Source organism: Gambusia affinis, linkage group LG13, assembly GCF_019740435.1.
Source record: "Gambusia affinis linkage group LG13, SWU_Gaff_1.0, whole genome shotgun sequence".
Lineage (NCBI taxonomy): Eukaryota > Metazoa > Chordata > Actinopteri > Cyprinodontiformes > Poeciliidae > Gambusia > Gambusia affinis.
The window spans coordinates 6,288,690-6,352,724 of record NC_057880.1 but is presented as its reverse complement, the minus strand read 5'-3'; the positions used below and the strand labels follow the sequence as shown (position 1 = coordinate 6,352,724).

At 37.9% G+C, this 64,035-nt stretch overlaps 1 protein-coding gene and 1 long non-coding RNA gene across 4 annotated transcripts; both read right to left on the bottom strand.

The window, feature by feature from the left end:
• Window positions 1–18,759: 18,759 nt before the first annotated feature.
• On the bottom strand, window positions 18,760–63,747 carry abch1 (ATP-binding cassette, sub-family H, member 1). 3 transcript variants are annotated; one of them, XM_044136424.1, is made up of 21 exons: window positions 63,684–63,747; window positions 63,061–63,269; window positions 59,126–59,274; window positions 56,136–56,295; window positions 54,804–54,958; window positions 53,242–53,349; window positions 50,122–50,215; window positions 46,302–46,376; window positions 45,898–46,075; window positions 44,318–44,414; window positions 44,019–44,193; window positions 42,663–42,763; window positions 27,568–27,638; window positions 27,432–27,481; window positions 27,178–27,234; window positions 26,479–26,549; window positions 26,250–26,338; window positions 24,801–24,904; window positions 21,892–22,051; window positions 20,168–20,272; window positions 18,760–19,035 (listed from the first exon to the last, which is right to left on the bottom strand). In XM_044136424.1, exons 2-21 carry the CDS (start codon window positions 63,136–63,138, stop codon window positions 18,929–18,931), a joined length of 2,184 nt encoding a protein of 727 aa, XP_043992359.1. In that variant the 5' UTR covers window positions 63,139–63,269; window positions 63,684–63,747; the 3' UTR covers window positions 18,760–18,928. The 3 variants fall into 3 exon arrangements, with proteins under 3 accessions (XP_043992359.1, XP_043992358.1, XP_043992361.1); XM_044136423.1 differs by lacking the exon at window positions 63,684–63,747 and adding an exon at window positions 63,387–63,631; XM_044136426.1 differs by lacking the exons at window positions 63,061–63,269; window positions 63,684–63,747 and adding an exon at window positions 62,513–62,640.
• LOC122842493 lies at window positions 37,329–38,336 on the bottom strand. Its single transcript, XR_006372566.1, has 3 exons — window positions 38,192–38,336; window positions 37,519–37,588; window positions 37,329–37,427 (listed from the first exon to the last, which is right to left on the bottom strand). It is a non-coding gene; the product is annotated as an uncharacterized LOC122842493 (long non-coding RNA).
• Window positions 63,748–64,035: the final 288 nt, after the last annotated feature.

The following is a 64,035-nucleotide window of genomic DNA, read 5'->3' as shown; positions in this document are numbered from 1 at the left end:
TACAATTTAATGAATATCCACATCCCTACTTTATAGGGTCAACAAACCTACCATTTCTCTACCACAGGCTTCTTGATGAAATGGTGGCCCATTTCCTCTGACAGAAGTCCTTATGTGTTGTGTATAACGTCTGGAGGCTAATTCAGTAATGACATTGTTTATTTTTTAAAAATGTCTTTACATATTTTTAAATTTACTTTTTCTCCCAGCAGTCCTTCTAAACAAGCTAAACTTGCTTAGACTTTTTCTAACCGCATGTCATGAACTTGTAGCTAATATTTACATAGTTAATAATATGTAAATAAGTAAAATATTTCAAAAACATGGAAAGCAGTTAAATTATAATAATAAAGTATCAATGTGGATATATAAAATAAAAAATCTTAATGGGAATTCAGCAGGCCCTATGCCTTGAGGGCTAGACCCTCATGTAATTTTAGAAATTATTTTAAAAAAAAATAATTCTCTAGACAAATAATCTGCTAACAAATTAGATTAGTAAAATAGTTTTAAAGCAATATGTTTTTACAACTTTCAAAATTTTTTATTACAGCCACAAACGTCTGTGTATTTTAACAGGATTTATAAAACTTAAATTAATGCACAATGTTTGGGCTGAAGGAAATAGATACATGTTTGTTTTTTCAAACAACAATCTGAAAAGTGTGGCATGCATTTATCCTAATTTCCCTTATTCCCACACCTAAAAATACCCCAATATCCAGCTGTTCCATTAGTGCCTCAAAGGTTTGTTAGGGTACGTTCACACAGCAGGTCTTGATACTCTGCTCAAATATTAAATTTTTTTTGTACAATATGTTTTGTGTTTGTTCATGCTACTAATTAAATGCAACCACAATAAGGCTTCTGTGGAAGTGACTTACAATCTCAAAGTGACTGGCATGTGCAGAAGAAGAAGGTGGACATCACAGTAATACTGGATGAAGCTGTTTATGAATTGATATTAAAATCAGATTTTTTTTGGAAGGGAGAAAAGATTGAAATTGGGCCATTTTTATGAAAAAAATATTTGAGTCGCATAGGGGCAAAAAAACAACAAAAAATAACAAACTAGCCTGCATTTGCCTACTGTGTTCGGTCAAAAGTAACAGGAATGATATTGACTCTCAAAGCGTATTTCAGTTCTTAGAACATCTGCAGACACCTACATGTACAGGACAAACATGGAGAAAGTGGACATGCAGCATTTTGCAGATAAAGATAAAAGATGGAGGCAGCACAGACAGTTACACAAGCCAGGTCTCATTCCAGTAACATCCACCCCTGCTGAACCTGTAAGCACTGCAGCATGTTAGCGTTTGTGTTATCAGATGATTGTCAGGTATTTTTATTGAACCATGTTTTGTTTCAGTTGAAGTCACGTGCCTGTGCTGTTGACTCCGTATTGGACCTACACACTCACAAACAGATGAGACCTCTGTTTTTGTTTTGTTTTTTAATCCCAGAGTTTACTGAGATTTACTTGCATTTTAATTTGTGATGGCATACTGTTTAAGCTCATTGTAAATGTTGGAAATGAGATATTTTCTTTTTTTAATAGCAGTCTCAAGATGTGAAAAATACATGTGAAAATGTATAAGTGCAATAAGCAGCAAAGGAAGAAATCACCTTTTTGATTTGAAATCATATCAGGTGTTCACTGGCAGAAGGGTTAAATATGCTCACTGCTTTTCTGAAATATGTTTATGTCTTACTCACGTGTAAGGCGTCCATCATGAAATCAAACCAAGAGGTCCAATCCACTAATAATTTGATTTGTAGAACTGAAGTACTTATTAAACTTCTACATTTAGGAGGATTTTTGTTCAAAGTGCAAAGTTCCACACAGTTAAATGTAACGTAGATGTTCCTACCACAACTTGTTTTAAGTCAAAATTTATACAAAATGTCTTTTTGTATAAAAAAAGGCATTTTGTGTAAATACACCTTTCCTGGCCATCTCCAAAATGCCTTTTGTATAAACTTTGACCACTTATTTATAAATATAAATTATGCATTTTGTATAATTTTTCATCATTTAACTTTTTTTTTCCAAGTGCAAAAATTCCAAATAACTCCAAATATCCTCAGGTATTAAATGATAATAATAATAATAATAATAATAATAATAATAATAATAATAATAATAATAATAATAATAATAATAATAATAATAATAATAGGGGCGTGCTCCGGTGGCGTAGAGGGTAGCGCGCCCCACGCTTGGAGGCCCTCAGTCCTCGACGCGGCTGTCGCGGGTTCGATTCCCGGACCCGACGACATTTGCCGCATGTCTTCCCCCCTCTCCTTCCCCCTCTCCTGTCAGCCTACTGTGGTATAAGGGACACTAGAGCCCACAAAAAGGACCCCCTGGTGGGGGAAAAAAAAAAAAATAATAATAATAATAAAAACCCAACTGTATTTCACACTGTATAAATCAGTTAAAATGTTAAGATAAATGTTAAGATAAACCCAGCTATATGTCTATAGCTGGGTTTCCATTCACCATAAAATTGCACAAATTGAAATTGCTAAATGAATTTGGTTAATGGAAACCCGACAATTAAAAAAAAACTCAGAATAGTGACCATCTGTCAAGTATCAGTGACGTTCAGGTCAGATGAATGAGACCTGGACGTTTGGTCACATTTGCATCGGATACGTATCGGATATCCGGGTCGCATTTGCGTCAAAAAAAAAACAAATCGGAACTGGGTCACTTCAGGCCGCTGTGTGAACGCAGCCTAGGTGGAGGACAGGTATACAGAAATTAGGGTTCGCTTGAAACTTTTGCACTGGAGGGAGAAATCACTTTAGGTAGAGACCAGGTAGATCTCACCTTCCCCTCCACACAGCGGCTACACAACCCAGACTCGATCGGCGCATCCACTCAGTGACAGGCTTCACTTTTGTATCCACTGAGCTGCTTTAAAGCACACACTTATGTCTGCCAATAAAATACACGCCTGCTGCTACACTGGTTGCCATAAGCAAGAGGCGGTCATTACAGGTTAAAGTGGTTTTCAACCAGCTGCAGAGACTTAAGGGAGACTTTACGACTGTGACTCAAGAAACCATCTGTGCCTGTACGCACACACACACACACACTTCCTCCTCCACGCTTGTTGCATAATCTTCGCTCACATTTTAATCAGTGTTTGAATCGTGCTGTTTGTGTTGCCCCGGTTACAGCGGATACACCTTTCCTGGCCGTCTCCAGGGGTGGTGAGCAGCAGACACACCTTCCTTTGATTGCACGGGTGAAGGCACGGCGGTCGGTTCATTTCCCTCCTGATTGATGTTTTGACAAGCGCTGTTCTTCTCACCAGGCTTCACTTTCTGCGAGCAGAACCAGAAAACTGTAAACTTGTTCACGCTGATATGCATCTTCAGATTCCACAGTTGGTTCGCCCGTCTATGTGTTTGCACAGAAGCAGTACATGTTGCAAGAAGTTAGAAAACAGAATAGAAAAGTTACGTGTTATGGAGGAATTTTTCTGCCATAGCCCAAGAAATTTCTCCATAGCGTAGATGCCTGAAAGACTTTTCATGTTCAGTTAAGTGGATCCAGATTCCTGCAGCGACTGATAGCAGTCAGTAATTTTACAAAAAGTGATAGCAGTCAAATGCTACTCCTTTTGTAAAAACAACAATAGCTGCATTTCCATTACAATAACATGCAAAACCATGTCGATTTTCCTCTAATGTCGAAAAAATACAATTTTGCAAATGCGGTATTTCCATTAAATAAGAAATTAAATCAAAATGATGAATGAGTTTGTTCTTGGGCTGCTCAGTGGCGCAGTTGGTAGAGCTGTTGCCTTGCAGCAAGAAGGTCCTGGGTTCAATTCCCGGCCCGGAGTCTTTCTGCATGGAGTTTGCATGTTCTCCCTGTGCATGGTGGGTTCTCTCCGGGTTCTCCGGCTTCCTCCCACAGTCCAAAAACATGACTGTCAGGTTAATTGGTCTCTCTAAATTCTCCCTAGGTGTGAGTGTGTGTGTGTGCATGGTTGTTTGTCCTGTATGTCTCTGTGTTGCCCTGTGACAGACTGGCGACCTGTCCAGGGTGACCCCGCCTCTCGCCTGGAACCCAGTTGGAGATGAACCAGCAACCCTCCCGACCCCATTAGGGACATGGGTGAACAGAAAATGGATGGATGGATGGAGTTTGTTTTTGTGATAAGTCATTAAAAACAACATGCGCGCCATCATCCTCCTGCCACTTCCTGTCCACTTCTTCTTTGTGGTTTTTGGCAGTAGCAACATCCGGTTGTTGATCGCATGATGTGGAAAAACTGTTTCCATAGCAGTTTTGCGAAACAGACCAATTTCCATGTGTCTAAAAAAGTCCTAGCGCCAAAGCTTTTTATCGGAAAACAAAACGTTTTTGTTTAATTGTTTCCATTAAGTAAATTTAGTTTCAAAATGCCACAATGCGCAATTATATGTTCAATAGAAACGCAGCCACTAATAATTTAAAGTTATAATTATTTTATGATATTTTCAATTCAAATCAATTCAGAATTACTTTATTAATAAAAAAATATATATATTATTATAACTTTTATTAATTCAAGATTTTTCATAGAGTCATTGCAGATAGTGATGGCAGGAACTGTCTCCCGTAGAAGTCTGTATAGCAGCGTTATTGAGACTTACTTTCCTTGTGGTGCATATCACTGACACGCTGACCGACATTTGCCATTTCTGCTTCCATTCCAGTTAAGTAAAATGGGTTTAGAGCCACAGATATTTCCTGACTGTTCGAAAAAAGACATCGTAAAACCTTTGCTAAATATGCACTAAAGGAAATCTGTTATCATTTTTCAAAAGCAAAGTTTTTATTCCAATTTTTAGCTTTTAAAATAATGAAAAACGATAAAAACTCATTCAAAAAGATGACAGCTACATTTCCTTGTATGGGATGTTCATTTGCAAATATTGTCCAGAATAATAATGAGGAAAAAATGTCTATATAAAAAATAACTGCTTTTAGTCACAGTTCTTAATTGTGGACGGTCCAAAGAGCCACTTGAGAAAGACTATGATATGTCCAGAACATTTCTACATTAAAACTTCTGTTTTTTTCTATTGTAATTCATTTCACTCCCGAGAAATGCTTGAAATGTGTTGGTGCAATATGTTTGATAAATAACTGTCACTTTTTGAGTTGAATTGCGAAATAAGTCTATTTCTTAGGATTCACCATGCAGCCCAAACTGAATATGTCTCACTGTAACTAAAAGTGAATAAACATATCTTCCTGACTTTCTGACATCTGTCTAAACTAATAGATTATGCAGGATTAAAATGCAGACTTAAAGGTTTGTGCAACCGGTCTTGTGGAAGCTTGTCCTGCGCTGCAGAAACTGATGTCTGACCTCAGCATTTGGAGACAATTTGTTCAGCAGAAGTTGATTTAAAGCAGACCTCTAAACCACTTGCGCGATTTCTTTCTTTTTTCTTTTTCTTTTTTTTTTTTTTTTTTTTGAAGAAATGCAGATTAAAAATAACTTTTGTTTTCACCAACTGGAATCTTATGACAAAACATTTGTACTCCCAGTAGTAAGCTCGTTAACAGGTCTTCAAATCAGGGCTGGCACATGGTAAATATGAGCTAAGCGGCTGCCTGGGGCCCCTGCAGCATTAGGTGGGGGACCCTACAAGGTAAACGGATACCATTAGGGGCCCCCCAAAGACATGGGTGATACAAATATATATATATCTATATATATATATAAATATTTAAAATAACATTTGAATAAGACAAGACAAACACTATTACAAACAAAAACAATTTCCAAATTGCTTTTAAAGTTGTTACACAACTTAAGGTTAATTTCTTTCTGATGATGGCGAAATATAATATATCAAACTTGCTTACTGTAAATTACAGTTGATGCTACTTCCAAATAGTTAAAATAATATGGCACACTTAAATACCATTCTGCATTTCAAGTTCAAAATAATTTTTGTGGGATCTGTTTCTCCTGTCAGGTTAACATCACCAGCCATAATAGCACTTGTATGATGTGAGCTAATTTCAAATGATGCTAGTGACAGCGGGTATGCACACGTAGAGAGTAACTTAGCATGTGGTGTTGACATGTCGGTATAGGGCGCACAAAGTGAAAATCTGGTTAGGGTCCCAAAAAGATTTGAGCCGGCCCTGCTTCCCATCTTTGGGGAAAGCAGGGCCCACCTTGGTCGCCGCTGGCGGCCAAAGTGTGCGGGTCCGCATGGGCAGGAGGTGAACTCTGGGCCAGTAGTTCAGCCTCTGTCGATGTTTGCCTGATAGAGGAAAACATAGCAACAGCTATTCAAATGCACGTGAGGGGTAGGACGAGCGCGAGGGCTCAGCCACGGAGAAAAAAATAAATAAAAAAGCAAGTGTTCGCCCGTGTGACAGGATTATGTGATACAAACATGCTATGCTCGCGCGCAGCCAAATATTAAATAACACCGCTGTCCTGTGTTTGAGGGGCCGAGCCGAGCTGCTATGGTGACAGTAACCATGCGCAGGGTAATGTTTACTGAATGTTTGGTGTATCACAAAGCAGAGCGGCTGGACCAGATGAATCAAGAGTGTGTTTATGCGTGTGTGCGTGCGTGTGGGCGTGTGTGTTTGTGCTGGCATTTGCAAAACTGACTACAATTTTCTTTTTTTACTATTCAGCATTGCTTTCATGCATTCACTGTCCACATTGTGACCTTGTACCATCCAACACTGCTGCTATGCACAAACACATTTTAATTTATTTCAGAGGTTATTTTTTGCAACACATAAAGCAGGACGGTTACACTGCGTTGCTAAATTGGCCTGCAAATAATTGAGGGAAGATAAGATTTCAAAATACCTACAGCTTCCTGCATGTTAGACACACACACACACACACACACAGGCCAAAACTGATTTTTTTCTCTTTTTCCTCCAAACCTTAAGATATGAAGACTGTAAAGCGATTATGAGCACTTTCAGAAGATAAGGCTGAAACCACAGATTTATACTACTTAGAAAGACAAGTAGTAATTTCTTTCTTGGTATCCGATATAAATCAGATGAGTTTTTTTCTGCTTATGTTCATCCATCCATCCATCCATTGTCTATACACCCTTCTTCCCTAATGGGGTTGGGAGGGGTGCTGGTGTCAATCCCCAGCTAACGTTCCGGGCGAGAGGCGGGGTCACCCTGGACAGGTCGCCAGTCTGTCGCAGTGCTTATGTTCAGTTAGAATTAATAAAAGTATTTCTCCTTTACCAATACGAGAAAAATTAGACGCTGTCTTCCACTCCCTTGCTTCTCTTTCCAATTAATTCCTGTAAAACTGAGATAAGGACTTTGTGATGACTACCCCAAATTATTGACTTAGTTGTCAAGTCATTTTGTAACAAATTTGCAGGTATGGTTAGGATGATCGTCAATTTTTGAGACACATTTGTGGCTGAGCTGTAATTTCCCTGTCTGATGTGTAACATGATGTCACATAATGCCATTTCCTTATGCTGCTGTTGATTTTGTGAACAAAAGCAGCCTCTGCTGCATGAAAACACACCGTGTGTTGGATGCACACATCTCACAATTGGTGAGGCTTGCAGACTTCCCCCCTTTTCCTCCACATGTAATAATGGTCATTACTTGATTTAATGACCATCTAATTATGGCCAAAAACTTGATTTAAAGATTTTTGTCCCCATGTGTGTTGACTTTCCTATGATTCTTTTGAGGTAATGATTTCTTTTTCCAAGTGGGATTTTTTCCCCTCTCATGCCAGCTCCAAATTTGTTTGAAATAGATTCAATTTAATTCAATTCAAAGATACTTTATTGATTTTATTTAATTTAGTTTGCCTTTTTAAGTCTTATATTTTATAAGTCTTATGATACTTATATACTCAATATGATTTTCATCTTATGTTGATTTTCTTATCAGTTCCTGCATCTTTCTGCAGGAGTAAGTTCCTCTCGTCATTCTATTTTATAAACAGGAATGAGAAGAAGATGTGAAATTAAATGTATTCTCAGAATCATTATATTGGTAATTAAACATATTAATGAATTAGGGCTGTGCAATTTTATCGATTCTACGATATTCATACATTTTTTTCCTCAGAAAGTATTGATTTTTCATCCACGAGTATCGATACATTAAATCCTACTTCTTAGTTTTATGTCAAATCCACATGAATGAAATGACAGCTAACACACATGAAATTTTTTACCCCAGCTGCACGTGTTCATTAAAAATGACATGTAGTGAAACAACTGGTTACAATTAAATAATGAAATGAAGTAGATAAGTTACACTATCTAATATAAATGAATAAGACAAAAAAGGTTCCTTTTCTGCATAGCCAAATACACAAAGCCACACAATTAGCATTTAAACAAAAACAAATACAATATATGGCTTGACAGGAAGCAAACCTTTCAAAACAAAACAAAATTTCACACTAAAAATAGTCTGAACAAATATCAGTCTTCTTACTAAAAACAAACCATCATAAAAATAACTTATATATTTTCTAGTGTAACAATTCTGTGTTTTAGTTCTGCTGGGGTCCATATAGTTGTTTTTATTTGTTAAAAGTTGCATTGTGACCCATTTTGTTATGTCTTCCCCTGTCTGACTCTGCTGGCTCCCATTCACATGTGATGGGTCTGTCATGTGGGCAGGGATCGGTGGAGCGGGAGTACCAGGACCGGAAGTGGGGAGAGTTCAGAGGGGAGTTAGCAGTGAAGCTATCAGTGGAGCGTGCTAGTTTTGTTAGAGGCATGAGCTGCAGCCTCAGAAATAACAGCTCATACTTTATTCTAATAAACCCTGTTTGGCGTCATTACACTATTTATGGCTCTAACACTTGTGGAGGTACAAAGTTTTCTGATTTCTTTTGATTTTGACATGGAAGCAATGTGTCCTCAAGGTCTTTCCTTACAGGAAATTGCTAGTTTTTCTGTAAATCAGACAACTATAGACACAAGGACTCTTTATCTTGGGGTGTCCCAAAGTGTTTCAAGGCAGCGTAATCATAAACTGCTGGGATTTCTTTGAGTTGGACTTGTTATCATAGAGCACTATTCAGCTTTGGCCTTGGATGAATTAATTTGAACTTGAAATACTCACATGATATTTATTCAGACTTTGCGAGCAACTCTACTTTTCCCGGTACACAATGTGAAGAAGTGACGCTCCCAAAAAAGTTGAATTGTGTTGGGACTCACTGACGAAATCACCTCACAAACGTCCAACAACATGAGAAAAGTTATCATATATTCCACCTACGATATTAACTGTGTCCCTTTGATTTCACTGATCTATTGTTGATTAAACCGACTCCTTGTGCTTCCCAGAATTGAGCATTTTATAAATATAATCATACGATGTGTTTTAGAATGATTGGAGCTGATGCGAACCAGATGTGGACAGTTGTAAATTGCATTTAACTGCAGAATTCCCCATAAATGAAAGCTTGGCAAACATGTGGCTCACTTTCATCACTGCTGGAAGTATGACTCTCACTGTAGCAAATTGTTTGTACATTCTGTCCACGTTGCATCATGTGTAAACTGGGACCCAGCTCTGTGCTGCATGAACGCTAAGGCTTCTATAGTCCGCAGGGTGTCATTGAACGTAATTACGCCGTAATTTTCTATAATTGGAAATGGTGTTGTCACCGAGCTCAACAACCACTGTAAATGACTGTGGACAGACAACCAGACTCTCATTTCATTCTTCTTCTAGTAGGAGGACAATGCATAAAAGACTCTCATTGTTTGAAACACACACTGAACTGTGATTGTTTAAAATTTAACAGATAGATGCGTGCTCCAAATTGGGTTTGTTTAGTGTACAGACAGCATAGCTGAGCTATCTATTCTAACTCGCGTCATCTCTAGTTCAACTCTAACCTTATTGACCCTGATTAAATCCAGACTGGATCGTTTTGGGTTTAACAGAGATTCTTTAAAACACAATTGGAGATTAATGTAACATTTATTTTAATGGTGAAAACACAAAACGTCTTCAGGAAAACCACTAAGATAGGAAAACAAGGAAACCTCAATTACAGAGCTAGTAAAACTGAACAACAATGATTACCAATTCTTATAATGTTCCGTTTGGAAAAACTATTTCTGCTAACCCCAAATTTTACATTTTCAGTTTTCACATTGTTAGAATCTTGTCTCGTCTTGCTCTCATGAGCCTAACTTCATTTATTTTGTCGTTTTGTAAGCTGAGTGTGTCCTTGCTATCTTTTTGGACGGCGCTCAGAGAACGGTCAACCCTTTCAGAAGCAGGTTTTCGTCACATAAAACAACTACAGTTGCTTTGATTTGATCAAACTGTGGAAAAAGTAAAATACAACAGATTACAGAGGATGCTCAGAAACAAGATGAATGAAAGCAGAAACTATTGGAAGTGACGAGGCACGTGTGCTAAGCTAAGCTAAGCTAAGCTAGAAGAACTAGCTTCCTTGTGCTAGCTAGAAAGTCGTGCAGTAAATAAATGTGTTCAGTTCCTTCTGTCAGGTTAGTATTATTACAATATAAATATAAAGGTCACACATATTATTGGAAGACTTTTGACTGTGTAGATTTAGAATAACTATTTGCCTTGCTGACTGTGCTAGTACTGGCTACAAGCCAACACGTGTGGCGCCGTACATAAATTGTCCAATTCACTGTATCTAATAACAATATACATATTTAAGATGTGTGTGTATTTCTCAAATTTCTACCACCCATCATCTAATTGTGGATATATTTACCTGAGATCAATCACTTTAATCAAATCAACCGATGCTTACCAGCTGGTGACGAGAGATGCTGACGATCAAACATCTACAAAACATCTGGTCATATTCTGGTCTGCAGCAGAACATCTGGAGGGTCTTTGCTGTGAATATCAGGTGGTTCATCATATTTGTGTCGGTAACCAGGACATGAGATGCAGATCAAATTAAAATAGAATTATTTAGAGATTCTCATTATTGATTAACTTTTTTAAAATGATGTTGCTCCTTCCTTTTTCATTTCCAGGTTCAGAAACCTTTTGCACTTTTGATTTTACCTCCCGGCAAGCAAGAACCCCGACTTGCAGGTCATCAGCATTCCGGGAGCCAAGTGGAGACACCTCACCCACCTTTATAATAAATCTCCTGGTTTTGAGAACGTTGAACGTCTCATCCTCTCTCTGGGGATTAACCACAGGGCCCAGAGAAATAAAGTGGCTGCGGTCCAGGAAATGCGGGCTGCTCTTAGAGCAGCCAGGTTAAGGTGTCGGCAGGCTGAGATTTTTGTTCCGGGGGTCAACTTCTCCCTGGCACTACCCCTCCCAGAGCAGACAACCCTGACTCACATGAACATCGAAATAGCTCAGGTGGGAGGCTACATCCTAGCGCTGCCAAGGCGGGCCTTTGAGGTGTCCAGGGACTGCATACACTGGACCAAGGCCACCGCGACGCGGATGCTCAGCCACTGGAGCCAGTGGCTAAAATAAATAGCCCCACTAGCCTATCGAGGAAGGAGGGGCACTGTGGAATTGTAAATAGAAATATATGTAATCTTTCAAAGTGTTTGATCTTAAGTGATGCACAGTGTTCCCTTCTGAACAAGGGTTTGACTTTTATCCCTACACATCAAAATAATTTAAAGAATTTAAAAATGCATATGAGGTTTGACCTACAAAAATTCCATAGGAGAATTAAATTGGCCGTCCACTATAAGGATGATGTTAATAATGTAAATAACAAACAATTTCCTTTCATGCCAGAGTCCGACTGGTCTCCTCCAACCACCTCTTTTCCTCCTGAGGTGGACAAATTAATTTCCCGAGCCCTAAATTATTTGGATAAGAAATTTAAATTTACTAAAACTAAAACTAATTTGAATTCGGATGAAACTAAGGCATTAAAAGAATTAATTTTAAATAACAATATTATAATTAAACCTGCAGACAAGGGAAGTGCCATTGTCATCATGGACAGGGCACAGTACCTGTGGGAGGGATATAAACAGTTACACAATGAAAACTACTATAAAAAATTAGAAACCCCAATTTATACCGATACGGCCCCTCTTATGACAAAAATTTTAGACGACCTACACAGAAAAAAATTCATTAATCAGAAACAGAAAACTTACCTACGTGGCTCTCCTGAGCCCAGGGCCAGGAGATTCTACCTGCTCCCCAAAATCCATAAAGATCCTGAAAAATGGAGCAAGCCACATGAGATCCCTCCCGGTAGGCCCATAGTCTCTGACTGTGGGAGCGAAACCTACCACACTGCAGAGTTTATTGATTATTATCTATACCCACTATCAATTCGGCACCAAAGTTATATTAAGGACACATACGATTTTGTAGAGAAAATTAAATTAATTTCTCTACCTCAGGACTCTATTCTATATACAATTGACATTGACAGTTTGTACACAAATATTGATATAGATGAAGGAATTAGTTGCGTTAAAATTTTTTTTTTTAAATATCCAGATTTGAGGAGGCCAGATTGAGAACTCATTCAATTATTAGAGATTAACTTAAAAAGGAATGACTTTATATTCGATGGCCAATTTTTTCTCCAAACTAAGGGCACTGCGATGGGTAAGAAATTTGCACCGGCCTATGCAAATATTTTTAAGGCCAAGTGGGAGGCTAGTGCCCTTAGTTCATGCAATAAAGCCCCTTTGCATTATTACCGGTACCTCGATGACATCTGGGGGGTCTGGACACATTCGGAAGCAGAATTTCAGGAATTCCTCCAGCACTTAAACACACACAACCCATCTATCACAGTTAAGTCCACTACCAGCGTTAAAGCGGTTGATTTTCTGGACACTACCACATATAAGGGAGAACACTTCAACACAACACATAAATTAGATATTAAAGTGTTTTTTAAGCCCAATGACACACATGCTCTTCTATTTAAAACAAGTTATCACCCACACTTATGCCGGCCTAATCAAATCACAACTCCTCAGATTTCACAGAATTTGCTCACAAGAAAACAGACTTTGAGGAGGCAACTAGGACTCTGTTTTCTGCTCTTGGTAAGAGAGGATATTCCAGGACCTTCCTGAGAGCATGCAGGAAGAACTTTCTTGAGTCCAGACCCCCTGATCCATTCCTCTGATAACAACATTCTCCTCCTCAGCAGGACAGTTCATTTACAATATCAAAAAGAATTTTACTAAATTCCAATCTGACACACTTTTACTTCAAAATTATAAGATAATTGCGGCTTACAAAAGAAACAAAAATCTGAGGGATTTCCTCGTCCGTGCTGAGGTAAGACCCCTGAAAAAACCTGGGGTCAGAGGTCAGAGTGAATTCTTTAAGCAGCTGCACTGGGTACAAAACAGATTTAATAACACAATTTTCAAATTAGACCAATCAGGAAACCCCAAATCAAAAAATTGTGTTTATTTAATAACCTGCAAAATCTGTAAAATCCAATATGTGGGTGAAACGACTAACAGCCTCCTTACTCGTTTCACCCAATATAGATATAACATCCAAAAACAAAAAAAGACCCATGTGCCCTTAGTGCAGCATTTTATACGCCATGGCTGGGATGCAGTCTCGGCCCTGGTGCTGGAATGCAACCCAGCCTGGTCCTCAGCCCAGAGGAGAAGGGCTGAGAGGCTGTGGATCCACAAGCTGGACACACGGACCCCCAGAGGTCTGAACGAGAGGTGAGTCGGGCGGCGAGACTCCTGGCAGGACGTGCCCGTGCATATATATTTGGGGCGGGGCAGAGGGTGAAAGTGAGGAGGAAGGGGGTCTAGGTTCTTGGACTCTTGACCTCTGACCTCTAACTCTAGCCCAAACCCCAACCCCAACCCCAACACGAATTTTGATTGGAAATGGGAACAGTTAAAATTGTCTGCAAAAGTCATGTTATCAAAACATAGCACTGATTTTTTTTTTTAATATCATTGCATCCATCCATCCATCCACTCACTGTAAATACTTTTTTGGCTTAACTGTACGCGTATATTTTCTGTTGCTTGAAGGAGTTTGACATGGCAGTACAATGTCTTAAACATTCAGAGCCCCTTTTAGAGCATAAAAAGTAAAAACGTTAAGGAGTTGATCGATGAGCTAATGTGTGGGCTTTGATGCACTGAGAAACGTGAAAGCTGTTGACTGAAAGAGACATTCAGAACAAAGAGAGCCTTGTGAAGAAGCAACATTTCTTCTTTTAAATGTGACTACCATGGACGCTCATGCTGAAGTCATGCATTTGTTTTGACTCCGCAGAGAAACAGACACCACATACACTCCCATTACCTCCAATGCATATATTTTGTACGGTTTCTAAGAATGTCTTGTCCTGTTTTGCTTATAATTTCTAAAAGACACAACTGTGGTGGATACAACTGTGGTGAACAAGTGGTGGATTTTTTTTGCTTCACATCACAAATGCACACTGATTTGTGAACTGAAACGCCAACCTTGCATGTTTGGACCAAACTCCAATGGAGCCTGGGTGAGAATGGGTCCTGCTGCAGTCGTCACAACGTCTGAAAGACTTCATCACAGCCCAATTTGAATATTTGCCTCTGGTAAAAAAATGAAAATTTTGCTTCTTTGATTATAAATTGTTACATGATTGGCAAAGATAAGGCTTAAACATTTTGGTACAGTGGTAAACAATGCATTTAAAAATGTTACAATAAAAAATGTGGTAAAAAAAACAAAAACAACAAAAAAACAACAAGAGAAACATAACTGAACAAATGGAAAAGAGCTTTGATTGGCTAAACAAATTTGTTTGTTTTCTGTTTAATGCAAGCGTGTCAAACTCACTCTCATTTTGGGCCAAATCAAAAATTTGAATCTTCTTAAAGGGCCGGTTGTGCCAGAATATATTGATAAAACCAATTAAACTGTCCAAATATCAACAAATAACTCTTTGTTTCAGCATTCAATAAGTTTTTCTTAAGATTAAATAATACTGATCTTCTTTTCACACTGATCCATCCAGGAATTTAGGATTATTTTTGTGTTTTTTTGCAATCCAAATCACAGATTTTTTGGTGCTAATTTAGAAATATTTGTATGGAATTTGTACAATATTTGCCTTAATGTACGACATTAAATGGGACTTTTTATTAATTGTAGTATTGATCACAGACTATAACTTGACATCAAGTAAGGCTCAGGCAGCAGTCACTTAGACCCAATGTTTTTGACCAATTTTGAGAAAAACTAAAAATCAGGAAAAAAAATCTGGGGGTCTGTTGATTTTGTGTGTATTTTGCACACAAAATCAAGTATTTTGGAGTCTAGAGGGCCACTTAGAAAGCTACGGTGGATCAGATTTGGCCCCCGGACCTTCAGTTTGACACAAGTGGTTTAATGGTACAGGATAAACGTCACATCAAAGTTGGATTTCTAAAATATATTCACCACGGTCTCTTGCATGTTAACAGTGATGTGTTGACCTTTGAGAACTACTGGATATCTTAAGGTAATTAAAAGCCAGTAGCCTTACATTGTAATTTCTGAGGTTGATTTTCATTTAATTTAATTTTATTGTTATACATTTAATTAGCTCCAGTTAACTTTTCTTTATTCCCTTTTAGTTTCTCTTCCTCTTAATTGAACACTGAGTTGTTAAGTGCCACGTTTTCTTTTAATAAGCCGTCGACGTTTATGGGCCCACTTCAGTCAACGTAGAAGACAGAAGTATTTTTTTTTTTTTAAAGAGATTGATGTTATCACAATACACGTAGAGTTCAAACAGTCATCCACAACCAGTCGGGTAGGGACAAATCCAAAACGAATCCATGGTAACGGGCCACACAATCAAGCGAGCAAGGCGTGACGTGACCGCGTGCCTTTTGCCCTCCGTCACCTCCAGGTGTTTCTGCAACCGCAAAATCAGCAGCAACAACAGAAAGAAAGGATTTTTTCAACGACATTTATTGTTTCAGAGCAAACAAATAGGACTTCATCCAAGCCTGTCTGCTATTGCAGCGCACACAAGTCGCAACACTGGAGTGTAAATTCTTCACGCGCCCTCCAGGGAGACAACGGAGGTAGTCGACTGGAGTCCACATAGTACGCCACCGCTTACATTATCTGCAACGCTTTTACCAAAAAAAAAAAAAGAAAAGTCACAAATTTAAATCAAAACCGGCAACTTCTGATCAATAGTCGCCTCCCCGTGGCTTGTCGTTAAGTGTTTTTGTAAGTGCTGGGCAGGATTTCCAATTTGAAGGGTGTGTATGATCAAAATAAGTTGCAACACAAGGCTATTTCAATAAAAAAAATAATAATAAAAAAGAGCAAATTTTAACAGACATCACCACCGCATTACAAAATTTAAACACGGTTTTTGGCAATGATAACCTCACAGTCCAAATATAGGTTCTTAACACAAAATAATGTTAAAACAAGCTGTACCAGTGAACCCAGAGACAGAGCGCCCCTCTAAATATGTTTCACAAAGGTTCAATATTGTGAAAGGATCAGACCGAGGCACAAAAACATTATTTTATTAAAGCGTATTATCCTTAAGGAGCTTATTAATTAATGATTCTGTCTGAGCATGTGATCACATAGTTCTATCAAACAATAACTCAACATTTTCAATAGAATATGAACACCAAACTCATTCACAGTAGAGGTTGCTCCGATATAACACAAACAGGAACATGTGTTTAGAGAAAGCCCCCCTAGCAAAAACACGCTCAGATGAATTACATGCAGATTATTGTAAACATTTTGAATCTTCAGCTGGCACAAACATCGGATGCTGGTTCCAAAGACGAGGGATTGAGATTGTTAGCATTAATCTCTGAGTAAACTTTCTAAAAAAATAAAATAAAATATAGAGTAGGAAGGACAGAGCTTTGCAAATGTTTAGAGTCATGTGTCATTTCTTTACATTTTCATACCAATGAGTCAATCTTTCTTCGAATGTCTTAAGGTGAAATTTAGCAACATTTCTCTGCGCTCTCAGATTAAATAATCTAATGCCAACTAGGTGATTCCCAGCTGAAAACGGAATCTCTCTCCTCTCTTTCAAATGTTGCTCATTATTGACAGAAACGAAGCCAATCTGCAAAAAAAATACAACTAAAAGCTGAAAAACCGTCAGAGGTGCTGGAGAAACTCTGATCAGAGGAGAGCCCCGTTCTTTACAATTTCGAAAACGAAGAGTTCACGAGTCTTAATCTGTGTTTCAATCCCAAAGAGATTCCTGATTTCTTAAAAAGCAGAAAAGAAGACCCTTCAGTTTAGAGTCAACTCACTTCGAATCACGCCTGCGTTGCCGTTGTAATACAGCCGTGTTTTCAGATTTATACAGCGCCTGGACTGCACACAACACATGCAAGCAAGCGACAGAAAACCAATTCTGGCTGTAAGTAATGTTAGTTTTTCTCCCCTCTGTCGCTCGAGCCGCCCCCTACATTGTGCTGATCTGGGTGGCGACCCGTATTGAACATATCAAAACTTTACCTGCAGCAAAACCACCTTGGAGATTAAAAGAAAGATTGGTATCACACATTACTAAAAAAATAAATACAGCTGTGTTTTTCTAATGACAATTTAGGTTTGTTTTTAGACGTTGAGAAAATATAACCATATAAATCCCACCTTTAAAAAACCGATCCACATCAAAGCACCTTTATACGTCATTCAAAATGTGGCTTTTTGACTACAGGTATTTGTCCCCATATCAGCAGGACGGAAAATCAAATTTTCTGACATTAACTTTCCCACTTTCGTTTCTTTTTTTTCCGTTTCTCAAGGCACTGACTTCGTCTCTGTATTCAACCCCCAAAAGACTCACTCCTGTGTGCTTAGATTTTCTAGGACTCCTTAAGGAAAAAAGTAATAAAATAAAGTGTTTTGACATTTATATATTTTTTTTTATGTGAAAAAAAAAAGAGAAGCATGGATGCTGACGGCTCGAGAACGGCCTCCACTCTGTCCGGCAAAGTAGAGAGTTCGTGAAAAACAGGACAGAAAAAAGATAAAAAATAAATTCCCCATCACCAACATTTTCCCTCCTCTAGGAGACACAGGCACAAAGTTACAAGGAACACCACCGACCAAAGCTGAAGAAGATCGACACGTTGAGCACCTGGTAACGCAGCGAGATCAAACGGTTACCGCTTCCCTTCGTAATCAGACGGGAACGACGGGCTCAACGTAAACACACCGAGCAAAGCAGCGAGAGAGACGGAGACGCTGTGGGAAGAAGCCTTCACGGGTGAGGAAATAAGAAGCAATCATCACCTGTTTTACTTCCGTCTACATTCACATTTCATTGTGCAAGGATCTCAATTTCCTGCTTGGAAAAGAGACGCTTTCTCTCGTTTTTGTGCTCCTCCCCTTTAAAGTTTCCTTCATTTTCTCCGTTGCCCGTCTTATCTTTATTGTAGCACAGACGGCATGAACCTCAAATATCCATCCATTACAGTCAACGTATTTATATGTTTTTTCTCTTTTTATATCAAAAATTTAACAATACGGCCTTCATTTATTCTAAAGTGTAAAACAGAAAAATCTCTCGGCATTAAGTCAAAAGGCAAAAAAAAAAAAGAAAAAAGGAGAAGAAACAAAAAGTGACCCGGAGTTGGTTCGCGGCTGTTCACAGGATGAAGGTTTTCGAGAAACCAAAAGTGCAAACGAACATCGACTGCTGCTACTTTATTTATTTCTACTTGAAGCATCTTGAATTTAGACTTTGAACAAACCAAACCAACTGCTGGAGGATCAGAGTGTGTGTGTGTGTGTGTGTGTCAGAGAGACGACCAGTAGGAAGGAGATCCCTCCCTCTCTTCTCCCCATTTTCCTCTTTATTTCTTCTGCTTTGCCTCCTCCACAGACGGGAGGTCCGAGGGTTTTTGTCGGCTCCTGATCCGTCTCCGCTCAGGACGGCGTCTTCCGAGGGGAAGGAGGCTGTCACGATCTCAGCTTTAGGATGACGGTGGCCAGGATCAGGAAGAACGTGTTCCAGCCCAGGGTGACGGCAAAACCTCGCCACACCATCATCTCGGACATCCCCCAGCCTGGGCAGAAGATCACCGAGTTGGCTGCACGTTAAAATTACATTTCCGACAGACAAGTCAAACGAATAATCAGAAAAACCAACAACAATTTGCTCAGAGTTCTGTTATCAGCGGATGTTTTAAAGTAGATGGTAAGAAATGTGCTCAACTGCCCTGGCTTTTTTGGTTTACTCACTACGCAAGACTCCACTGTGGAAGAAAACCGCAATGAAGCTTCTTTAAAATTCGCTTCAGAACATCTGGACAAGCGAATCAATTACTTGCTGTGTATGTTCTTCGAACTATTTGGACATCCTTGCAGAAAACATATTTGCAGTGGAAATGGCGCTACACATCGTCCCAGAAACAGTATATGACGGTGAGAAGGTGATGGAGTTGTAGCAGGGTTGTTTTTCAGCATATTGGTCAGACAGACTTCTCAACTGGAGAAGGAATGAATGGGACTCTCTTCAAAGAATAATCCAGGGATGGTATTTTAAAGTAGACGGATTTTAAACATGCAGCCAAGAAAACTCTACAAAGCTTCTGGAATGGGACAATCAAATACCAGAGTCTAATTCAATTAAAGATCAATAGAAAAAACACAATCAAGACAAGAGTGGAGGCGAAGGACCCAAAATATCTCCAAGATTTGTAGACAGTTGAGTCAAAATCATCCCTGAGCAAAGGAAAACTAATTTCTCAAGGGATGCCTTAAAATTGTCATTACCAGAAGAGGCTTTTCTACTACGTATTGAATGGATGTTTTTAATAAATATTCCTTATGCAGATACTTTTTATCATTCATAAGTTAAGGGGTGTTTTCCTTAAATATATTTTATTTACTTGGGTTACCAATATCTGGTGTGCATTTCAGGGTCTGAGAAATAAATTCACTCAGAAAACTTGACAATTTGATGTTTTCAAGCATATTCTTCCAGCTAATATCTATTCCTTAAAGTGAAGTGAGGTCGTGACAAAATTTGGCACACAGAGCGAGAGCCTTGTGTTACGTTCAAGGAACCCGAGTTACCCAGAATCGAAGGCTGATAAATGATTTAGACCCAATGCGGATGTTGCAGGTGAAGTTAGACATTAAGTTGTTGACCTGAGCCTCACGCGACAGTGGTGTCAGTGTTTGTACAAATGTTACCTCTGTACATGATGCAGCGAAGGGATTCGGACGCGTAGGTCTGAGGAAGAGCCAGGCTGAGGTAGCAGAGAGGATACGGGATGCACTCCACAGGCCAGATGATACCTGCAGCACAGGACGGAGAAGACGCCGGGTAAGATGTCGGATAAATAAAAAATGCAGCTCGTGTCTGGATTCTGACAGCAAACGACATTATTAAACATTCACAAGTCATCGCTAATTTCTTTATATTTGTGTTCGAAGAAGGGATATTTTTTTTATTTCTAGTAGGTTTTGCTGTTCTCATTTTCAGTTTTGTACTAGATGACAGAAACTTGAAATCTTTTTCCAATCACTGATTCCTACGCACCAATCCATAACCATGTGGGGGCTAATAGCAACCTGATGTGTTGGAATTACTTTTGCTGTAGGACAAAAACTCAAAGTCAGTCATTTTCTGTACTGGAGAAGCGGATAAAAATGTTGAACACCATTTAACAGGAAACTGTATTTTCTAGGACATTTTGAAACACAGAGACTTTTAGCAGCAAACAGGAAGGCTAAATGTATTTCAAAGTATATATTGTCCAGGGAAATACTGACCTAGCTAAATATGCTAACCGCTAGCATGCCAAAGACAATTTAGATATTGTTTAGTTGGTCAAGAAATGCCAACCTAGCTATCTACGCTAATCGCTAATAGCACATGCCAAAAACAGTAGTCAATCCAACTAGAGAGTAGTCTGTGTTTTACAGCGACTCACAGGGGCAGTGAAGTCCTAACACGAATAATCAACGATAGATAACTCCTGAAAGCTAGATGCAATGTTTTGAGTAGCTCTTAAAGTCAAACTGGAACTCGCTAAAATCTCTAAAAGGTATGTGAAAGACAAAATATCAGAAATTAGGAACAAATTTCAAATTAGAGCTTCTCGACTCCTATACTTGGGCTGATTCATGGTTGTGTCAGCAGATAACAGACCACTGGATGAAGAGAGAAATTTAAATAGGATGTTTAGATGGTTTCACCCATAAGGTACAAAATATGCCGTCTTCTCCAGGAAAACAAGGTTAACAGCAGAGGTTTGCAAACAAAATGGGAAAGTCAGAAATAGTAGAGATGAAGATCATTTTAAGATATAAAATCGGACTATTTAGTAGCAAAACAAATGTTTTAGAAGTTGTGGACAACACTGCTAATCATTGTGTCCTTTCATTGTTATAATTATAATGTCAAACAAAAGGATGTATGAAAATTTTATCCTATAACTGCTTTTTGTGTGGTTTCACTTAATTTTGTTTCTGCTCTTTTAAACACTTTATAGCAACATAAAGACACAGTTCTCAGATAGTTTGAATGATATTTAGTATTTATGTTAAAAGCTTTAACTATTTGTGCTTTGGCTCTTACTTTAATACGAAATGGCGGATGCCGCCTTTCTTGTTTGGATTCACTCACCTATGATTTACATTCTCAATGTGTGTGCCCTGATATCAGTACCTTCACCATCAAATCAAGAAACATGTGCTATTTTCTATGACTGTCAATCACTTAAACTATCTTCAGATCCCGTCTTCTGAACAAATATCATCCCCACGTGTTGGCTGACACCCGGCTCACAATGATCTTTAATCAGCGGCTCACACTTAACCGAGCAATCAGTCGCCCGCTGTGCTTTTGGAGTCTGACAGGCGGTGAGACGCAAGGCGGTTTTACGACAGACGTTCCCCGAGTCTCTGCTTACCGCTCAGGATGAGGTTAGGGTAGAAGATGCCCAGGGCGGCCTGGTTGGCGCTCTGCTCGTCGTCGATCGCCGCCGAGATGACGAGGCCGAAGGAGATTCCCGTGATGCCCTGCAGCACGATCAGACATATGACCAGAAACAGGGAGCCTTCGTTCGGCATCTGTGACGAGAGGGGGCAAAAAAAATAGCACAGTGAGGAAGTGCAGGAAGCTCAAACCCAATGCATCGTTGTGATTCTTTTTTTTTTAAAGGGTTTATCGTGGTTAGCTGGTCGCAGACACACGGGGAGTTCAAACAGCCGCACTTTCCGCCACCAGAGTGAGGTGGAGCAGCTGCTGCTGCGTTTACAGCTGCCAGATGGCCTCCGCTGCTGCAGACCAGTCCTTTTAAAAAAAAATTTGACCCATAAATGCTAAATGCATCACTTTCACATTATTGCACCTTTTTAGTGTGGTGAGGTGTTTTATTGCTAAACAGGCTGTCCCTCTGTTCCCTGTCATCACGGTGATTATGCGAAAGCATGGCGGATGGGGTTAGGCTGAGACACTTTTAATTTGGGGATCTGCATTCAGTAAGCAAGCTATAAAAGAAAACAGCAAAAAGTGTAAAAATCAAGGATGCGATATTGACGAGTCAAACTGAAAACCGCAGCATTTCCATGGAATTAACACACAGTAACTGGGTTTAATTATGTTTCCAAATGTATTAGTATTTATTGACACTTTCATTGAACAAAATAACAATTCTGATAGTATGGACAGTTTTTTTTTATTATTAATTGGGATTTATCAAGACAACAATAAATTAAAATTCTTATCATAATTAACGATTTATCACAATAAACAATAAACGCCCCTAATTGCCACAAGGGAACATTATGCAGGTTCTCAAGGAACTAAAAACGTATGTTCATAACATTACAAGCGTAATTATCCCAATTTCATGCAGATGAAAAACCACGATTGCAAACCAGAAAATACTTTGACAAAAATAAAGATCTACAGGGATCCACGCGCTCTCTAATCTTCCGATGATACGGCGTAAAAAAAAAATAAATAAAAAAAATACAAGAAAAGACGAGCGTAACTCTGCTTGGATGTGAAGAAATACATTTAGAGGCGAGACGAGACTCCTGAAAACCAGGCAGAGTTTTTTGGGCAGGACTCAGCTGCGAGCAGTCGAGGTGATAAACTCTCCAAAGTTGACTGGAATGTTTGTGTTGCTCCTCGGAGCTCTAAGACACTATCCGTCTCCCCTGACAACGTGCAAAAATAGACCCGCACCCAGAGGCCACATGACCACACGGTTGCCACAGCAATCGCGGGCTGTTGTGGTGGCGATCCTGCAGTGATCCCTGGATACGGGCGATGCAGGAAGTGATTTATGAAGCGGCGCTCTCTTTGGACTTCGGCACCTTAATTAGCACGGTTCTGAGCATGCATATAAGCACTCACACACACCCACACAGAGGAGAACACACGCTCCTCTGTTAAGGGTAAGAAAAACAATGAGTTTATTTAGGGAACGTATTCAAGGACTTTGGGTTTTTGACATTCTTTGTAGAGATGGACTTCAAACTCTGTCCTCTTCAGTCTGAAAGTTTCTTTCTCTATTGATTTTATGCACCCACACACACACACACACACACACACACACACACACACACACACACAGTGGATCAATCCAGACTCCTGCTGTTGTAATGGTGTGTTGTTCTCGCACCAGACTCGACCTTCACTACCGTCAGACTTTGTTGCACACGCAGAAGAAACGCCGATTCCTCATAGAGCGGGCCGTTGTAGTGGAAAATAAATCTCAGACAAACAGTTAGTATTGAAAAGCTGTTTTGCTGGCTGCAGTGGAGTCTTATTAACATAATTAAGTCTCTGTAACTTGCCACACGTAAAGTCGGGTTTTTTGTCGACGCAGTAAAAATGCAAATGAACCCCGGAGAAGGCCTGGGAAGGCTGGCGAATTATTAACCTCCAACGTGTCGGACAGGTTTCCCACACGTCAAAACCAAACCATGTTAGGGGTGACTCTGGTCAGACTGTTTTACTGCTGTTTTTCTTTCTTCTCACTTTTACGGTTTCTGGGATTTTATGTGACCGACAGAACACACATTTCTGAGTGGATTTGTCTTCAACTCCTGCTTCTGCTGGAGTTGCAGCTGCGATTCATTTTCACTTTGGGCCATATCAGATCAAGAATGTTCTCAAAGAGCCAGTGATGCCAGGATGTACTAGTGGCACACTGTTTAAGTATGACTAAACAGCTGTCTTTGCATTCCATAAGTACTTCTTAAAATCAAGTAGCCCTGAACATCTCTTAACAGTGATCCCAATTGTTTTTGTGAACGGGGCAGCGTCAGAGTGGAGGACTGGTGACGTAGCTGCTATAATACGGGAAATTTACTGGAAAATATTAATACGGGAGCGCAGCAGGAAACACAAAATACTGTTCTCTCCCGGCCAAAACGGGAGACTTGAGAGGTATGGGCAGAAGTGTAGTAAAAGTGAGACCTACTGCCACCTTCAGGTGGGGCTTGGCATCACTCCAAGGTTTTTGCAAACATTTGCTAGAAACGCAGAAAAAAATGTGTGCTGCTGTTGACTTTGTGAGCATTTCCTCAAAAAAACTGGAGCAGCTGATCGATGTCATTTGGTGTGATGAGTCTAAGGGGCCACATAAAAACATAAGGCGGGCCAGATCTGGCTCCAGAGCCTCAAGTTTGACACGTTTGTCCAGAGCTCATTCTCATTTTGCAAATTACCTCAAGCTCTGGATGGAGAACATCGGTTCTAAGAATTGCCAAAAATCTGTCTTTTGAGCTAAACAGTTTTTTTTGTTTTTTTTTAAGATCAATAAAGTGGTTTAGCGTGACGGTAGCGTTTGTTCCCCGAACCCACCTTGAAGACGAGCAGGATGAAGAGCAGCATCAGGATGATCTGAACGCTGATGACGAAGAGCTGGGAGAAGAGGTGAGCCAGCATCATCTCCATGGAGCTGACACCTGGTGGAGCGAAGAACAGGAAATGGGGTTTTATGACGAGAACAGCAGTTTGAGGCAACTTCCACTTGAGACCAGATAATTACATTTCCATACTATTTCATAAAATTAGAGGGATTTTTTTTTCTTAATCAAACCAAGAAAACACAAATAAGAGGAATAAGTCAAATTTGATCCCTGAAATAATCTCCCCTTATTTATCAATTTTACCTCACTTTAAAAAAATGACATGAAATGTGAGAGTTTTGCAAGTTGGACTATTTTGAGCGTGCACACCGGGAACTCAATTTACCAATAAGCTAATAGAACAGAAAAGCAGCAGCTTGCTATGGCTAAATCCTGTTCTAACAATGAATTCAATCAATTCCTCTTCACCCTCACCTGTGATCATGTTCCTCCCTCTACTGGCCGTGTGTCAAATTACACCTGAATGATGCATCGCCTGGATTTCCATCAATAATCCACTTTCAAAGATTTCAATAGATCCGGAGATCGTTAACTAACACTTTATTTTCTAAGCCAAACTGTTGAAAGCATCACCGTTCTTCAGAGTAAGAGAAAGACGAGCTTTAATCCAGCTTCTTTTATACACTATAGTTACTGTCAACACAAGCTTTAAGTTTTCAAAAAGATAATTATATCAGATGTTTGTTTGTTTTTTTTGAAGAAAGTGTTTTACTTTCTGTGTCATTTCATGTTTTTGTCTATTTTCTCATCTTGTGTTTATTTGTTATTTGAAGTTAATAGTTTGTTCTGTGTTAGAAATATTTTTGATTTGATATTCTTTTTTTTCTTACTTCTTTTTTTATTTTTTCTATATAATTAAAGTCTGCACTTGTTTCTTAGTAACAGATCATATTCACTTGCGGCCTCCAAGGTGCTATTCAAATAAAGATTTGTAAACAAAATAATCAAATGATTGAGTATTTTTCTTTGCTCGGTGTTTATTTTCTTGAAAGTAAACACTATGTTTATACCAGTGTTCAAAGGCGACCACCAACACTTCTGATCTAATCTGTACAAAAATAAAAAAGACCGCCATGCCGCTGAGAGAAATCTTTATTCATAGATGTTCTCCAGAACCACTTTGAGTATCCAAAATAGTTGAAAATCGTGTCTTTGATTAGCTTGAAATGAAATCCATCATGACAATAATCAATCAAAATTCTAATGGTGAAAAAAAAATTTCACGATAAATGATAAACGGTACAATAATTGCTCATCCCTGTTAATGACTCCTAATATTCTCAAGGTGCTAACGATGATTCCTAACACGAGCAAAGCGCTGGAGCTGACACTTATGAACTTTTGTGCCGCTATTAGAGCAAATGAAGGTTTGGTTTCTCACCTGCGACCCAGCACCTGTCCAGAAGCCCCTCCTTCCTCTCCAGGACGAAGGAGAGCGCCGTCAGACCCACAGCCAGGTAGAAGGAGATGCTGCAGGAACACAGGCGAATCGGAGAAAGAGGGATTTGTTCCTTTAAGTGTTTCCCAGCGATGTGCCACAGTAAAGGTTAGCGTTTACAAATAAATCCATTCAAACAACACAAAACCGGAGCGGCCCGCTCATCACTGACCTCAGGACAGCTCCTGGAGTCACATAGGTGGTAAAATCCATGTCCAGGCTCCCGTAGATCGGCTCTTCAAACTGGGAAATGACCAGAAATGGTTTCATTCCACCTGATGCTGCAAACAGCAAAACCATCTCACACTGTTGAGGATCGGAGTGGGCGAAATGGACCTTTAATTTGATCGTGATTCTTTGTGATGCTATTGTGAGAACGATGAAGATTATGATAGAAATAAAAAACTATTTATTACCTTTTAGGTGTAAATAGTTCTGCATGGCATGACAGTCATAGAGCCACAAACACAAACATTGCTCTAGAAAAGCATTCAAAACTCAGCAACTGCATTTAATCATATTTTCAGATTTACTGGTATTTATTGTAACTCTAGTGGAGAAAATAGCAAAATTAACATTTCTTACCAAACTGTCTGCTTTGTTTTCTTGCATTTATTTTCCTTAACTGAAATTTATCATGACAACGATAAATCAAAACTCAAATGGTGATCAGAAACTTTCCACAATGAATGATTGGGAAAATAACTTTCCATCATACTTAATACAATAGGTATTGTTAAATGTGAAATGTATTGATAAATATCGTAAAAAACATATTTATCGTGTCGTGTTTAATGATACGATAATTGCCCACACCTGTCATCGACGATGATTAATATGTTCTTTTGTAATTTTCCTTAAGCTCTCTTACTTTTATCGGTAGAGCAGCCAGGTACGCCAAAGCGCCCATTTTATAATCCACAAAAGCCTGCAGGCAGAAAATAAACAATGTTAATATTGACCTCACATGAAATCATAACAATGGTTTTATCAGGAAGCAGGAAATTCGACGGTTTCTGTTTGGTAAAACTAAAGTTTGGGGAACAAGAATAACAACCGACGTTAAAAGAGGAAGATCGCTCATTCGGTGAAATGCATCCAGCTTTCGATAATATCTTGCTGTACCTGAAACGCCTGGTGCAGCTGCTTCTGTAGCATGAGGCCGATCTGTCGATCTGTTCAACGACAAGGCTTCAGGTTGATTCGATGTTTTCCGTCAAAGCAAAACAAACTTAACGGTAAAAACGAAAGTGTGTCTCACTGGTCAGGTCCAGCCAGACGTGCACCGATCCTCCGTCGATCACTTCCTTGGAAACCTGCCGCTGCAGAATCCTGTAAAACAAAGGAACTGTTTAGAGCTACTTTATAACCATAATAAATGGAACACTGACCAACGTAGTTGATGTGTGTTCATGATTTTGATGGCGGTACTCGACAGACTCAAATTGGTCGATGTTTTTCTGACTTTTTATTTTTGTGTTTTTAGGACGTAAAGCACTTTGAACTGCCTTGTTGCTGAAATGTGCCATGCAAATTAACTTGATTGATTGATTATGTTCTCCTTAACGTAAGTATATTTTTATTAAATTAAAAAAAAAAAAAATTGGTAAGCTAATAATCAGTGAATGCAGGGATAAGAATAAAATAAGCTCTGATTCATCTTACTCTTTTTTTCAAACTGGTCTTTTGCTTATTATGCTTTTTGTTTCTGGATGTTCTCTCCATTTGCTTCTTTTGTTAAACTAATTAAATATCAAGGTGATGTTTTATTAAAATATAAACAGTGGTAGTAATAAATGCATTAAGGGATGAGTGTGTAGCTGCAGGTTTGTTTCACTAACAGGAACTTGAAAGGTCAGCCAGGCTCAATTTTCCACCGACGGCGAGTCTGAGAGTCTGTCAGCCGCACTTCTTCTGCTTTCAGCCAAATCAATACAGATAATGTCTCCGTCCAACCAGAAGAAACTCAAGACGTGCTTTTAACTCAGAATGAAAACAATGCTAGAAGCTTGTGCTCAGCTTATGAATTTGATTTTATTTTCAGCAAAATAATCATTTTGCCTTTTAAGCAGCTTTCTACTTTTTTGCAATATAATTAACCTTTTTTTTTTTTTTACCTCTAATTTTAAAAAATCATTTTACTGGAAGTAGATAGACTCTAAATTGGAGCTTTGTGCCGTCTGACTGTGCCTATAAAATTTATTAATTCCTTTGATGCTCTATTCATTGCCTTTACAAATCCGTCCTGGTCAACAAAATTCAGCTAATTTGACAATTATTATTATTATTATTACTAAGAAATATTTTAATAAATAAAATAACATGTAACATAAAACAAGTGATTGCTTGTTTTATGTCAGTATGCAATTATACTGCATTTAGAGTACTTCTGCAGGAACAGTGATGTCATTAGCTAAAAGACTTTGACTCTGTCAGGGTCATTGTGTTTCAAGAGTTCCAAGGTAAGATTACTTTCTCTGATTGCAGGCGTTAGGAGACGTAAAGCGATTGCTGAAGCGTTCAACACAGGAATAGAAAACCAAGGCCAAGTCGGTTCAATTAACTGACATAGGACCTTACCACAGGAGCCGCTTTTCATTGGCTGATGCCCATTGTGGTCCTGTGGGTAGCCCGTCTCACAAACACACGCTTCCCGTTAGCTAGCACAGCATAATGGCAGTACTGATACAACTTCTACACTTTAAAGCAGGGGTGTCAAAGTCAAATGGACGGAGGGCCAAATAAAAAATTTAGCTACAAGCCGAGGGCCGGACTGATCGAATGTTCATTGAAATTTTTTTAAATGACGCATATAGTCTAGTGAACCTAATTGAACCTACTGAAAACCTAACAAATATATTCCAATATGATCAGATAAATAAAGCAATATTTTCTTATGGCTCTGTCAGTAATCTTTAATCTTCAACAGACACAACTGAAATATTTTTAAAATATAATTGGATTGAAATACAATAAAATAAAGTGCAAAAATCTATTAATCAAAAACAACACTTTTATCAAGGAGAAGTAATATGCAGTGAAAACAAATATTAAACTTTAACTTTTAAACTTGAACTGAGTAAAAACTCTAAATATGTGACTGCACAGTAATGTTCACTTGTTTGAGGTTGAGGGTGATACTTGGTGGTGTCCCATCTTTTCCACAAGTTCATCAATGTTCGGGGTAAAGCTCTGAGCTGAGGAAATCCCCGGTTCTCAGTGTTGTGAAGTAACGAAGTCCATGTACTTCGTTACTGTACTTAAGTACAATCTTCGCGGCAAAACGAAAACGTATATTGGAGTTGGAAAAGGCGGATTTGGCATAAGCTGGTATGTGAATGGTTCGGATGGAAATGGAGACAGGAAATGAGGAAGATATGGAATATGAAGGGTGGACGCCAGTGGGGAGAGGAAGAGGGAGAGGACGGGAAAGACAAAAAATAAACGAAGGAAAGAGTATTAGTGATATTCAAGGAAATTAAAGAGAACTGGAAGGAAGTAGCTCTGAAGAAGAAAGGATAGTGAGAAGGAAAGTTGTGAGGGAGGAAGTTAAAATAATATTAAAACTAAAAAATTAAGAAGAACAGAATTAACATCAGCCCCATTGTGGTGTCAAGAGAAGTAAAAAAGAAAATCGGAGATGTTGAAATGGTGAAGATATTGAGAGATGGAAATTTATTGGTAGTTTGTAAAAATGAAGAACAAAAAAATAAGGCTTTAAATGTGGATAATATATGTAACAAAACTGTGATGGAGAAAAAAATAGTAGGCGAAAATAAAAAAACTAGAGTGATTTATGGGATCCCTCTAGAGGAAGATCTTGAGAAAATTAAGAAGAATATTACAGGAGGAAAAGTGAATAACTTGAAGAGGTTGTCAAGAACAATAAATGGAGAAAGAGTAGGAAGTTTGTCAATTCTCATTGAATTTGAAGAGAAGGATTTGCCACAAAACATCAAAATAGGATATCTCAGTTTTCAGGTCAGACCATATATCCCTCCACCACTTCGTTGTTTCAAATGTCAAAGGTATGGACACATAGCAGCAGTTTGTAAAGGGAAGCAGAGATGCCCAAAATGTGGTGAAGATCACAAAATAGAGGAATGTAAAGAAGAAGCACAAGAAAAATGTTGTAACTGTGGAGGGCAACATAGAGTTACGTATGGAGGATGTGAGGTGAGGAAGAAGGCAAAAGAAATCATTCAGATTAAAACAACCAAAAACATTAGTTATGCAGAAGCTGTTAAAAATGTGAAGGAACAGACAACAAGAAAGAGTGAACAAACAGTGAACCAAATCCCACAGCAAAGCAAAGTGCAGTTAGAAGAAAATATCACAGTGTCAGTAGAAAAATTAATATTATTTGTAGCATATGTTATCAACTGCACTGACCAAGCCAAGCATAAAACTGAGAAAATTAAAATAATAGTGAGAGGAGCAGAAAAGTTTTTGGGGTTTAAAGAGGGATCATGGGAGAACATAAACAAAAAGCTGGAGGGGGATGGGAGACCAGGACCACCAGCTGAAAATAATTAATGTTAATATTACAATGGAATGCAAGAAGTTTAATTGCTAACGGACAGGAACTTAAAGGTTATGTTGATAGTCTTGAGGAAAAACCAGAAATTATTTGTGTTCAGGAAACATGGTTAAAAACAACATTAGATTTTGTGATTAAGGGATATAATAGTGTAAGAAGAGATCGACAGGAGGGAGGGGGAGGAGGATGTGCAATATTTATAAAACAAGGGATACAATTTCAGGTATTAGGGAAGGGGAAAGAACTTGAATATATAGTAGTTGAAATATGGGAACAAGAAAGTAAATTTAAAATAATAAATTTTTATAATCCATGCAAAACATTATCAATTGAAATAATGGAGGAGTTAATGGCATATTTGGAAGGGAAAGTAATTTGGTGTGGAGTTTTATGCAAATAGTACATTGTGGGGTAAATGTAATGATAAAAACGGAAAAGTTATAGAAGAATTAATGGAAATGAAAAATCTTGTATGTATTAATGATGGGAGGAGAACAGGAATCAATGTAAGAACAGGGATGGAATCAGTTATTGATTTAACAATTGTTTCAAATGTTTTAGCTGGTATTTGTGAGTGGTTCATTGATAAAAATACAACAATAGATAGTGATCATTATCCCATTGTAGTTAAGGTAGGATTAAATTTAAATAAGAATATAAAGGTAAATAAAAAACTGAATTTTAATAAAGCAGACTGGATTAAATTTAGGTACTTGAGTCAAATAAACTTAGAGAAAGTAGATATGACAATGGATATAAATGATGTCAATTTAGGAATTTGCAAAATAATCATGGAAGCAGCAGATAATTCAATAAAGAAAACAGGATGTAGAAATGATAAGAAAATGGTGCCATGGTGGACAGATGAATGTAAAAAAGCAATAAAGTTAAGAAATAAAGCATTTAAGGTATTAAAAGGGAACCCTATTTATAAGAATTTAATTGATTATAAAAGAAAGCAAGCAATGGTAAGAAAAACTATTAAGAATGCAAAAAGAGAATATTGGAGGAATTTCTGTAGTACAATAGGGAGAGAAACCAAAATAGAAAAAATTTGGAAAATAATTAAAAGAATGAATGGCAAAAAGAAAGAGTTTGAATACCCTATATTAAAAATGGATAATATAAATATAGTAAGAGATGAAGATAAAGTTGAAACATTGGCAAGAACATTTAGCAAAGTTCATAGTTCAAATAATATAAGTGAAGAGGGAAGGAAAGGGAGAGAAAATACAAAATTTAAATATAAAGAGCTATTAGAGAGTGTAGAAGAAACAAACAATTTGTTAAATGTTGAATTCACAAAAGCTGAATTGAATTCTGCACTCAGGAAGACAAAAAATACAGCACCAGGTAAAGATCAGATTTGTTATAGAATGATAAGACAACTTAGTGAAAAATCAAAAGATATATTATTGCAATTATATAATAAAATTTGGGAGGAAGGAAAATTACCAATAAATTGGAAGGAATCAGTTATAATACCAATAGCAAAACCAGGAAAAGATAATTCAAACCCAGGAAATTACAGACCAATAGCTTTAACATCCAATTTATGTAAAATAATGGAAAGAATGATTAACAATAGGATGGTTTATTATTTAAATAGTAAAGGATATATATCAAAATATCAAAGTGGGTTTCGAAAAGGGAGGAGCACTAATGATCCAACGTTATGTTTAGAACATGAAATTAGAAGAGCACAAGTAAATAAAGAAAGTGTGGTGGCAGTATTTTTTGATATAGAAAAAGCATACGATATGATGTGGGTGGAGGGATTATTGATTAAACTATATATGTTGGATATTAAAGGAAAATTATTTAAATGGATTAAAGACTTTTTAACAAATAGAAAAATACAAGTGAGAATAGGGGAAGTGTATTCAGAAAAATATAAAGTAGAAAATGGAACTCCGCAAGGAAGCATTATAAGTCCTTTACTGTTCTTAATTATGATAAATGACGTGTTTAATGGAATTGGAAAAGAAATAGGATGTTCACTATTTGCAGATGATGGAGCGGTCTGGAAAAGAGGGAAAAATGTAGATTATATTGTAAAGAAAGTACAAAAGGTTATCATTGAAATAGAAAAATGGGCGTTACAATGGGGAATCAAGTTTTCAGTTGAAAAAACAAAAGTAATGATATTCACACAAAAAATAAACAAGGAAATAAAATTAAAATTATATAATCAAAAATTAGAACAAGTAAAATGTATAAAATTTTTAGGAATATGGTTTGATGAAAAACTAAAATGGAATATACATATTCAAAAAGTGGTTGATAAGTGTAAAAAAATCTTAAATATTTTAAGATGCTTGGCTGGCAGTGACTGGGGAGCAGATAGAAAATCAATGAAGCAGATTTATACTGGAATGATAAGATCTAACATAGACTTTGGTTGCATAGTTTATGGTTCAGCAGCTAAAACACGTCTGAATAAATTAGACATTATTCAACATCAGGCATTAAGATTATGTACTGGAGCATTTAAAACCACACAAACAGCTGCAATAGAAGTAGAAATGGGAGAAATGCCATTAGATTTAAGAAGAACAAAACTAGAAATAAATTACTGGTTAAATTTACAAAGCAATAAACTTGATCATCCAACTTGGGAAATTTTAAGTCCATGTTGGGAAAAAGAAAAGAAAGAAATGAGGAGTTTTGGATGGAATATTGAAAATAAAATAAAAGAATTTAAGATTAATAGTTTAGAAATAAGTCAAACACCAATGTCAATAACACCGCCATGGATTCTACCAGAAGCAACTGTAGACATGTCAATAATGGAAAAGAAACAAGCTAAATCTTACATGGTAGATAGATATTCAGTACAGATAAATTAAAAAATTATCATCAATATATTCAAATTTATACAGATGCGTCAAAAATAAATGGAAAAATAGGAGTAGCTTTTGTGGTACCAGAATTTGATTTAAAAATAGGAAAACGGAGCACAGACGGATTATCAGTATACACAGGAGAAATGTTGGCAATATTGTTAGCTTTACAATGGGTAGAAGAAATAAAACCATTAAAAACAGTGATATGTTCAGATTCAAGCTCAGCATTGTTAAGTTTAAAAAATATTCAATCAGATAGTAGGATGGACATTTTATTAGAAATATTTCATATATTGTTCAGGATACAAAATATGGGTCTAATAGTTATATTTGTGTGGGTTCCAGCACATATTGGGGTAGAAGGAAACGAGAGGGCAGATAAAATGGCAAAGAGGGCAATTCATAATCCTATTAATTTTGCAGTTAAAATAAGTAAATCTGAGGGAAAGAGTATGGTTAAAGGAAAACTGATGGAAAAATGGCAAAAAAGGTGGGATGAAGAAAAAACAGGAAGATGGTTTTATAAAATTCAGAAAATAGTAGGAGAGAAAAGAAATGAAAGAAGAAATAGAAAGGAGGGAAGGGTGATAACAAGATTAAGATTTGGGCATACAGGACTTAATTATACACTTTTTAAAATACAAAAGCATATTAATGGAAAATGTGAATACTGTGACAAATATGAAACAATAGAACATGTTATGTTAGAATGCCATAAGTATGAAAGAGAAAGAAGATGTATGAGAAGAGAGTTTGAATGTATTAAGGAAAAGATTAATTTGTTAGATATTTTGAGGAAGAATTTGGGGAGTAAACATATACAAATAATTATTAAATATTTAAAGAAAACTAAATTATTTCAAAGAATTTGATTATAGTAGGTGTGTGTGTGAATGTATGCATGATCTAGAGGGGTGGATTATAAAGATATGTATAAAAATGGATGAGAGTATGTATGCATATATAAATATGAAATTTATTTATTTAATTTATCTATTAATAGTATGTGTAGGAGTATACAAGTATTTATATAAATTGATAGTCCATCTCGAACCACACTCCATACCAGCAAGTGGCGGTAATGCTACTTAAAGTTTGTTGCCAACCGCCAATAAAATCAAGAAGAAGAAGAATAACTTGGTGGATATTGAAAGTTCCGGTTGTTATGGATACATGGGTAAGTACATCATCTCACAGAACATTTAAAGAACTACTTACAGTTCAAATAAGGAAGATATTTTTTTTCAGACGGGGTGCCGGCTTGCTGCGGTCTGCGGGCCGGTTCTAATAATAAATCAAGATCATCCCAGGGGCCGGATGTGGCCCGCGGGCCTTGACTCTGACATATGTGCTTTAAAGTCTGTCTGCTACACAGTCTTACGTTAGCTAAACAGATCAAAATGCAATGTGTACTGTATCTGACATAAAGATTTTATTTTAGCAGAAAAGGCTTTGGACTAAACTGTTACTCGTGTTAGCCACTCTAGCACCAAGTACAGCTGGTCAATCAACTATCGCTGTGTTCAGGGAAGCGCTGATTAATAATCCAGAAATAAATATCAAGCCTGGAAACTTGATATCGTAACGGACTGAATGTTTTGTTTTTAACGTAATCTTTGCTCGTCTTGCGGGGCGCAGGCGGTTGCCACGGTAACAGGTGTGCTTAAACTACAAAGAGAGAGTAAAAAGGTACGAGTGGTTTTGAGTTGATCACCTGTTCGGGTTATTTTAACTTTGTTTACCTTTGCTGTGGCGCATTACAGCCGCCGTAGTTTCTAAACGTTGGACTAATTGACTAATTAACTAACTAATTACCTCGTTCGTTTGTGAGTATACATCATTCACAACAAACATCAGATAGAACAAATATAGGCTATTTCATAAAATTTTAACAAACAAATGCTCTTTGGTTCCTCCTATCAGTCTGTAGCTTCTCATATTGAGGTCATCAAACCAAATTTCAGATCTACCGTAACTGACTGACTGACACCTGCTGGCCTCAGGTTTGCAACCAGCTTGTGACTGAAAAACCAGTAACCTCCTCCCAGATGATGACATGAACTTGTTATTTCCTCTGTCTATTGTAGTAGCTGATATATTGTGAAAATCCGGTAGACATGATGCACTAATAGAGTCATGTTTACATAGAAACAATGCGCTACGAGGCTTTGCTTGTGAGACTTGCGGTCACAAGTCTCACAAGACTTCAGACCCAACAGCCTCGGTTGGTAGCCGGAGAAAACAAGTGAATAAAAAGAAGAACTGGAACAAATACAGCGACGTTAATGACGTCGATGAGTTTTTAGAGGACATCAGGCACCAGGAGGACAACAGGGGGTCTGCTATCTGAGAATGCAATGACAGCTTGTCACAAGTCTCACAAGACTTGTGACCAAGTGGGTCGGTTGTGGGCGGAGCTTGGTAAGGTCCAACGATCCCCAATCCCAGGAGAACCTCCAGAAAAATGTCTCTGAAAAAGCCAGAGACGAAACACGGCCATCCATAGTGCCAGAGGAAAACCGAATAGAATATTCAATATGCAGGGAGAGGATTCTAAGTATTGAAAAAGATTTACGGATTCAGCTGGAGAATGTGTGTCAGCAGAAGGAAAATAAAATACTGGAGGTTAAACATTTTAAACTTTCCATGAAACTTCAAGAAAGTACAACAAGAATTGAGGAACTAGAAAGTCAGGTAAATTCACAGAGTGAACTATTTCAGAGAAAACATATTCTCTCTTGTCTGAAACTTAACGGAGTCGTGAGCTGGCTGAGAAAGTGGCAGGACTGAAGGTGTACAAAGATCGAGCGCTGGACGCAGAAAATCAGGTGAAAGAGCTTAAAGGTGATAACCAAAAATTGAAAATACTGCTAGATGCGTCTCATGTAAAAGCAAACGCATTCAGAAAGGAAACAGAGGACCTTAAAGTTGAGCTTAAAAATCAGGTGGAGCTATTGAAAACTAAAGACAACACAATTGGCAGTCTTAAGGTTTCATTGGATGCAAAACAAAAGAAAATCAATGCTCTAAAAGAGATTCAGAGGCAATGCAAAATTACACAAGAGATAGAGCTGGAGGCGAGAAGAACTTGCCAGAATGAAGAAACTTCAATAAAACGGATGAAACACAAAGACGAAGAAAATTTGAGCTTAATAAAGGAAGTCATGTCACTGCACAAGTCTTTGTTTGAATTAGAGAGGAAGATGTCACAACAAGAATTGCAGTACCACGTCCTCCAGGAGAAATCTGAACAAGCTCATACAGAACGAGCAACACTGCAGAGAAAAAAATCAAAAACTGGAACTTTCTACAGCGAATCTTGACAAAGAGGTTGTTGAAACTCAGAAACTCCAGGAAAAGTCCAAGGAAGAGAATCACTTTCTTAAGAAGTGTAACGCTAATTGGGGCTAGGCGCTTGACTACGGCCAATTATGGCAATCAGACAGGTTCGGCCGAGGAGCCCGTGTGTGAATAAACACCATCCGACAAAAGGTAAAGTTGAATTATTATATTTTAATGTATACTTTCTTTTATATATATATATATATTTAGGAAGGTATTGAATAATAATATTTTCTTATAAATATAAACAATAAACACAACAAGAAAACAACAATAACACACAACAAATAAACCCTGATGAGACACAAGAGGTTTTCTTTCTCTCATTCAAGTCCGTTTCTTTCTCTTTTTTTTTCTTTTAAGGTGATTAATGATTCACCAACAATCGTCCAACTGGTGTTAGTCCGTAATCCAAGGGGAAAGAAAAAATAATTAAAGGTCCGGGAAAAGAGGAAAAATGTTTTTTGGTTCTAATACGTCCTACCGCAAAGCTGCGGTGATCCGGTGGTAGCTCGCCATCCTGACTTGAAACCGTGGGGGGGAAAAAACCTGACCTAGACGAGGTCATAAATAAAATAAAAATTAGAGTTTAACCAGGGTTAAACTGCTATCCAACAATTAAACATTCAAAAACATACTTAACTAACCAAATAATAATAGTCAGGAATCATTTAAATAAGTTTCCAAGTTAATATCACAGATCAAATAAAGTCAGACAAGATATCAAAATAAAATCAGACAAAGTATCAAAGTAAAGTCAGACAAGTTTTCAAAATAAAGTGCACTTTTAAATTCTATGAAATTTTAATTGACATTGTCAATTAAAATTAATTCACTTAATACTTTGATAAGTATTTAATTGGTCTCGAGTTTTGTTGCGCAACTACTGAAACCTATCAGTACAAATTTCCATTGGCCGTTCACAAATCAAAAGAAAAATAACTAAAAATATCCCTAAAGGACGAAATCAAAAGGCTTCTATAACATTTTAACGGCATATGGTTCATTCGGCCACATAATTAACAAACAAAAATGTTTGTTTTTTTTAGACCGCAAAACCATTTAAAACGCCGATATACAAATCATAAGTGGGCGTGTCGCCATAGAATTTCTACTTTTAAAATAAACAACAATTTGACAGGGAATTAGCAACTCACCGTCGAGTAGTGGTCACAACATGCTCAAAGTAATCCTTTGGCAGCTTTAATTTGAGTTGATGTTGTGATATGGTTCAGCGATTTAGGGAAACGCCGACAGAAACAGCTAGCCCTGGTAACAGCAGCAACAGCCATGGAGTAGGATCAGAGCTCACCTTCAACCCAGAACTTAAAGGGTGGCTTCTCGTTTGACCCGCCAAAATAAAATACGGGTAATTATTTTATGCTGGTTACAGAAGCAAGTGGACCACATTAAGGCAAAGCTGGCTGAAACAATTGAGAGCAGCAAGGAAAATCAGATGAGATTTGAAAAGGGCCTCCTGCGTACACAGAAGGATTATAAAAAACTGAAAACGCAGAAAGAAGCTCTGACAACAGAAGAGTCGCAGAAGTACTTCTCCGTAATAACAGAAAAATTGGATTACAAACTGATATCATTCGTGAACAGAAATTCAAGATTGCAGAACTGACTAAGGAAGTTCTGCGACTCCATGCAAATGAGCAGAAACTCAGAATGGTTAAAGAAACGTATTCTAAGGTGCAAAGGCTGGGGCTAGGTGAAGAGAATGGAGATATTATACTTCTCCCAGACATGGACAAGAAAACGGAAAGACTCAAACTGTATCGCTGAGAACCGCAGATAATCCACAAAACTGGAAGAGAAAGAGACAGAAATTAAGGATCTCAAGCTCAAGGAGGACAGACTGCAGAATACGGTGAGGCTTCTCAACTCTAAGTTAGATTATCTGATGGAAAATGCAATGCTTCAAGTTCAGGAGAGTCAGACCACCATCAAAGCTCTTAGAAGACAGAAAAAAGCACTGGAGGCAGAGGTAACTGCATCTCTCACAAAAATTAAAATGCAAGAAATCAACATCAGTGAGTTGAGAAATAAGATTGCAGAGATCTCATTGTCAAAGAAAGATAAACTTCCACCAATTCAGTCACAAAATATCAGACTGAAACCTGAGGACTCAGACACGTTTACAATGAAACCCCGAAATATTGTTATTTCTCTTCTAATCAACTCATTTGGAAGATGAAAAATTATAAAAAAGTATAAGGATGTTGTTTATACTTGACTAATGGAATGATTTTTGACAGAGGGACCCTCATTATTGGGGGTGGGTTAGGGTTAGGTGTTTGAGTTTTCACTCTTGGAGTGTCCAAAGCCCATCACGATTCTGACTCGTTTGGTGCTCTGTAGCATACATCTATCCTGGGCAACGGGGAGCTACCTTGTGGGGGTGCATGTGCTTACGGTTGCTTTTTAGTTCAATCTCTTGGCTTGTATGTGCTGTGTAAGATGCTGGACTGTTGAGTTGTTTTAAGGTTTTTCTGTCTTAAGGGCGGATCGTTATCTTGTACCCGTTAATGGTTGTCATTGGTTTACCTTTAAGCTGTGGTTTGGAGTGGAATTATTGATTAAAGGTGGGGAAAAACGTGGTTTTGTTTGAATCCTTGTGTATACCTGCTGTGTGTGTGTGTGTGTGCGTGTGTGAGGCTATTCCTCTAGAAGACTGGACTGCATTTAAGACTCCTGAGTCCTAGAGTCACCTTCCTCACGTGCTGTTCCTATAGGTGGAACCTGAGGGGTTAGGTAGGGGTAGGGTTAGGGCAAAACGGTCTAGCCTGTTCTCCAAAGAAAACAGGAGCACCACAGTCCTTCCTCCTCCATCCCTTTGCTTATAGGTAGGGGGACGTTCTTCCCGTCTCCTCCCATACCTAACAACTTGCCAGTTGTTGTCTGGCCACATCGTTCTTTTTACGTTTTTGGATTTTCTCAGGCAGCTTTATTACCTAAACAATATTATTTAATATATGTTTCTTATATGTTTTGTTTTTATATATTATTCAGTTATATCTTTTTTTTTTATTTCTTTTGAATTTTTAGGAAAGAAAAATAAAAATTAAAAATCTTAAAATTAAATGAAAAAAAATATGAAATTAATACGTGTCTAATTAGCGCAACGTTTTGACCAAAATGGGTCTTCTTCAGGCTTTAGGCACACACTGTTTTTAATGATGCTGTCACTGCTCTGGCTCAATGCAGACTGAGGGAGTGAGAGGAGAGCTCTCTATTTATAGTTTCCTCCTATCTGAGGCTCCACCCCCTACGTTTGTCTTCGTTTCGGTTGTAAACGTTTTACTATGATCCTGTTTTCATTTATAATTTTAATCATTTGATGTTCTTTTGTATTTTATTTTTTATTTTTAAGAATTGTATTTTTGTTTTATTTGAATTTATTATTATTATTATTATTACTACTATTATTTTTATTATTTATTAAATAATGCAATAAAAATAATTAAAAGTAATTAAAAGGAAAGGTTAGGGTTAGAAAAAAAATAATAAAAAAATAAAAATTTAGGATTAGAAAAATAATAGTGTATTTTATTTAGAAAAATAAAATACAAAAGAAATAGTGCCGAGAAAAACAAAAAAAAAAACAATGTTGGCATATCGTTTGACTGCTGGTAGGATGGTCAGGAAATACAGTTATGCTAAGTTGTAGCATTTTAAAGCCTCTTTCTCACTAATTATTATTAGCATGATTGAAGCTCTAAAAACGATATAAACAACACACTAGGGTTAGGGTTTCAGCTGTAGATGATTATGCTGATATCTGCTGAGCAGCTCTGCTGCACATATAATAGGTAAAGGTCAGAAAGGTCAAACAAAAGGCAGGGAAACAAGTTTCACAACTAGACCGGTGAGGTGGTTCTCTGCACATATAGTTTATACGTGTTTCCAAGTAAGTACGTATGTGTGGTGAACTTTTTTCTCTTTTCTCTAGAGGAATTTGTTTTTTGTTTGACACTGTGGCGTACTTTAGCAGAGCCGGTCCGAACCGGTAGGGCGTTTACATGACGACTGAACACCTGTGTGACTCAGAGCACACGGTCGTTGTAGATGAACAACAATGAGAGCGTCGGTTTGCGAAACCGAAACCCTCACGGTGACAGAAGTCAGGAAGGAAAGGAAACAGAATGAGAAAAATGGGTTTTCAATAAATGCAGCTAAACCATGGAGTCAGGTGAAACGTTATTTTTTTCTGGTAGCTGTTCAGTGATTACATATATATTTATATTAGTGTTCATAATTATACTTCTAATTATGATCATGTTGTAGATCCTTTTAAATTGAACTTTTGGTCAATAAATGAACTTCTGATAACTTATTTGTCTTTTCAGAGCAGAACTCTCTGTATGAACCTGCACTTTGTTCAAAGCAAAACAATTCAAAAATGCGTTCAAGGATTTTACTAATGCGGTCTTAATTATGTTTTATTACATTCCATATCTATAGCCCAAGTTTATCACGCCATTACATCATGCGGTGTTACAACTCCTGAGTCGAAGTTACAAAATTTTGAGTGAAAAGGGTTGAATATATAACAAAACTATACTTAATAATCACAAATCCTTTTCCTTCTTCTTCACTGCTGCATTGTGTTCCTCTATCAGATTACAGAGAAGTTTAAGGCATCATAACATGACAAGATGTGAAAAACATCCAGGGGATTGAATGCCTCTGGAGGAAACTGTACGCGTCTTGCAGAAGTACGGAGGAGACTCCCGATGGTAGTAGATGTGTATCTGACGTGTAACAATAGCCGAGCGGAGAGACACGAGAGCTTTTAGGGAAGAGTGGGGTAGAGTTACGAACCGTACAGAGCTCCACTCCACTCTCCAACACAAACAGAACGACTTACAGAGGAATTAATATGACCAATCAGTCAAACAATAGATCTTCTGTTAAAGTTGCTTTTGATGAAGGTAATTACAATTCTTTTATGACATTGTTTTAGTTTAAATAAACATATAATGCGATGTATAATGTGTTTGCCCTCCATGTTATCAGCCATTTAAAGCAAAACCACACAAATTCCGTTGTTTGTTTGAGGTGTGACCTGCATTTTAGGAATTATAAATATTCTTTCCAAGGATTATAAAACATTAAAGAGGCAGTACTGTGTATTTTCCAGGCACAATCAAGCGACTATGTTACTTTTAGTTGTCATAAAATCTACAGACTAAAATTAAGAGTCTTTAAGTTTTGGAGCATTTAACAAATGAAAAGAAAAAAAAGGTTTATTTTGATCTGTTGATTCCAGGTTAGAGCCAGGTCAAGAAAATAATGATCAGTGGCTGATTAAGTGCTGTACTTCTACTTTCAAACCAGTTAAAAGCCAAATTGCAGGAATATATTCTGATTTTATTGTTGTTTTATGATATTTTTCTATATCTATATTTTACTCCGGTTAGGCCTCTTTGTGTATTTTTTTTAGCATCATTCCCTAAGTATGGATACTATTAATGATGTTACTGTGCCAAATATTTTGTGTTTTACCCAAACTTTGGCATTTAGCTACCAGAGTTCAAGATTTGACACTCTCAGGATGACTCATGCAGTGTGATCAAAACCAGATGTATTCAAACGAGGTAATGTCATTAGAGATCATCTTACCGTTTAGTCAAGTAATTGGTGAAGTTCTGTCCAAAGCCGATGACCCCCCAGTACTCTCCTTTATGGACCCCTTCGAACGCCTTGTTGTGGGGCAGGGGAACCTGTAAACGCAAAAAAACAAGAGCAGATTAAATATATGGCTGTTGTTTCTTTTTCTGCTATTTGAAGTGAAACCTCAACACACTCTTAGGCCTGGACGTAATTGTAAGGCTTTTTCCCTAAAGTTCTGGATATAAAATACTCTGCAGTAGTCTAATTGTGAAGTAATGAAGACATGGAAAAAGTGATTCATGATTGTCTAAATGGAGATCAGAACCAAGAGAAACACATAGAGCTTGACACATTTAGTAAGATGCTGTGTGCAAGGGTAAAAAAAGTACCGAAACTAACACCTTTTGATCTGTTGCTGTTTCTCATGAGAAATTTCTATTCTATTGCTGAAGGTGAGAATGACAGCTTGGGGGATAATCTGTAGCTTTTGGGGGAAACTAAGAAAGCAGGACTGGGGCCAAAAATAGGGCCCTGCGGTGCCCAAGAGGGGAGACGAGGCATAAAAGAAAATAATTTGGAGATAAAAAGGATCTTGTTTTGAGGTGAACCACTGAAAGAGCTGGACCACCAACATCAATCCAGATGAACCAGTGGTGTTTTTATGACCTAGTGTATCACATGCAGCATTCAGGTCTAACAGAACCCAAGCAGGTTTGGGAATAAGACGAGTCTTAAAAAATACACTGTAAAGGTTCCAGCAGCACGTTGGACTGGAAATATGGGAGGACTTGTAATGGTAAACGTGATTGAACGTTTGAAAGCTTGTCAGGGTCAAGAAAATCAGATTTAACAATGACCTAAAACTGCTGCTCACAGATTACAAGATAATAAAAGCTACACTTTTCTGAAAACTCCCATAATCTGTGACAACCTGGGTCAGTTCGTACTCTGTGTGGTACATGTGCTGAAAGGTTGCGGTTCCTCCACAAACAGAACGAAACTTTCCTAGAAGAAAGGAAGTCTGATCAAGGAGAACTGAAACTCTGTTGGTTAAGATTTAAACAAAAGACACACACACACACGCCCACACACACACACACATCTGCACATTTAAATTACTAAGTACAGTAACTGCTGCCTTTGAAGGAACTATAGATAAAAAGTAAGGAGATTTCTGTTGGGTTGTTTATTTAGTGTAAATAATAATCATGTCAAGACAAAGACTGTGATTAAAGTATTTAAGGTCAACTTATTTAAATTTTTATTTTTTTTAAAAAGAAGAAGAAGAATTTAAGTCATTTTAAGGATGCGGGGACATGCGAGACCATCGGCTTGTTTTAATCGTACTCAGAAACGAAGCCGTACCTGAATCACGCTGGAGTTGTCCAGGAAGGAGAGCAGCGACTGGCTGAACGAGCTGGACGGGGGGTAGGTGTCGTTGTTCACCACGGCAACCTGGATCCCCTTCGGATCTCCACCAATGCACAGACAGATGAGCGAGATCTGGATGACCGGCAGCAGGAACTGGAAACACAACGAGCTGCAAGCCCGCGGGAGATCCAACCAGTCACTAAACAAGCTTCTGTTTGTTTTTCTTCTGCTGTTATTGATCAGAAATAAAAAAATAAAATAAAATAATTTAAAAAAAAAGGAATAGGAAATACCCTGGCATTCTCTTCATCCGCACCATTGTTTTGATGACCAGGGCTCCGATGTTTCTCCCCTTCGGCAGGATGTGTCTGCCCCGCGTCTTCCAGTCCGCTGAGCATCAAATCACAGAAAAATAAGACAAGTCTTTAAACTGACCCCGTGACACACGGGGAGAGCAGCAAGTTAACGTAGATGTGACCGTATAGTACAAGCTGATTAAACCATAATGTCAGCACCATAAGTTCAGGTGACGGGTGTCCAAACTTTGTGTCACAAAAAATGTCAAAGGACTCGATGGCCAAAAGACTAATTTTTCCTTCTCAACAATAAACCAGAGTACTTTAACAAAACAAATAGTCTGATTTTTTTCGTTGGGAAGGTGATCTATTACTGCAGATCCAAAACTTCAAACAGGTTTTGCAGGTAAAAGTACATACATATATAAAAAGGAATCCAGTTTTCAAAATGTTTAGGTCTTGATTAAAAAGAAAAACATTTAGTCAATTCTGTGCGATAACAACAGCATTTAGGTCTCTCCTTTCTTTGTAAATTTTTTCTAGTCTTAGCCAATTTTAATAAAGTGATAAAAAGCAGATTTGGGTAAGTTGAGTAAAAGTCACAGGATAGATGTGGAGCTTGCAGCTTGCAGGAGAAAGCAAAAAATCCTGGTTACTTAAAGATGAATACTTTAACTTTTATTTGTCACATATAATAAAATCATGTTTAGTTTGGCTCAAAGACAGTTTTACACTCTAGAAATTAAATTATGGAGCTTTGAAGTTTAAATTTACAGAATAAATATGAAAATCTCCACAAAATACGCATAAAAAAATCCTACAGAATGAGCCTGAAATCTAAATAAAAAATATAATTCTTTGCATTGTGGCCAATATTTTCTATTGTAAGAAATGTTTAACTTGTGATCACTTTACCCTAATTAAAAACTAAAAGTCTTAATCTAAATCCACTATCCGTGCAGCTAAAAGCGGCACTTTGGACACCCTGTGTAGGCAGAAACCTTGCGTCATTTTCCTTCTACTCTGAGTTGGCCTGTCACCCAAAAAGAGATCAACTCTACTTAAGTTTGAAACTTTTACATTACAAAATGTAAATAATGAATGAACTATCTCTCTGTTTTTAGTTGCCATGTTTGCAGCATATAAACGTACTGATCTCAATAGCTTGAAAAACATTAACGTGCTCCTAAGTAAAAAAAAAAATAAAAAATTTCCAAAAAAGGCCCACGACAGATTGACGCCAGCTACGTGGCACTGAACATATTTCCTAAAGACACTAAAAGAAGGAAGCTTTTAAAGTCTCAAATTCAGATTGCAAGCATAGATATTACGTAATTGGATTTCTATTTAACGTTTATTCAACCAGGTCTCGACTGGGATTTTGTAAAAGATTTATAAAACCGATCCCTGGTCACAATTAGACATATTTTGGAACAACATTGTGAGACATATGCCTGCAAAACTTTTTCACCAGGCAGGTTAAAAAAAACAAAACAAACAAACTTGGAATTATGACCCTTATTCTGATAAGTTTAGTCTGTGGAGTTTCATAAAATACATTGTGCATACATCGGTACCTGTACATTTAGGAACGTCTTCCACAGGCGGAGGCCCAACCGCGAGGATTGGCTGACTCTCGTCCCGGCCATTCGCGAACGTTTGGCTTTTCTCCAGAGTTTCGCTCTCTGAGTTGGATTCCTGTGTGGAGTTCTGATCCGACGACTCGCACAGCTGCAAGAAGGCATGCTCCAGGGTCTGGAAACAGAACCGTAACGGAGGTCACAACAAGCTGCGGCGCATGGGGTTTAATTGGGGCTTTTGCGGAGTTTGTATGAGAACAGCTCAAGGAGCAGAGAGAGGTTACCTTTTCTCCATTCCCCTCCCCCCCCCACCTTCTTAGTCACGTTTCAGTCATCAGAAAGCGAAATCGACTCCCTGACCCTGACAGGAGCCACACACCTGAGACCTAGAGAGTACTCACTGTTGCACTGTGCTGCTTCATGACTGCATCTGGAGGACCTTCTGCCAGTAAATAGCCGTTTCTCATCAGACCAACCTTAAAACAATGAGGGGGAAAAAAAAAACTTTTATAGGAGAATACTTTGATTTCGTTCCCAGTGTAAACCTATTTAAAGACAACAGGTTAGTGGACATACTAAATACACAACGGGCCCCTACGAAAGGAAGCTGACATCTAGACTGTTCCTGAAAATGGTTGAGAGCACAAACAGAAAGAAGGAAATAAAAGGTAAAATCCCCGTCATTTAAGAGAAATAAAGTGAAATGGAAGAAAAAGCAGAGGTAGAACTACAGCAAAGAGACATGGGATTTTGACAAAATCTGCTCTAATGACAAGAAACTGTGCAAACAGATAGAGGAACAAATTGAACATAAAAAACAAATGACAGATTTTATTTCTTTTCTGAGTTTTTGTGATTGTTGGGTGGACAACTTGTATTATTCAAGCTTGCAGTGTTTTCCGAATTCCTTTTGAACGTTGCAGTGTTTTATCAGTCCTATTTTCTAGGTCGCATCAAAGTGACATGGCAAAGTTTCAATAGCCAGGAGAGCTAATTTCTTCTCATTCCCTAAAAGTAGAGCAGAGCAAAATTTGTGATGCTTATTACATGACCAAACATTCTTCTGGTAAGGGATAAAAAAACAAAAAAACAATTAGCGAATACATTTGAGTCATTCTGACTCTGAACATGTGACTGTCTTCCGTCAAGCTGTCATTTAATACTGAAAGTAGTCACACATAAGTGGTCATACTGGTTTTATCAGATATTTTTATTCTCTATGTTTAAGAGTTCAACAACAAGAAAAGCATATTTACATTCTGTATTCAAATCATCCAGTTTTGACTTGTACTGAGTTGGTTAAAAAAGCTTCTTAAACGACAGCAAGACAGTCAAGTGTTGAGAAATTCTGCACCAAGACGCAGAAAAGTATTCAAATCTGTTCACAACGGCAGAATATTATTCCCAGTAAAAACTTGCAATAACTTTCCAAAATGTGAGAAACGTTTTTCCACATTTTGCTTTACTCTAAAACCAATTTTAATAAATTTAATTTAAAAAACAAATTGCACGCAAAATAGTTCGTAATTACGCCTTTTCAAGTTGTAATAACACAATTAGCTGTTTATCCTGAACTCACAGGTACTGTTTATGACTGGCTCACACCGTCCCTGCTGTGAAGCATGGTGGTGGCAGCACAATGCTGGAGGAATGTTTTTCTGCAGCAGAAAGTAAAAAACTAGTCCGCAGAGAAGGTAAGATGAGAAGCAGCTAAGTTCAAAGATCCTTTAATAAAACCTGGTCCAAAGTGCACTGGAACACAAACTAGAGCAGAGGTGTCAAACTCATTTTTGTTTTGGGCCAAATTAAGACCAGGAATGCTCTTAAAGGGCCGGTTGTGCCAGAACGTATTGATAAAACCTGTCCACAAACTGTTAAAACTATCGATGAATTCTTAAAATTAAATATTACTGAGCAACTTTTCAGTTCCTCCAGGATTTCGTGATTCATTTTGTAATTTTTTTGCAATAAAAATCTAAGTGTTTGTGGTACAAATTTGTAAATGTTTGCACTTATTTATGACGGTAAATGCAATTTTTTTTATTACTCGCTGTATAGACCATGGACTACAATTTGACATCAATTAAGGTTGAGGCGACTGTTTAGTACAAGTAAGAAAGTTTTTGACAATTTTTGAGAAAAATCTGCAATAAACCCTTAATTATATGTTAGCACAAAAAAGTTTGGGGATTTGTTGATTTTGCATGAATTTCCACGATAATTCTCAAGAAGCTGGAGGGACCGATTGATATAATTTGGCTGTAAACAGATAAAAACTTCAATGATTTGATTGATAAAATAATATTTAAGCACACCTAGTGTTAAATTTAGAGTGTGCCCACGAGCCTTGAGTTTGACACATGTAAACTAGAGCAATGATTCGTCTTCATACAAGTGTGATGAATATTTATGAAACACATAATTAACAAGCCCTTGGCAATTAAAACAGGCACATCAGTGTTTGCCTTTGGCATCATGATGTACTGGAAGGTAAGCAAAGCATAACTGCCTTAAGTTATTCTGAGTTAGTGTAACAGAGTTACAAATGTGCTTTTTGTTAAATTATTATTTCTTATTCATTTTATATTGCGAATTTGTGAATTTTATCTTATTCAGTTATTTTTATGTATTTTGTTGTTTTTGCCTGCGGGGGTCGCTCTTCTGCACTCCGTCTCGTTTGTGTTTCCTGGGCTTCCGTAGCTGATTCCAGCCCTCGTAGCTTCCCCCCCAAACCCCCCCTTTTTTTTCTCTCACAGCGTTGTTCCCGCTGCTGTGGGTAAGTCGGAGGAAAGTTTGCTGATGTAGAGGTTTCTGCCATATGTTGTTTATTATTGTTTGTTAGTGTATTATTTTGCAGTTTTGACCATCATTGTGGATTTTTAAGAAACAGTTTTATCATAATTTCCTTTTTTTTATTTTGGCGCGAACAACCGGTGCTAGGTTGAACATTGTTTTTATTTTTACGTTTAGGGCTGGAGTGCAGAGAGAGAGAGAGAAGGAGTTGAAGAGGTGGTTAATTTGTTTTCTCTTCTTTCCCAGAATAAAAAAATATATATCCAGTTGAGGTCTGTCTGAGTGAATTCCAGAGACTTATTGACGTCACTAGTTACGTTAGCTAGCTAGCTAATTCAGCGGTACTGTTAGCTCCAATGGAAACTAAAAACCACTTCTGACTCATTTTCAAAGCTTAAATCAATTTTTTTTAAACAACGCAAAGAATATAGGACCCTGTGACATGATTTAGAAGGAAACATTTAGTTTTGTCACCAATAAACCAGCATTTTATTTCTGTGCTAACTGTTAGCAGTAAGCAACAAAAAAAAAGATTTATATAAATCGTTGTCTTCAATTAGCTTAGCTAAACCTGCTCTCTCCATAAACTAATCTACACCACATAGTTATGGTTGGATTACAGAAAAGCTAATCTGCATTGCAAACATTCACTTGCATTTTAACTTCTTGGAATTTATAAAGAAGATTACTTGTAAAACAATGCATGAACTCAAAGAATTATTGGATTTCTGGTGAACCTAGAGTTAGTTTTCTGAGAAAATGACTCGACTTTAATATGAAGGAAAAGGGCTTTTTGATTTCCTAACATCATTTTCATGCAAATGTGATCATTCTTTTGTCCTTTTTCAACTTGACGTTTTACAAAACTCAGAAAATGTTTTTTTTTTAAGTCAGTTTGGGGTTTGTAACAGATTTTTGTTCAAATTATGAACTATGTTGAGCATGTACTGCACGTTTTAACTTCTTACTTTGTTCCTTTTCTCGCCATTTGGAAAACTCAATGTTTGTTCCCAGTATCCTCCAGCTGAGGCGCATCTACCTGGTATGAACTTCAACTCTTTACAAGTATAAAGGTTGATTAATGTTTAAAAATAACAAGCCACTGCAGTTTTACAGCACATTTAAACTCGCTTAAAGCCGTTATTAATTATGGCAGCGATCTACACCGCATGAAATCTGCCAACCAGAGCAGAAGATGTAAATAAACACACAAGTGAGCCTTTGTGCATACTTATTCCACCGTACCCTCACTGAACTTGAACTCATGATCCTGCTGTCAAAACTAATTCATCTCCAGACTCATTATTCTGTGAAAGAGTTTTGATCTATAGATGTTCTGATAGTTCTCTTTCATGCCTGGCTCGGCTGCGTCTGTCCATTCATTTTGTTCCAGTGTGTACACACATGCGCCTGTTCATATCTGCTTACCACGTTGGCTTGCCTGGCCTCCTCTATATAGTGCGTAGTAATGATGACAGAGACTCTCCCCGTCTTCACAATCTCCACCAGATGTTGCCAGATCCTAGAATCAAAGATGAAAAAAAAAAAACCCACAACATGTTACATAACACCTGACCTGTGCACGAATGGAGTTTTCCTAAACTGGCGGCTCACATGCTTTACCAGCAGCAGGCCTGCTTCGAGCCGTCTGATCCGGCCAGGCAGTGTGATTACGCAACATCGCCGCAGCAACACCCCGCAGGGCTGGATTATGGAAAAAAAAACATGTCCGCCTTTCTCAGGAATAATCTAAAACGCTGGTGTTGACCTTAACTGGTGAAACTCTTCACCCTTCTGCCAGGTTGTAGCTGTCAGTGCACCATTACTATCAGAAAGGTTAGCAGAATGTTAGGTTTTTACCGGCGCTATCGGTGTGAAGGTAATATCCATCTGTGTTGATTAGATAAACTGAACTTCAGTCTGTGGGCAGTCAGAAAAAGTGGCTACAGACGAATTAACTCATCCTAAAATTACAATAAGTTACCAATGCTGAAAATACTTAATAGTAAAATATAGTGTATTCATTGCTGATTATAATTACATAATAAGGTGCTTTAGACATACAATTTAAGTATTCATATTAAACAAATAAATGGAAACTAACTCTTTATTCATGATGTTTTTGATAGATCACAACCTTCACACTGCAAAAACTCAAAATCTTACCAAGTTTTTCTTTTTGTCTAGTTTATTCTGCAAATATTTAACTACACTAGAAATAAGACAAATTTTGAGCAAGATGATGGAGCTTGTTTTAAGTCAATAATTCCTTAGTATTTATGAAAAATGTACCAGACCCTCTGGCAAATTACTTATAGATTCACTTATAAATGTCTAACAATAAGCAAAATAATCTGCCAGAGGATCTACTATTTTTTCTTTTAATCAGTACTAAGGAATTATTGACTAAAATTAAGCTCTTGCTGAAAAGTTACTAGAAAATTAGTTTCGTCTTGTTTGAACTGTAAATAAAATACTTGGTTTCAGTGCAGCCCCAAGGGGCCCTGTATGAATAAGCAGGAATACATGATGAAATGAATATATGGATGTTTTTGACATCATGATTTTCTTGAAATTCATTAAGCATCAGAATAGCATTTTTCCTCATGTACAAGCACAAGTGTTAAGTAAACATGACCTGGTTCCAGACACGTTTCAGTGGAAAAACCCAGCAAATTTTCTATCTTTTTAATGAGATGCCAGCTTAGTATCGTCTTATCTGCACCCGCTCCTGTGCACTGCGAGTCAGTGTGCTGAAAGAAGTCTTTTCCCCTTGCTTACAGTCATGGCAGCAGAATTTTTTAAAAGTGCCGCATGTCCAAAGAAACAACTTCATCTGACCGAGCACTGAAGAAAATCTTCTAATGATAAAGAATGAACGTAAAGATAGAAAATTAGAACTGTTGCAGCATTTCAAGAGGAAATTCTAGTGTATTTCACAGAAATGGCTCAATTTCATAAGATTTTATGTATTGCAATAACAAAGGGTTTCTGAAAAAGGATTAACTCTTTTTAGTTGACCAACAGTCATTTTGTTTAGCCCAAACTTTTAACTTTGATGCTGTACGCAATATTCTGGTTTGAACTAAAAACACATTTTGTTTACTACCTTTAATTAAACACGTTAAAATTAAATCCTGAAATTAGGAAAGGTAAGAAAACTGTGAAAATGATGTGGCATTGATGCTCAACGTTATCATACTGAGAGAACATCTTACATACACACACCTATGTTCTGCAGATAACATAACGCACTTCGGAGAAAAACTAAAGCTCCGGCAATAAACTTAAGTTGATGACTAGAGCAATCAGCAACAAACTGATAAGGTGACATAAAAGGATTTAACATGAGGTTTTGATTATTCATTTATGAGACAGCATGGTTCCATAGAAACATTTTCCACATTGTTTAGAAAGCCAAAAATCAAAAAAGAAACTATTAATATTGCTTCTATGTAAAAAAAATAAAATAAATCCAACTAGAATACAAATTCAGTCCAAACAGATATTTACATGCATACATAAAGACGCTGAATTATACAAAACTTTTAGCTTTGCTGAAGGTTTGGCCCATTCCTGGAATGAGATGAAGTATTTCTGATGGCCCCTCTGCTGTCCTGAACCTACTGCAGGGTTTCCCCCAGTGTATTATAAGCCTGGCGGGCCACCAGGCTTTACTTGTGCTCCATCAGGCTAAGCATTGCTTATTTAAGTTTTTTTTATTTTAAATGTTTGTATGTTTTAAGACTTTATAGTTGGTGTTCAGGTATTAATCTCCCAATCTTTTGATAACACATAATTTAGAAGTGATATTTAAAAATTCCCTGTCAACTTTAAACTTTTTTTCAACTCAAAAACGTGACGGACTCCTGGATGAATGACTGTCCTAGCGCCCAACCACTGGGCTTAGCAAGTTTTCCGGGGGAAACCTTGTACTGTATACATAACTTTACTCAGGGTCATCGTCCATTTGAAAGACCAATGGGGACTCATGTTGTAACTTCCTGATTGTTGTGTTGTGACGTTTTGATGTGTTATATTTTGTATGAAGTGCACCAGTCCCTCCTGTCGCAAAACATGCACAACATGATGCTGCCACCAGCTAATTTCAGATTTGGGATGTAAAAGCCATGACAAAGTACTGAGATCATTATCTAAAGGCAATGCAAGCTTCATGTCAACTTCTGACTTTAAAGGAAGTGATAGAAAAATCTCCCAAAACATTTCTAATCTTTAGCATTTAGGAAATAAAAAATAATTTTCCTAATGCTAACTGAGCTGAAACAGGAAAACTTCAATCTGATTTAAATGTAACAAAAAAATGCAATGTAGTTTCTTTTGTATATATATATATATATAATGTATGCAAATATTTGGTTCCATCAGACCTTAAGGATTTACACCCAGTTGGGCCTCAGTCGTATCCCTTTGTCTACCTTTAATGGGTTGTGTTTGTGTAAGGGCATCTGGAAAGTTCCACATGATTGTGAAAGCGCAGTCTGCAGACCTGCTGCATGACTCACAGAGAACAGACAGGCGGCTACATACTTGGCTCTAAGCACGGGGTCCACTCCAACCGTCGGTTCATCCAGGATGAGCAGCTCAGGATTCTGCAGCAAGGCAGCTCCGAGAGACACCCTCCGCCTCTGACCCCCGCTGTGACACACCGGGACAAAACGTGAAAATTAAATACACAGGAAGATCCTTCACCAGTGTCGCCGGTTGTTTCGTAACTGGTTGATCTTGTGCATGCCGCTCGATCCAGAGGAAGGCGAAAAGATGGGAGCTGGAAGCTTCCAGAACGAAACGGTCAAGACAAACCTGCCTGGTGGGACTGACAACTAATCACAGGGGTGACATCATCTAAAAACAACCTATGTAATATTTAGCAAATCACAACTGAGCAAATACATCTAACATTGCATTTTAAACAAATATGACATAATAAAATAATTAAACGCACAAAACGCCATTGTAAAGGCTACATATGGAGCATGTTTGTGCATACCAGACATTTCTTTAGTGAGGCGTGTATTATGGACTTTTCCATATTAGGCCACAGCATTCACACCCGTATAATAAGACTATTACTGAATGAGGTGGAGCAGCAGGGAGATCAGCAAACATGAGCTGAAACAATTTCATAATAAAAAGAGTAAGATGAAGACTAACTAGTCATAAAATGCACAATTTTATATACATATATATATGTATATTTTCTAAATGAAGCTTTGTCCCTTCATTATTTCAAAATATAACACCAGAGGACACTGAAGCAAATTTTTACACCAAATTAATGTCATGATCTGCAGTGTGGGGGGTGGTGAAGGTAGACCAGGTAGAAGTGAATGATGATGTAATGACAAGAAACCGGTACAGATGATCCAACAGAAAATAGTCCTAAATCCCTGGCAGCACTGCTGAGCGGAAACCAGGGATCATCACAGGTAGTGACAGGGTGAACGAAAGGACTGAGGAACACATGCGACAAAGAGACGCCAAATGAGACGAGGACCCAACGAGGACCAAGGAACACAGGAGGGGTTAAATACACAGAGGGTAACCAAGGAAACGAGACACAGCAGGGAGCAATCAAGGGGAGACAGGAGAGCACAAACACTCAAAGGACACAGAAACTCAAAATAAACATACAGAAAAACTCAAACCATGACAATTAAAGAGAAACGAGAGAACTTTATCAGCATCAGAACCGTGGTAGAGCTAATACAGAACACAACAACGTGAAAAAGAGAAACTTAATAAAATATAGTTTCACAGAGTTTAATAGTAAGTCTAACAAGGGATTTCAGTTCTGTCAACACTGATGTGAACATAATAGTCATAAAACGGCAGCGTAATTTAACTTTCCCCTGTGCGCTTATCAGACAAGCTCTGACTGCTTTGTTGCTTTACAGCCTCTCAAGAGAAGAGATCATGTTTGTCCGTCTAATGTGGGTTCACTAATACAGATCATTCGAGGTTCAAAGTCCACAGCACATCATTAACTGGCTGTATCGCACGATAAAATGCTTTTAGCCCCGACCAGGTGCACATTGGAGTGCAGGATCTTTAAAGTCCTTACTAAATGTAAAGTGGTAAATGAGTTTTACCTGAGATTTCGGACTAGGCTGTTTTTCTGAGGTAGATGCAGGAAGTCAATGAGGAAGTTCATGCGCGCTTGGGTTTCCTTCGATGTCAGGCCATGGATTCGTCCAAAGAAAGTCAAGGTGTCACTGATGGTGAACTCGTTGTACAGCGCCAGTTCCTGTGCAACACAAACATACACTTTTTATTACTTGTCTGTTTCTTGACATCAGAGGCAAGAAACAAAAAATTTTGTTTTTTTGTCAAAAAACAAAATTGTTTTTTGACAATTTTGTGTCAAAAAACATTTGACACAAAATTGGTCAAATGTTTTTGACCAATTTTGAGGAAAACTTGCAGTAAAATCAGAAGAAATGTGGGCATGTGTTGATTTTGTGTAAATTTTCAGCATTTGTGAAAAACTGGAGGGACTTACTGATGTAATTTGGATCTAGAGGGCCAAATGAAAAGCTGCGGCGGGCCAGATTTGGCCCTGAGGCCTCGAGTTTGACACCTGTGATCTACGGCCTCTCATGAGAGCAGATCATGAAGGTGGAAAAAGAGCGATGTCCTGCAGGTAAGTTATTAACCACTATTGATCCTTAACTAGAACCTGATATCTAAAACGTTAGGAGTAACACATTAAGACCTTTACAGAAGCAAATTTGAACATTCAAAGACGAAAAAAACGCAATAACCGTGCTTTAAATGTCATTTAAATATACAAAAAAAGCAAAGATTAAGACTGCATTTCCTTAAAAAAACACTAAAACATCCAAATTATGAGTATACAAACACAAAATATTTCCCTATGACATGACATTCTTGTGGTTTTACTATTTATTGGTGACATCTCTTGTTGAGTTCTAAGAAAAGAAATATCTTGGCATCAAAGAAAAGCAACGCAGCACCACATATTTCACGTCAGTTCTTTCTCTCTATATGTGTCGCACTGCGTGGATGAACAGGACGCTTAAGGCAACATGAGGACAGGTAGCATGCAACTGACCAGATCTGACAGTAACGAGTTCACACTGCAGGTTCACATCGCCTAGCAACACAGGCTAAATTACTGAAGCCCCGGAGCGAGGCAGGGATTTTTGGTCATAAAGAGCAGCTCACTGACATAAACTGGCATAAAAGCTGGGTCACACCTAAAATCTTCCACACTCCTACACTTATGAAACTGTTATGTGAGGAAATTGTGGATTTTTAACAAGCTAAAAATCAAAACCTCGTCCGAAGATTGACAGCAAAATGCAATGTTTTTTTGAGTTAATGTGTTTGCTTTTCAAAACATTCAAGACTTTTGAGTAAATGACTGTAAGGGAGCTGAGTATTGACGTTTTGCAGTTTACCTGTGGCATGTATCCAACCATCTTCCCTGGGACCTCATGTCCAGGAAATGCAGGCGGCTTCCCTAACACAGTGATGTGCCCTCTTGATATTTTCAGTGTTCCTACAATACATTTTAAAAGGGTTGTTTTTCCACATCCACTGGGACCCAAAAGGCCATAACTGCAAAACAAAATCATGAACAATTCACACGTGAGCGTGAAACTAAAGAAGATTTTTATGTACAAACAAGGTAAAAAAAATAAAAATATAAAAATCTACTACAAGCACATTCTGTAACAATTTACGTTGCACACATGCCACTTGGGTTATCAGGTTTGGATGCAAGCTGTGTTGAACATGATCATGTTGGATAAACTAAAGGCTTTGGTTGAGACATAACCATGAGCCTGAGGGACCATGTCGGGTGTGGCAGAAATGTTTGACTGAGTTTTCAGTGCAGATTCTCAGCTTCTGAATATTTTCAGTGTTTGCTAAAACGCCGAGAACTATTATTTTATCCATCTATATAAATACGTAAAATACTTAAAAACAATGAAAACTAATCCAATAGGTCTTGGTTAGAGTGCATGGTCACAAAATGTTTTGTTTAGGTACGTGAATAATGTGCAGCTATGAACCCAAAAAACTTGGCAGAGAGGCAAACTGACTTCTTGTTTTGTAGCATTTAGCAAAAAAATGTATAATTGTTGTGCTAAAAGTCACTTGAATTTTTAGTAAACAGGCTATTTTCTTGTTGTTTACTATTCTATCATAGTTATATCACAATTTTTTCTTATTTAGCCTAACATTAAGGGTAGGGATACAAGGATAGCTCAGCTAAGCTAAATGGAGAAAATGGCAAGTAAACTCTTGTAAAATTTCTTTATGATTTTATGATCTTTAAATATTTATAAGTAAAAATTGAAGGGGTATTGTAGATTTATTTTTATTGAAAAGAACATGATACTCTAAAAAAGATAACTTGAAATAAAGTTTATGGAAATTATTCAGGGCCATGGATAATTTTACTTAGAATAACAGTTTTAAAGAACAAAGAGACTTAATTGATCTATTTTTACAGTAAAATATATTCCAATCAGAGTCTTAATTTTTAAAATTAATAACTGTTTTAGTTTTTAGATCCATTAATGTTTCTAAAACTTAAAAACATGGTTATGATAAGATGTGCTAGCAGTTTAGACTTCCTGGCTTGTTTTCAAAGAAAAGGTAGGCTACTCCCTGTCTATCTCCCTAATATTAGCTTTAATTACATTTGACAGAAGATGATCTAAGCGCTTAGAATTTTTCATGTTGTTTTAACAACCACATGGATGAAAATACTGTCATCATAAACAGGTTTAAAACGACACGGTTTCTGTTGTTTTTTTTTTACACAATAGTTAAAGAGGAAAACAAAAGTTGTCAGGTTTGATTTTTATCATTCTATATTAAGTCAAAACATGCTATCATGCATATTATGCATATTCTTAAGATCAATACTATACAAGAACAGACAAATGTTTTTCTTTTACCCTCGCTAGAACAAGAACGAGTCCTAATGAACTAAAGTGCAGAACTCTGGGTTCCTCATGGTTCCCTCTCACTGCAGGGTTTGATTGTGATAGTTGGACACCGCAAGACAAAACATTCTCAACAGAACACGTGTCCAGGAAAACGTGTAAGAACCCCTCAAATCAGGGTTGCAAGAACAAAATAATGTCATTCTTTTCTTGCAGCCCTGGGAGGGAGAACAAAGTTGCCAGTTCTTTTAGCGCATTGACCTTCACACATACATGGAATACCGTAATGACTGTTGTGACACACTTTGAATGTTACATCATCCTTTTGAAAAACACCATGTCATCATCATGATGTGTTATTTTCAGTGAACTGTGGTCTAAGCAGCATGTAGTGCAGTCTAGATGGTCTATCTCTATGCAGCGAGATGGTGCAAGATGTGATTACTGTGCTAAATGATTTAACACAGTCTGAAGACGTCTTGCAATGTTTGTAAGGCACTTAACTTACATGGTTCTGTACAGTGAATTTGAATCATTATTTTGTGCATGTTTGAGGTGGATAGATAAGAATCCTTGTTGACATGATATCCTTTTCTCTGCAAAATCAGTACAAGAGTGACCTGCAATCTGAACCTGAACATATTTCTGAGTGAACTGAACTTTTGTCATTTCAAGAATTTAGGTCAATATAGAAAAAAGTCATATGTAAATCCTCTACTACTGGGCTCAGAAATGACAAAGACAAAAAGCGGCGACAGTGGACAAAGGACTGAAGGCTGTGGTGTCACAGCCTTATCTTTGCTATCTCATCTCTAACTCCATTAGCATTTAGGAGGGGTGGAATTTTCTTCTTTCCACAAAAACCAGCCAAACGGTATGTACCGGGGGTAACCCTGATTTCTAAGCAGGAAGGTGATGAGTTTGGCGACTGATTAGTGAATTGAATGACAAAAGGAGAGGGCGAGCGGCCTGCCAGCAGCTCTCTCGAGAATGCAAACATCATTTGCATGGTGAGCAAACCTTGGATGACCAGGGAGAGTACAAGTCCCTGACTTAATGCCTGCCAGCGCTACAAGGAGGAACGTGCAATCAAACTCTGATGTAGACTAAAAAAGTGATCTCTGGTCCACCATAAACCTAAGTTTCAGTTTGACTGAAGTGAACTTTAGCAAATCTAGCTAGTGGGGAAAAAATACTCATGGTCTTTTACCAAACACAAAAGAGATATCCTACAACTGCGAATATCTGACATCACTCCATTTTTGTTTACATTTCATAAAGTGTTTTCTTCATTGGTTCTTAGTGCAGTGCCATCACAGGCAAGGGTGTAAATAGGTTTATCAAAGGATTCAGTTTGTTTGACACAGTGCAGAGTGAAAGCGAACCTCTCCAACTAAAAATGTAACAAATATTGTAATTTTGTTTCCCAATCGAACCGAGTCAAATGGACGGTCAGGTGTGAAAACCCCTTTGAGCGTCACAGTACTCACATGTGTCCCTGTGGTACGGTCAGGTTAAGGTTGGTCAGGACCTTTAGCTTTCCGTAAGACCGGCATACATCTCGGCACCGGATTGCAAAGCTGTCCGGTGCGGCAGGCACAGAGGCTTCCACGTCTTTTTTCATGTTTCCCTCGGTCACCTGGAAGAGAGCGGACAGTTTATTAAAGGACATCAGTGAAAGTTCACGCTACGGATCACTTGTCCTTTACTATATCAGCTCCGCATCAAATATTTGCACCTTGAGTCTCAATCTGTGACAGGATTGAGACTTGAATGTGCGGCTTTATCTCTGCAAAATACCTCAAGTCAGAAAACCTTTGCACATTTTTTAAAGACTGCAACCAATTTAGAACCGTTGGAATTTTTGGCATTTTCCAGCGCAGATGCAATCTACTATACAGATAAGATTTATAATAGCAAATTCTTGGGTAAATAATTCAACTGCTAAAAAAGGAACTAGTTTTTTTTGTTTTGTTTTGTTTTTTTACAATAATGTAAAAAACTAAATATACCCATGTACAGTGTTTATACACGGTTATAAGCACAATACTTATGACTAATGAAGCTACCTAAAACATACACTAGGTTTCATTTTTTACATTTTTCACTTGTTTGAGCTACTGCCCTGGCTTTGTCAAAGTCTGTTGCTAAGACAGAAAATATTAAATCTCCCATAGTCCACCAGCATTCCTTGAATTTCTTCATGTTTGTCTTTGTGTGCATATTTACAAATCTTATGTTTAAGACGGAGGAAAAAATGCCACAGGAGCACATTTTGCACTTACTTTTTGGCATATTTTGGTTCCAGGAACATTGTTTGCCAAACGTAAACCGGTTTCATTGTTGCTCCGTATGAAAAAGCAAAAAATATTTCTGTACACGACCAATTTATTTTGTGGAAATGCCCACTTATTTCTCAAGTTACAACATGTATTTTTGTCTATCTTGGAAAATATTTATAGAAGTGTTTTGCTGCTGCTTAAAAAGCAGCTAATTTCACTTGTTTCACAAAGAGGCTCAATACTGAAATTATTAATTTTGAGAAACTCCTTCAACACAAGTATTTTCCATCATTTATTATGGAGTAAAGAGCATGAAACCAGCATGCTGTTAACTGAATAAATGTTAGGTTTGTTTCGTGGCTTGAATGGCTCTATTAACTGGGTCTAAAGGAAGTGATTGATGGGTTGGTGAATTTATGACCTCCAGAGATCACTGAGTTCACTCTGCAGTGTCTGATCAGATTTTGTACAGTCTTTTTTTGTACTTCTTCTGTGGTTACAATATGTACTAAAAAAGTGTCAGAGAGGAGTTGTGTTTTGGAATGCTGCAATAAGGTCAGGATGATTATTTGTCTTATACAGACAGGATTGCTCAGATCCGAGTTGTGTCTAAAGGAATAAACTTACCCATATGTGATGAATTGGCCTGGATGGGACAAAATTAATGCTGTAATTTGTAACTTTCCGTTCTTCAGGTCCTCAGCCTGGTCAATCAGGTGTCTGAAGGCGAACAAGCCATTTTGTTTCTGCAACCTTTTCTTTTCCCAGAGATTTATTAATCATTTTAACTCCTAAGAATGCAAAACCTAGTGGAACATTTAGATCGCTTAGAAAAACATAATACATTTTTTATGTGAAAGTTGGAAAGTTTTTTTTGTTTGTTTGTTTTTTGGAGTTGATGAACAATTAAGATAATTTTCCCTTGATTTGCTTTGATTGGATCAGCAGGACAAATACAGAAATATATTGTTGTTTTTCTTCCTGATCATTAAATTTGGCAAAATTAATACGTCCCAGAGTTTTCATTCTATAAATGCACCAATTAATGCCTTGTTTTTGGTGTAGTTTTTGTTTTGTTTCATAGGCATGTCTAACCATTACACAAGTGTGTTCACAGAATAAACTTGTATTAAAATTCACAGTTTATTCACTGTTAATGACATAATTTTTACACACTCAATATTTTTAAAAGTTTTATTCATACTCTCAGACAAATCTTTGTTTGAAATAATGTGCTTTAAACGTATAAACTTTCACTGCCGAAAGGACAAAAGAAGTATGGATTAAAGCGGCGCAAGACACTCAGACACCTTGTTTGAGTTTCACTCCTACAGAAGCTGTTCTGTCCAAAGCACCCTGATGCAATCTGCTGGGAAAAAAAAAACAAAAACAAACCTTGTTTGTTTGACCTCTACTTCAGGACGCGGTCACCAAATCACTTAGGGTGAGATCCAGATCCATTCTTTCAGAATTTGTAAGCAGGAACCCAAACTAAGTTGCCCATCAACCTGAAAAGCCCATCAACCGTCGCAGAGCACCTACGGGAACATACTGGGGCATTCCTCGCCATATGCTTGCATCACAGCCTTCCAGCCATCAGGACACAAATTATGTGGCTCCAAAAACAACCAGGAACCGAGTAAGCTGTAATCACAGCATTTCTTTTGCGGTTTCCCCCCAACTAACTTCCTCCTTTAATCCAGAATCTCTCATTTCCAGCAGGGAGATTAGAGGGATTGCATTGCATAATCTGGAGCATTTGCTCGGTCTAACCTTTGCCACTGTAGCCTAAATATTTCACCCTTAATGCACCTCTGCTCTGCTTAAGAGGAACCTTACTTTTGTGTACCTACGTAGAAACTAAACTGTATGAGAAATGTTGACATTGCATTGCTGATGAAGATTTGATGAAGAATTCCAGCAATAAGACTCACCCAGGAGAGAAGACGTGGGTAGAAAGTGAACGGTCCAGAGGCGGCAGAGCAACTGACTCCTGACTGAGTTCTCACTCTGAAGACATTCAGTTAGGAGCATGTGAATGTCAGTTGACACAAACATCTCAACTTAGTTGAAGAACAGGTTTTAGTTCACGAGTCAGCATATGGAGAAAGGCATGCTTCCTTCTTTAATAAATACTCCGTTAGAATAGCACACACACGTGCACAGAGCTAAATCTAACCCTTAACCCAAAAACAACGCTTCATTTTATGGAGTCCATGCTTTGTGTCCCATAAGGACCAATGGGTCCCCACAGCTTGGTGTATGTCAGGTGAACGGTCCTTACAAAGTATCAAATACAAGAACGCATTTTGCTCTTTATCGTTCAGCAGCTGCCTTCCAAAGCACCGATTTGAAAATAATAATAAAAATAATAATGATGAAGATGACTTTTTTAAGCTCCTAATTTCCGATTTTGATCCGAATCCAGACGTCTTTGCTCCAATCGGAAGACGGGTTGTAATTAATAGAAACACCGGACTGGTTCTCTGCACTGTGAGAACCCACTTCCTCCCTCTGATACTGACCTAAGCGAACCCAATAGGTCTGCTCTCATTCACCGCTCGCCCCGCTGGGGCGATCAGAAACAATTCCTACCTCTCCTGCCAAGTTGTTTGGGACTTGCGTCATCGCCGGGTGAAAGAAACCGAGCTCTCCTGCGTAGACTCTTTAAAAAGCGGGAAGTCGCGGCCAGTAAAAGAGAACCGACTGCTCCGAGGCCGGCCAATTACAGAGTATTTATAAGCTACGCTTCGGGCCGACCCTCCACTTTCACTTCTCCCCCTGATATGTCAGCGCGTCACGCAGGATGTGAGCCACTGATGTCTCTCTCTCCCCCCTCCCCATCCTCCATCCAACACCACCTGCGATAAGGCGCATCCTTGCTCCCTTTTCGCATAAACCTATTCACAAGTATTTGACATAAAGTTTGTCGTCGCATGAGAGAAAACGCCAAAACATGACACGGCTGCTTCTGGTTGCATGCATCCAGCAGAGTTGAACTCCATCCCGCTGCAGCGGCACATCAAGGCCCGCTCTATAAAAGGAGGAGTGCCTCGATGCGCACCGCAAGCATTTTTTTTTTTTTTTTTTTTTTTTTGTGTGTGCATTTAAAAAAAAAAAAATTAAAATCAAAATCAACTTACCAGCTGCTCCAGCATCTCGGTGGAGTATGCTAGGCCGGTGATGGTCGCATCTTTGCGGCCGGAAGCCTCCGCAGCCATGGCAGCCGCAGCGAGGAGGAGGAGGAAGAGGAGGAGGAGGGAGCTGGATCTGTGCAGCAGAGAGCGCCACAGAGGGGCGACGGCAAGGAGAGTCACTGATGGGCTGCGGGAGTTCCAAAGCTTTCTAATAACTGGAACATATTTAGGAAGGTCGTTTGTTATTTTCACCCATGAATGATCACATAGTGCATATTTCTTTAACAGAGTTGCCGTAGACGAGACTATGACAGTAAAATTTCCTGTCTGACCTGAACATTTTTGGCAAACTTCTATGGGAGAGTGGGGTAAAACGTAGCTGTGGGCAAAACTGACCCCGCAGCAAAGATACCATTTCGACATCATTTGTGCCCACAAATGCTACACTTCTATCTTCGTTTCTGACCTCATGTCGTAGCTCATATAGCATAGTTGATACATGGAACGACTTCAAAAATATATATTATGGTCTAAACACATTTTTTAAAATGATTTACTAAATTCACTTTCAAGATTGAAAGGTGTTTTTTAAGGAATAAAAGCCTAACAATTTTACCCCTGGTTCTTACCTTTACAAATTTCATTAAATAATGCCTTCTTTCTAACAATTTGGTCACATGATCAGTGTTTTTTTTACCGTTTCCTAGCAACAATCGGTGGGTATTTTATTGGATTTTTTTTTCAGTACAGCAACAAAAGTAGGACATAATTTTGAAGTCGAAGGGAACAGATGAACGGTTTTCAAAATGCTTTACAAATAAAATCTGAAAAGTGTGGCATGGATTTGCTTTTATTTCCCCCTTATGCTGATTCTTGTGAATAAAAGTGCAGCCAACTTAATCTACAGTTGTATAAATTCATCTGTTCTGTGAAGGCTTCAAAGATTTGTTAGACGACATTAGTGGAAAGACCATGTCAGGA

Bases quoted from the DNA above. Each gene is read 5' to 3' on its own strand.
- abch1 (XM_044136423.1), bottom strand. From the start codon at position 63,480: ATGATGTCGAAATGGTATCTTTGCTGCGGGGTCAGTTTTGCCCACAGC. The intron at 63,270-63,386 runs GTCAGACAGGAA...AATATGTTCCAG, and splicing joins AGTTTGCCAAAAATGTTCAG to TTATTAGAAAGCTTTGGAAC. The intron at 26,550-27,177 runs GTAAGAGAGCTT...GTCATTTCCCAG, and splicing joins TGGCTGCTCTACCGATAAAA to TTTGAAGAGCCGATCTACGG.